General features: G+C 37.5%; 1 protein-coding gene across 1 annotated transcript; it reads right to left on the reverse strand.

Annotated features, from left to right (window-relative positions):
- Positions 1 to 22,847: 22,847 nt before the first annotated feature.
- Positions 22,848 to 23,237, reverse strand: LOC127787540 (uncharacterized). The gene has a single exon (XM_052315598.1). The coding sequence runs from the start codon at positions 23,235 to 23,237 to the stop codon at positions 22,848 to 22,850; it is 390 nt and encodes a 129-aa protein (XP_052171558.1).
- Between the last annotated feature and the right edge of the window lie 48,852 nt (positions 23,238 to 72,089).

Genomic DNA, 72,089 nt, shown 5'->3' on the forward strand with positions numbered 1-72,089 from the left:
ATTGGTATTAATTCCAATATATCATTTACCCACCCCTTAATTTATGTCCTCAAAACTAAAAAATTTTTTACTAAAAATTATTATTGATAACGTTATCAACTCACCACTCTTCGAATCCATAAACCATATATACAACAAGGGATTATCAAGCAATTAAGGGGTACATATATAATTACTCAAACTTTAGATCTCAACAGAAGTCCTACATATGTGGGCTAATAGAAATTGATCAAATGAAGCCAAGCTGAAGCTATACATCTACATCTAAACCACAATGGTTGCCATATATATATGAATTTATAATTAGCAACACCATCTATCTATATATATAAAATTTCAACCCTTATATGATCATTACCCATTAGCAAGTTAGTAACCAAATCTCTTGATAGATAAATATAATATAATATATATATATATATATATTGTTATTTCTTATGGTGATCATGCATGCGTGATACGGATGGGGTCACAGTTGAGTCAACTGTGTCATTTATTTATTTATTTTTATAGATCCCCACCTTTAGGAATTCGGCAGTTAATTAATTTGGGTTGTGCACCATATGTCCCCAATTATGATTTTTATTCTCGTTGTCGGAGAATCTTTGCTCCTTCTGCTAGGGAGTTGGGAGTGGTGGGTCTACCTCAAGGTAGAGTATTGAAATTTGCTTTTTACTGCTTTTCTTTTTATATATGGATAGATTCATTGAATTCCTTTTTATCTCAGTATTTAATGGCCACAGTTGCACAAATGTTACACTATTATTATTATAAAATTTAAATTAAACACAAAGAAATTTTATTATTATAAGATTAAAACTAAATATAAAACTCAGTATGAATATGTATCAAGAAATTAAAATAAAGTAAAAAAAAAAAATCAGCAATTTATCTATAATTTATTCATAAATTTATTGGTGTAAATTATTATTATCCACCAATCAAATGTATCAAGTAAATAAACAAAATATTTATATGAAAATATTTAAATACTATTATAAATTTGTAATCGCTTTCTCATCTATTAACTCTTAACTTGGAGAGTTGAGACAAAAGGTATTCCAAGCTTAGTAACTGTTTGTTAAGCATTGATGCCTCCATATATCCTATGGTATCTGCCACACGCTTTCCGAATTCCCACTGCGCTAGCCCCCAGGCGACAAAGCCTTCGGTGTTGGCCTGTGGAAGGCTGCCACCTGTAAAGGTCGCAGTTTTTTTTTTATGCTCACGATATCCTTCTACTTTCAATAAAATACACTAAGACTCCGAAAATTTTAAAATAATTACATTTAATATATAATGCACCACAATCCAAACAGATTTAAAATATTATTATAAAGTATAACATGATAATGAGTTAACTGTAAAGAAATATATAATAAAATATAAAATATTATTATAAATATTAATTATATATTACAATATGTATGAAATTGGGATTGTTGTACTAGACCATGTGATATGCGAAACTAAAAATTGGAGTTTCTTGCAATAATAGAAAAGGGGGATGACATACTAGAATTGATGATATGTTTGCATTATTAAAAAGTAAGGTATGAAATAATAGAAATTGGGGTTTTCACAATGCTAATGTTATACCTTTGATTTTGACACTTATTTTAAAGGTTGAATAGACTGTTGTATCTTTAATTTAGGGTTAATTTTTAATTTTATTCAGATTTGACCTTTAATTCAATTTGGTCATAGAATTTTAATTTTTGTTTCAATTTTATTTTTGTTGTTATCAAAATATAACAATTAAATTTTATAATATGAGACCTACTGAAGCTTGGTGTCTTGTAAAATGGGGTTGTCGCAAGAAATGTTATCGTAGGGGAGTTTGCCACAAGAATCTCGCCGCAAGCACTTTCGCTACAAGGATTTTCCACAAGCCTCCTTGTCGCAAGCCTTTTCGCCACAAAGATCTCGCTGCAAGCACATTCGCCGCAAAGATCTCGCCACAAGCTTCCACGCCACAAAGATCTCGTCGCAAGCTTCCTCGCCACAAGGATCTCACCGCAAGCTTCTTCACCACAAGCTTCATCGCCACAAGTCTCTTTGCTGCAAGGATCTCACCATAAGCCTCATTGTCGCAAGCTTTTTTACCACAAGGATCTCACCACAAGCCTCGTCGCCACAAGGATATTACTCTGTTGATACTCAAAAAATAAGTTAGAAAGCTCGTGGGAATCCTCACCAGCGACAACCCTCCGATGCCTAAGTCAATATTAGATCCGAGTAATTGTTCACCAAAGTAATAAAGATGTAGTCAAAGTTGTACCGAAATCAGAGAGAGCCCTCTTTAATGTCCTGTAGCTGGGTATTTACAGGACGCGCTTCTCAAGGATTCCTGGTATTGACATATGTCAGTTGTTGGATGGGCCCATGCATGAGGCGTGCGACTGCAAAACGAGATTGCCCCAAACAAGGATTCACCACAAGGTTGCCGCATAGTTACTGTCGCAAGGCAAGGCTATTGTTGCAAGGCCTTGTGGCAATGCCTTTGCCGTAATAGGGCTCGTTGCATATTTTCGTGAGCCCTTTTAATTTTTCTTCAAAAAATCCCTTGATTTTCATGGTACAACAATTGCCCCCCACTCTTCTTTTTTGCCTCAAGGTGAAATCAAAGAGATTTTGACAGGATAATAGGCCAATCATTTTGATGAAGAGATTGTGCGAACCGTGTTGCCCAGTCGTTAGGCGGGGCAATGAGCCAATCATTTTGAGGAAGAGATTGTGCGAACCTCGTTACCGACCCATTAGGCAAGACAATAAGCCAATCATTTTGAGGAAGAAATTGTGCAAACCGCATTGCCAGGCTGTTAGGTAGGACAACAGGCCAATCATTTTAAGGAAGGGATTGTGCGAACTGCATTGCCGGGCTGTTAGGCAAGACAACGGGCTAATCGTTTTTTACGAAGGGATTATGCTAATCGCGTTGCCGAGCCGTTAGGCGAGACAATGGGCCAATTGTTTTGAGAAAGAGATTGTGTGAACTGCGTTGTAGGGCCGTTAGGTAGGACAACATACCAATCATTTTGAGGAAGAGATTGTGCGAACCACGTTGCTGGGCCGTTGGGCGGGATAATGGGCTAATTGTTTTGAGGAAAAGATTATGTGAACAGCGTTGCGTGACCGTTAGGCAGGACAATAGGCCAATCATTTTTTACAAAGAAATTGTTCTTGGGACCTGGAAAACATATTAGAGAATGCGCATAAAGTAGTGATGTATTGCATTAAAGAGTATAAGCATTTCCTTTTTTGACATGGCCAAGTTACACATGCCTAGGTTCAAAATGTCGCCGGGGGCTTACATTGTTGTGTAAATTTAAAGCGTGCTCACTCAAAATGAAAGAAACATTACAATTTTTTAATTTTGCCTATCAATCCTGTGCGGTTGGTTCAGCAATGGCAGAAGTCTTTTCACTTTTCTTTTTCTTTGTGGATGACATATAGCAAGTGTGTGCCTTCCGCTGGTCTCCTCGAACTTGCCCTATGCCTGAAGGGGTAGGAAACTTCATCAATAGATAGTAGGAGGAGACTATGGCCTTAACGTCATTGAGTAGGGGTGACCCAAGATCGCATTGTATGCCGAAGAGATGGTCTTGACTACCATGAAGTTAGCATGCCGTGTCATGTTCTGAGGTTCAAACATTATTGTGATTGATAGTCGAATCGATCCCACCATTGGAACTATCTCTCTAGTGAAATTGTATAAGGGTGAGGAAACTCGTTTGAGTTAGTTGTGGGCAATACTCATCTACTTGAAGCAATAGATTAGGTTGACAGAATTGTCACTGTCTACTTGGACTCTTCTGATGGGATGCTTGGCGATGACAATTGAAATTACCATCAGATTATCATGTGGGAGAATTACATCCCCCCTAGTCATTAGGCATAAAGGTAATGGGGTTTTCATTTTCCTTTATCTTTCCCACATAGTTGACTTGGTAGGCTAGGCGAGCATAGGCCTTCCGACAAGAAGAACTGTCTCCAGCTAAAGTTTCGCCACCCGAGATGACGTGTATGGCCTGTTGAGTCAGTTTATTATCCAAAGGATTCTACATATGGTTTCTCATTCTCTCTTGTTGCCCATGGTTGCATGTCTCTTGTCATTCGAGCCTGTCTCCCCTTCTCAATGGTTCCCTGTCATTTTTCTTATCTTCTCGCACATACCTCTGCAACTGCCATTCTCAAATGAGCTTCTCAACTTTATCTTTTAACTCACGACATAGATCGGTGGCATGGCCATGAGCTCAATGATATTGACAGTATTAGTTCTGCTTCATTCCCATTGGCCGATCAACTCTTTTTGGGAGCTTTATCTGCCCCGTCCCCTCTATAGTCGCTAGGATGGCTAATTTTAGTTGGAGGAATCGAGCGTAATGATTGAATTGGGGCACAACCACGTCTAGCCTTCTGATCTTCTCCTGCCATTGTCTGGGTCTTCTTTAATGTCTTGCTCTTTTCTCTTTCGCTTTCTATCCTCATCTATCCTCACAGTTTGCATGACCTCGGCCTAGAGTATGTATTTATTTGCCCTGACAAATAGATCTGCCAAGGAGTTTTGCGGGTTTAGAGATAATGACTCCTGCAGGGAAGTTAGATATGTTCCTTGTAACATTGCTGATACTGCTATTTCCACTGGCAAGTCACGAATTTCCAGTGTGGCATTATAGAATCTATCCACAAATTGGAAAAGGGTTTCTTTGCCCCCATGTCGGATACTGAGGAGATGCGTCGCATTCTTGCTATTTCGACTGTTAATTACGAAGGCTTTGATGAATTCCGTTTGCAACTACCCAAACGAGGAGATGGATGCTTCTAATAAACTATTGAACCAAGTTCGAGCATGTTTTGACAAGGTTAATGAAAATGCTCGACATCCCCCCCATGGAGTATCATTAGAGATTCGTAGTTCTAGATGTGATCATCAGGATCATCATTACCTTTTCTACCACATTTTTCATAGTGTCCCATATATTCGCCATGATATGATGCCTAAGTCAATATTGGATCTGGGTAATTGTTCACCAAAACAGTAAAGATGTAGTCAAAGTTGTACCGAAATCGGAGACAGACCCTTTCAATGTCCTGTAACTGGGCATTTATAGGGCGCACTTCTCAAGTATTCTTGGTGTTGACACGTGTCAGTTGTTGGATGGGCCATGCACGAGGCATGCAACTACAAAACCAAATTGTGGTAGGCCTTGTGGTAAGGCAATTGCCGCAATGGGGCTGACTTTGAGACAAAGTTACTACCGCAAGGCCTTGTGGCCTTTATCATAAATGGGAAGGCTTTACGGCCTTTGTTGCAATGCAAGGCTATTTCTGCAAGGCCTTGCGACAATGGGGATCACAGCACATTGTCGCAAGCCCTTTTAATTTTTCTTCAAAAAATCCATTGATTTTCATGGTACAACAATTTTCAATTAGCCAGAAGTGTACCCCAACTTATATGGCGGCTTATGTGGCATACTGATGTGTCTAACAATAGACACATATAACATTGTTTTTCCATGATAATTACTGCAATCGTTTTGCCTCATGTATTTTGAATCCAAGTAATAGGCCAGGTTGATCCTAGTCCAAATCTAACCCAGTGGGTCCACCCAACACTCAATGGGTCAAAACCCATATTCTTTCCCAAATCACCTAGGGTTTTTGCTTCCAACTTGCACTGCCATCATTTTTGCCTTTACCATCGTCAACCGCCACTTTCTTCCTCGCTCTTCATCACCGATGGCTTTAGCCACCGGTTTGCTTCTATTAACGATGGCCATAATGGCAACCAATCGAAAAAGAATAGAGAGTGAAGAAGACCAGAGGTCGAGGTGAAAAACTGACCATGGCGAGACCCATGTCAAGAATACGATAATGCCTATAGGTTTGTGGCCATCGATCGATTGGCCTATACCTTAATTTCACCATCGTCAACGATTGAATGTTTTCCAAAATAGAGGGTTGCCATGATTATCATGGATGATGGTTCGTGTCTTGTTTTGGCCAATGGCTTTCTATCTCATTTTGGCCACTGGCTCACTGACGTGGGTCATCATTTTGGTTGACTGATGGGTCAAATCTCGACCATGGGTCAAATCTCAGCATTGTAATGGCTATTGGTGCCATGGCCAATAACCTTTGGTCACTACCATGGTTGAAGAGCTTTATGTTTAACATGGCTAGCGTGACCAAAGAAGGCTGAGGCCTTGGGTGACTGGCGATGAGAGAAGAAAGAGGTGGCCAATTGCGATAAATGGAGAATAAAGATGCTGGCGGTAAAGGAAATCAACGATAGTTGTTTAAGATTTAAAAACCTAGTGGCCAAAGGTTGAAGAAGATGGGTTTATTTTGCTGATGTGTCGAATAATGGATACTTCGACACATCAGCACGCCACCTCAACGTCACGTATGCTGGGGCACATGCCTGACTGATTGAAGATAAAATTGAAACAAAAGTTAAAGTTCAAGTACCAAATTAAAGTAAAGGCCAAAACTGGATAAAATTAAAAATTGACCCTAACTTCATGATACAACAGTCTATTCGGCCTATTTTAAAACATATACTTAAGAATAATAAAAATACAAAACTGCTGAAAACATAGAGTTAATTGACTAATACACTTATTTAATCGAATAATATTATTTTACCCAAGTAATATTTTATATTAGTTGAGTAATTATCTTTAAGAAATTTAGGTTAAACTGACATTCAAAAGTTACTCAAATAATTAGCAAAGTAAAAAATACCGAAAATTCAAGATTCAAAATTTTAATCGATTAACCACCTTACTTAGTTGAGTAACAATACTATTAATCAAGTAGAATAGTTGAATAAGATTGTTACAAAAAAGATCTCAAGTTTTTAATCGAGTAACCATAGAATTAATCAACTAATACTTTAATTTAGTCCAATATCATTTGTGTTAGTTGAGTATTATTCTCTAAAGAATTTTGGACTTAAAAGATTAATAGACTAAAAATTAAATTTATTTGAGTATTATTCTTCCTTAATCGAGTAACAAACTTGTTTAATTGAGTATAATTCTTCAAATGTTTTTGAACAGTAATGTGTTCAAAAGGTTAATCATCTAAAAGTAAGTTTTAATCGAGTATTATCTTCTTTAGTCGAGTAATAAACATGTTTAATCGAGTATTATTCTTCAAACATATTTTGACAATAAGGTATTCAAAAGGCTAATCAACTATCAGTTAGTTTTAATCGAGTATTATTTTCTTTATTCGAGTAACATAATTGTATAATCAAGAAATAACACATCTCTTTAAAAACCTTAATCGAGTAAGATTATTTAATAGTCGACTAATGAATTATTTAATCGATTAAGTGCTGAAAACACTCGAATAACCTTTGAATTTGCTCAAGTAATTATTAATCTTACTTGATTAACTGTCTCTAAAGTTTAAAAAATATAGCCGACTGTATTAAATGTGACTACTTTTCATTTTCAGACAAAGATAACTTTATTAAATGTTGTCTGAATAATAATATTCTTACATTAAATTTGTTTATGATTGAACTTCATATTTAATTCCAATCGTTGCTATGGATAAAAAAATTTGATGTTTTCTGCAAATTTTCAAGTTTAATGTATTATTCACTAGATAATTTGTCAAGTGCATTGAAGATGGAAATCTATAAATACCACGAGCTTGAAGACAACATACATGGAATGTTGAACAAAACAAACACAATCGAAATCTTGATAAAAAAGCACAAGTTCTTCAAAGTTGTATTTTTTTTTTTTTTTTGTATCAGAGTTAGAAATTCAACTTATATCATTATTCTTTGAACAAAGAGAGAAGCATATTTGATATAGAGTGTAAAATTTTTGATAGGTTCTCCAAAACTGTTTCTTTAAAAACCTTATTCATTATCTTCGAAGAGGGTTAAGTACTTAATCCATAAAAAGCAAAAAATGTAAAGGTTTTAGCTTGAACCTGTTAAAAAACTGTATAAACATTATAGGTTAACCTATAAAAAGCTATCGGAAGCAAATTGCTTAAAATTCCGAACAAGGTGTTAAGGCAATGGAGTAAGTAGTTAAGGCCAAATTATTCTAAGTATTGTGTTTTGCATTCTTACTTTTTTTGTATTTTTAATAATTTTGTTATCAATATTTTATTTTGATTCAAAGTGAGTTTAATTCACCTATCTCTTAAACTGATCAAATGTTTTTAGTAAAGAATTGGTGTTGCAGTACTAAAAAAAAAAAGGGGTGCAGTATACGAAACTGTGGAAGGTCCATGCCTAATAGAAATTGAACTTTTTTGTAGTACTAAAAAATTGCAACAAAAGTGATGTGCAATACTTGGAATTGGGGATGTCCTTGCAGTACTAGAAATTGAACTTTCTCACAGTACCAAAAAAGAGGATTTACAGTACCATAAATTAAGGGATGTCCCTACTGTAACGACCCATTAAAGGGCCCAGTATTTATTCAAGAATGATTTAATTAATTGTTGAAGTATTTGATTAAGCGATTTTGTCAATTAATTATTTAATGTGGCAATTTATAGATTTTGAAGGAAAATAATAGCATTTATTTATTTTTAATTTTGGAGTTTAAAAGAATTTGCCAAGGTGGCAATTTAGATTTTTAATTGAGAGAATAGTATATAAATAGCATTTAAAGAGCATTTAATTCTAGTTATTTATTTTGGAAATTAAATGCAAGGGCATGAAGGTGATTTTGGAGTTTTATTATTATTGGAGAGTTTTAATAATAATTTTTGTATTATTATTAATTAAGTGGGATTATGTATTTAAAAAAGAATGAGAATCCATGTATGAGATGGATTTGGATTAAGAGTCTCCTAGTCCCAATAGGAGAAGGTTTTGGGAGTCTCCAAGTTCAATTGGGAGAGGGATTCCAAGTTATAAAAGGAAAGAGATCTAAGACTTTATGTCTATATATAGAGCCCATTAGCTTAGCTTTTCTTCACGCCATGTGAAGAACAGAAAGGGCAAGAGATAGCAAAGGCTTGCTAGAGTCTTCAGGATTGCTCTAGGGTTCGATCAAAGAGTTCTATCAGGCAAGTATTCTTCCTATAATCCCTTCCATTACAGGTTCATATCAGTTTTGATTTCAGATTATTCCAGTTCTTAGTTGTAGTTTTCAAATTTATATCAGTAAGCAAAAACGTATATATATATGCGTATAACAGTGAAGTTATGAGCAAGTTTTATTAATCCTTATCCATTTTGGATTGCAAGTTCCATTAATCCTTATCTATTTTGGATTGCAAGTTCCATTAATCCTCATCCATTTTGGATTGCAAGTTCCATTAATCTTTATCCATTTTGGATTGCAAGTTCCATTAATCCTTATCCATTTTGGATTGCAAGTTTTATTACTCTAAGTTCTAATATCCAGATACCTTGAATCGTATCCGAATGTATCTAAAGTTCTTCGAGTATGATATCCGGATGGTTTGTTTATACATCCGAAAAGGTCAAGATAATATCCGGATGTCTCGCCTGATATCCGGATGCCTCCCTCAAAAGTTAAATTTTTCATTCGAATAGTCCCCAGTTATATCCGAATGCATCAGTGAGATATCCGGATGACCAGAATCATATCCGGATGTCCTAGTTCATATCTGAATACTTTCCAGCATATCCGAATAGCTTCTGCTTTGAATGTCAATGTATCCGGATGAGCATTCTTCATATTCGGATGTCTTTCATCATATCCGGATATCCTTCTTGATATCCCGATAATTTTTTCAGAAATCCAATTTAGCTTCCAGTGAGTCCTAATTCAAGTTTAATTCAATCAATGTATTCAATACCTTCCAACATTGAATTCATAAGCTAGAACATGACAAGTTAATCATACCCATACCCTAAATCATAGTTCTTGAATCTTTGTATTCTAACATATAGATGAAGATCATATCATGTTCAGCATTATTTTGTGAGATTATGTGCATACATTTTGGTATGAGCATTGAGCATGACTTTATATGGAGCACTACATATCGTGTGCTAGCATTTATGTGAGCATTGCATTGCATTATGCACGTCAGGCGGCTAGTCCGCGGGGATCCCATCAGTTTCAGTTTCAAATCAGTTTATGAGTTGCTCGCCTGGTGGCAACTAGGGGGCTAGGGGCTTTGCCCACAGTATGTGTTTATAGTTTTTATATATGCAGGTTTCAGATCAGACAGGTATGTATTATCAGATTATGTGGGCCTATGAGCCAAAGTTGCATACCTGCATTTAATTTACAATTTATGTGCATTACATTTTTATTAATGCAAACAGACAGTGATTATACAGTACAAGTTCAGTGAGTTATTTATCAATATCGATATTCTTCGATTCAGCTTCAGTATTCTTTCCAGCTTATTACTTGCTGAGCTTTTGTAGCTCACTTTGTACTCTTCACCCCTCCAGATTCTAACAGGAGAGTACCAGATATGGGGCCTAGCAGCAGTGGTCTATAGTGTGTGTACGTGGAGCCGCTCAAGATTAAAGATGTCTGGGAGTTTGTTAGTTTATAGTGTTTGTCAGTCTAGATCTATTTTATATTTCAGTTGAGGGATTGTCCTTTACTCAAAGTTTATGGTTTTTAGTCTGTATTGACTCAGAATTTTTATTCCAGTTAAATGAGATATTCAGTTATGGTATCAGATTGCAATTTATTAGCCAGTTTATTTTATTTTCCCTGTAGCACCTCTTCTCGGGCAGTTCTAGGAGAAGAGGTGTTACACCTACGGTGGTAGAAATTAAAGTCTGTGATACTAAAAATCAATTTTTTCAGTGTTAGAGAATTAGTATTATGGTATTAGAAAAATGGCTATATATTACTATGAATTAGGGGAGATTGTTACATCCTAAGAACGAGGGTTTGGCCGTACTAGAAAAAGTTATGGCTAATATCTTCTTGGTCGTTAATAATTAAATTGTATCGTATAGTATAGTAATACCATGACACTTTTTTTAATTATAAAATAATAAAATATCAAAACATTTTAAATTTGTATAAAATAATTATAAAAAATTTAAAAATTATAATAGTTTATAATTAAATATGAAAATTGTTATATTAAATAAGCTAGCAGTAGGTACTTTAAAATAAATCTACAAAAATCCAAAGTGATAATATAATATCCGAATTTTTTTAAAACATTTTTTTGGGCATTCAAACAAGAAATTTAGTTAATCAATTAATTAATTTTTTTTCTTTAATCTGAATTAGATCCAAAAGGGATGGGGCTCAATGATAATTTGGTCAATTACTTGGGCATAAATAGGACCCAAGAAAGCTAACATGGGTTCACGAAGGTTGGACTTAAGTGAAAATAACTAAAAGTCTCAAAAATAGGTCAATTTTCCATTAAGTTATGGAGTTGACTTTGAAAGCAAAATTAAAAAGAACAAAACTAAATTGGGTTGAGCCTAGTATTAAGCATTGTAAACAAGGTCACAATGAATTTGTGGGATTCAAGTAGACAACAATTAGGTGAATAGATTAAGAGTTATTCAAGCTCAAAATTGGTTGAAATAAGCAACGCGTTAGTTGGATAGGCTACTTCGAACTCGAATCAAATCCAAAGGAGTTTGACTTTCAATCAATTGAAAAATGAGTGTCAAAATAAGCACCACCAAGAACACAATGGTATAACCAAATTTCATTACCAATAGTCAGATAAAAAATTATCAAGCTTGAAGATTTCAAAAAAAACTTAGTCGATACACGATGAACAACTTGGATAAGCCATTTTGGGCCAACATAGAGCAAATGATTGTGAGTGGGATTAAATCATTGTAGATGGCATGGAAGATAACACATCGATATTCTCGAAAGAAATTTTTAACCTTAAGTGAGTAAGATATTGAAGCTAAAAATCAATTGAAAAAGGTAAAAAAACCACAATTTCAAGATAATCGAGAGATTGCAAATGTAATATCTGAGATTCTTCATATTTGAGGAAATAGAATATCTCCAAAGGGTCATAGAAAGTTAAGGGCAAAATCGTAATTTTGAAACTCGGGTAAAAGTGCAGTTTCCAAAGCGTTCGGGGTAAGAATGCAATCTTTGAAAGGTTTGGGTCAAGATGCAATAACACAAAGGCCAAAGTATAATAGTGCAAAACTTCAGTCCGTGGTATAATTGTTGGAGATCTGTAACAGAATCATTAAAGAAACAAATTGGCGTAATGGGCCGTTCGAAGCAATGATAAGGCACACAAACCAAGGCACAAGGTGGCGGTACATGTGACAAGCAAACATTGACCGCTTGGAAGTCATGATGATGCCTCATAAATGACCCCGAGGTGGCGACACATGATTGGCCTGGGACTTCTATAAATAGGACCAAATTTAGCAAAGGCAATTCAAGTGAGTTCGAGCCAAAATTTGGGTTGGGTTGAGAAGATGTGAGGTGAGGAATAAGATATTGAAAGTGTGGGAGAAATTATGCAAGAAGAACGAGTAAGATCGGTTAAGAAACGAAGGAGAAACGAGCCTCATCCTAGTTTTCAAAGCTTTGCCGGAATCTGGATAGAAACTATAGGAAAACAATAATGTAAGTTCGGTTGAAGTTTATATTCCAGTAGAGGGGGGGAGAGAGAAGAGCGATTAGGAAAAAACGAGGTTCGAATCGGAGTTAAAACAAATGAGATATGGTCAAAAAACTAAGTTGTAGCGTCGTTGTCTTTGGAGAAGATAGTGGCGCATGCAGAACACACGCCGAAAGGGGCTGTGCGTGCAGGCGCATGGCCATCCTTCTTGGGGCGTGTGGATGCTCTTTTTTCCTTGCAATTTTACACTTAAATAAGTTAGATCATTTAGAATAATCTTATGTAAGAATATTTGATATTTGGGTTGCAATAATTGGTGTTTTTTTTGCAAAAAAAACCATCAGATCCACTATTAAGAGGCAAGATCCCACTCATTTATTTATTTTATACAAGCTCCTAACTTTTTTTTTGTGTTCTTTGATTCCTATGCAAGTTCCTAACCCTCTTACATATTCTAAGTTATTCCTTCTTTCGATTTCGATTGTAAGCTCTCGTTGTGAGCTTTTCTTGCAATATTCTCTTCAATATTGAATAGTCTGATATGATTTATTTATTGGCCTATAATATAAAATCTGATTGAGTCATGTCCGTACTCTAAATGGGGATTTTGATTTGCCCTCAAGTTTCTAAGGAATGACATGTTATTGTTAGGGTCAGATGACGCAGGGATTTGTGTCTCCTTGCAAAGAGAATGGTATGTGTGGGTTTATGGGCGTGTAAGGGTGTGTGGGTGAAAAACTACTGGTTTTCAACTGCTAAGTCGTGGCAGTCGATTGTTTAATGTATGGGCACCAACTATCAGCCGTTGTGACAAGCCATGGATGAGTCAGGAAAGTTGATACTGCAATTCACCCACCTTGACTTTGCACATATCATGATATTATGTGATGCATGGGGATTAGGTTGCGTTTATTGGGGGGATATGCATTGTTTGTGTGGGGATGTGTGCGCATTGGCATGACCCAGTTGGTTTAAGAGCCAACTTGGGTATATTAGGTGAGCATATGCATTTAGAGCATTTCGCATGTGCGTGTTTTTATATGGGTGTAGCAAGGCTTGATGCTCGATTTATGAAGGCCTTGTCATCACATTGATGTTGTAGAGGCCATTGCATTTCCTACGTGTTGTATTGCATGGTGAGGAAGAGTGACTAACATGAGAGAAACCCATAAGACCGTGGAACAAACCCACGACAACAACATGTTATGATGGTGTATTATGTTAATGGTAGGAAAAACATGTTATGATAACAGGAAAAGGCATGTTATGAATGATAAGAAAAGCCAAATCAGGTGATAAAAGGCATGTTAGGAATAATGATATGGTAGCCTATGTTGGGTTGCTAGCAGGTTTGTATGTAGAACTTGGGCGCCAGTATGTGTGTCTTATGTGGGCCCCAAGGACCGTATATGTGTTGTTTACTTTATGTTTATGCATCTAGAGATAATACACGTATTAAACATGGCATGATATGTTGTTGCATGGGCATGAAATGCATGGGGTGTGGGGAAAGGTCTATTCTTAACTAGTTGCCTTCATACTATTATGCTTGCGAGCTTTGCGGCTCACATTTACTTGCGTCATTCCAGGTAAGGGCTAGGCTCCGAATTTTGGCAAGCTAGGCAGTGCTTGAGGTAGGGTTTGGACGCGGTCCCAGCTATAAGATCCTGGTGGTGTCTTTTTGTTGCAGATATTGTAATAGGATAAAGTGTAAGTGTAACATCCCAAAATTTTGGAGACGAATAACAATTATTAATTTCTGTATTTGAGGTTATTATTTAATATTTGGAAATCTAAGGAAAAATAATAATTTATGTTATTTTGAGGGAATAGGCAATTAGGGTAATTAATTATTTTACTTGGGAATAATTATGAAATTATCAATTTGGGCAAATTTGGGATTTTCCAGAAATATCGAGGTGCAAGTGGAATAAGTAGAAATTGTGGCTCATGAGGTAAGTGGAGTTCCCAGAAAGTTTTGGGCACTGATGTAATTCTGCAAAGAGGCGCGCGAGCTACTTTAAATTTAATTGCACACGCATATAGGTTAAAGGCTAATGGCAGCCGGGTGGTCACTTGTAAGGAAGGCTGAGGGCGGGACGCGGGTTTGAGGCCGAGGGAAAACAGACGCGCGTTAGAGGAAAAATGCTGATTTTAATCAGTAAAGCCAACTCGAAACGACGTCGTTTCAGGCTAGGGCGATGGTAGCCTTCCACGGCTGTAAGCGCGCCACGTGGCGCGTGCTAGGACCCCCTTCCACCTTGGCCACCAAGCTTCTTTTTGGGCCAATTCAAGGCCAATTTAGGCCATTTCAAGGACAGATGAGAGAGGGAAAGCTGGGGAAGAGGAAGGAGCCGCGCATAGAGGAAGAAAATAGGAGAAATTATGGGAAAATAGGGAATCTTGGCATTATTTGGTGTTTAAAATATTCAAGTAAGTAGGAAAAATTACTAGAAATATCATACATTTAAATTATAGATTTTGTACGATTAGTTTATGCAGATTACATGGTTAGATTTAATTAATTGGAGCTGCAATTTTGTTATTTCATGTAAAACGTTTTACTTTACAACGGGAGCACAAAAGAGATAGAAATCAGTTGATTACATACAAGCTCGTAACGCTCTCCTCTTATCCTTTATTTGCCGTGAAAGTCTTCGTGGTTTCTTGTATTTTAAACCCTCCCTCATCGTGACTCGGTTCCACGCATTAATAATAATAATCCACGTGGCAACTATTTCATGACTTATATGTTAATAATGGGCTTATTGGAGACAAAATAAATTAAGTGGATGATGTTTTGGTGTTGTTCCTTCTGTCCGGTACGAGGCTTTGTATCGCTCCACTTCCTTTGGGAATGATGCCAAACCTGTTGGGGTTAGGTTCTTAGAAGAGTTGATTATGGCTTAATGGGACTATGTTAAGAGTCTTAATGAGAAAGTGTGGTGATCGGTTTAATGGGTACTGAGACAATTTTCTATGTTTGAGAAGAGGCGAGAATGAGAATGGTATCATGATGTCTATGTGACTATGTACGTGAAGAGTTATGGAGAAATGTTATGTAATGCTAAGTTTAGAAGATATAAAATTAATGGTGTCTATGTGTGTCTAAGGGTATGGGGTACAAAGCCACTGACTGTCGACCGTGGGTCGTGGCAGTTGATGGCTGGATGTATGGGCACCAGTCATCGACTGTTGTGATAAGCGTTAGACGGGCCAGAAAAGCTGGTACTGTCAGATTCCTACCTCGGTTTGTGCATATCATGATGTGTGTGCCACATAGAGACTGGGTTGCATTCATTTAGAGGACATGCTTTGTGTGTGATAGGATGTGTGAGGATTTGTATGATCCGATTAGTCTAAGAGCCAACTAGGGTACTCTAGGTGAGCCGGTGCATTTAGAGCATATCGCATGTGTGAATTCCTATGTGGCCATAACATGGCTTGATGCTTTGTTTATGGGGGCTTTGTCATCATGTTTATGCAGCAAAAGCCATTGCATTTCCTATTTGTTGCATCACATGGTGAGAATGTGTGGTTTTAAGTGATGAGTATGGGTGATGGGTGGCACCCACCACGGAACTTATGTCATGGAAGTGGCCCACCATAGAACGTATGTCGTGGAAGTGGCCCTCAACCATAGCAGGATATGATGAGTAACAGGAAAAAGAGGGCATGATATGATGTGATGTTATGATAAGTGACAGGAAAAGGCATGTTATGATGACATGAAAAGCCAAATGTTGAATGTCAGAAAAGGAATGTTATGAATGTCAGGAAAAGCCGGCCAAGGACAAGAAAGGAAGGTCAGGAATGATGATGTGGTAGCCTATATGGGGTTGCAACAGGTTTGTGTGTTGGACTTGGGCGCTAGTGTGTGTTTGATATGGGCCCCAAGGACCATTTATATGCAAAGTTTCTTTATGTTATGCATTTGAGGTAGAAGCACGTATGGTTCATGGCATGGTATGTTGTTGCATTGGCATGAATTGGATGTGGTGTTATGGGAATAGTTCAATCTTTAACCTACAACCTTTCTTTCTAGAGCTTGCTGAGTCTTGTGACTCACGTTTGCTTTCCATCTTTCCAGGTCAGGGATTTGTCTGAGTTGCCAGATTCGTTTAGCAGGGTTTGGGTCCAAAGGATAGCAAGTGCAGAGTTCTCCCGAATCTAGATCCTGGGTGTCATGGTGCCTGTGTTAAGGTTAATGTTTATGTTTTTAAGATGGATGTATGTTATGTAAGCCTAGGTGGGCTTATGTTGTAAACAGTTATGTAAGGATGGTTATTATGAGTTATATGACGTAAAAGAAAAGCTATGGTTTCAATAAGGGTTGTGAGTGTATTTTGGCTTGTGTTATTGTTTGGTATCATTTAAGTAATGACTCTCTTACGGATCCCCTTTGTGCATGAGGAGGCTCCGAGAGGCGAGCAGTTATAGTAAGCTTCAGTGTTGCCTAATGTAACTGACCCTGACGAATGCTTAAGAATGTGTTAAATGATTGATGAGACAATAGCAAAGCTTTGATGTCAAGAGTGAGCATGCTAGCTTTTGTATTTTTATTAAGATTCTAGAAGGCACCAATCATTCTTATGTTTCCCCTTAAATTCCTTGACCAGGGTTTCCAAGGAAGAGGTTGCCATGAGTTTTTGGTAGTTGTGCTAGTGTCGCGTCCCTAGAAAAAGATATATAAATATTAATTATAAAAAAAGGCATTATAGCAAAACATGACACGAAATGATAGGAAAAGAGCGGGGATGTTAGGTGGCGGTCAAGAGGTAATTGGTGGCGACAGATGTTCGGCAATGGAACTGACTGGTGACGTGACATGCATCGAACGAATCACTATTTTTACCTATGAATAACTCGATTCACCTAGTTTTGAGGTCATGAGCATTAAGAATAGATAAAGAAGAAGAAGAAAATAAATAAAGAAGCTAGAACAAAGTCATTGGAAAAGCCAACCCAATGATCTAGTTTGTCAAAGAAGGGGAATAGATAAATAACTTCAACAATAAGTGATAGCGATAATGGTTAGTGCACAATATGGGCTATTTTTAGCAGTCAATAGTGATTTCAGGTGGTGGGAGTGGTAGCCAAAGGCTCATCGGCAATGGAGGTGGCTACTGGAGAAAAAAAGGGATGAAGGCTTAATTTCTAGAAACCTTGGGGAGGGGGTGTAATTTCAGAAAGTTCTAAACTTTTCCAAATAACACTTTGATGTTTTACCCTTATACTTAGTTTTGATGATGAAAAAGAATACTTTGTTTTATTCCTAAGTCATGAGGTCAAGCTTATGGTTTTCAGCATAAATCAATTTCAATATCAAGTATTATTTTGTTCAAATGAAAACTAAATTAATTTCATTCTCATACATATGGAGATTTGCAAAAACAAGTATTAAGATTTAAATAAATCTCCTAAAGTGATTTTCAAAATTAGCCTTGAAATCGTTGGTTAAGATAAAGCTAAAATTGTTCTAAGGAAAAAGACTAACTATAACATATTTTTGAAAATGTTTTCTTTTTGAAAAACTATCTCCTGGTATTTCGATAGCTAATATCCATTAGTGTTAAAACGATTTTTAATGAATTTTTCAATAAATAGAATGTATGTTTTTTGAGAGTGGTAAACTTGCTAAATCCCGAGTTTGTACTAAAATTAAAATTCTATTTTCTTATGGTTATGGATTTTGATTTTTTGGATATTTGTTTTTAATCCAAATAGAGGGTACTTTCTTATTTACATTTATGTATTAAAGTAAATAGAAGGTAAAATATAAATTAAAGAAAATGAGGACATTTACTTAAACTAAAGAAATGTAAATATTTTGTAATGTATTAGATTGAAATTTCTCTTCATCTGTCAACTAGAGTCATTGCATCTGTCGACTAAATTTCTTCATCTGTCGACTAAGTCATTGCAGTTGTTGACTAATACCTTCATTCTGTCGACTAAGCTCTTGCTTCTGTCGACTAACAGTGTGTATGTATTTATATTGGCCTCAATCTGTCGACTAAGCTTTCCACTTTGTCGACTATATATTTGTATCTGTCGACTATGTCTTTATTTTAATTAGCTATTGTCGACTAACCCACCTCATCTGTTGACAAATTTGTTCACAGAAAGTCTCCAACGATTAGTTTTTCAAATCCCAACAATCACAAACGACTAGTTTTCTCTTAGATCTCTTGGGATGCTTATAAATACAAGTCATTGATGAACTTGAGAAGGCTAATGGATGGGACTGAAGTGAAATGAGCTTAAGGATTATTTCATACTTCTCAATTTTCATTTGTGCTTCAATTTTTCTCTCTTGAAGGCTTTAATCTTCATTTGTAATTATTTACTTCAAGCCTTGTATCTTTATTGAGAGACATTGTAACTAAGAGTGTATACTCTTAGAAACTCTCTTTTGTATCTTTCTTGTTTTTCCTAGCTTGTATTGATACAGGGCTTACTTTTCAAGCAAAAGGTTGTATTTCCTAGCTTGGTGCTAGAGGGCCTATCCGAAGTGATATGAGGTTTTAGTGAATTGCTTGCAAAATTATTAGTGAGGAGCTAAGGTAGTGGATTAGACTTGGATTAAGCTGAACCACTATAAATCCTTGTGTCCATCTTTTGCTTGTGCTCTTTGTTTATCTATCTTTCGAAGCATCTTCATATTCCTCACTTGATTTGTATATTTAACCTCTCATTGAAAAAGATTTCATATCTTTCATTCTTTTGTTCTTCATTGTCAAGACGAGATTGTCTTCATACAGTAGATACCTTATCATGTCGGTTCAAGGTCTTGAGGTTTAATGAAGCCGTGGTCTTCATAGACGACATCTCCTTTTCATCAAAAGAATTTTTAAGGAAAAAAAAAATTTATATACCAATTCACCCCTTCTTGGTGTGTGCCATAACATTTCAAACGTAACACACTTCTACCCAAAAAAGTTTTGGTTATTGTAATTAGACATGCTAATTTTAGTTTATGTGCATATGACCTTTATTTTTGTTCAAATTGCACTAAAACCATGCAAATTATATTTTATTTTCATGTGAGATTGTTTATTTGGCATAAATTACACTGCATCCTGACAAATTATGTAATATGAAGTTTATGTTTATTACCTTTAAACTCGATATATGTAGAGTATGCATATATAGCCATATCATTTCTCAATATGACTTGTTGAATAGACAAGGAGATAAATTGTATTATCAAGGGGGTGATTGGCATTTCACCTTGATCCGAAAGTGTAGGTTCACTTGATAAACAATAAATGAGGTATATGGCTCGTTCATCATAATTGGGTGTAGATAATGGATGCATACCAAGTGTTAAATTATATGAAAAAAAAAAAACTATATTTTTAAGGTGTCACTAGCTGATTCATCACCTAATTAGGCATATTTAGGCTTCGTTTGGTTGGGCAGTTTGACCGCTTATAAGCTAATGTAGTAGATTAAGCTACATAACTTATTTATTATAAGTGTTTGGTTTGAAGAAAGAGCATTTAACCTATGTAGTTTAAACGCTCATACATCAACTTTTTGCAAAAGCTTTCTCTCACCAGCTTTTGCAAAAAGTTGCTACTAAATAAGCTGCATTGATTGAGTAAATAAACATTTTACCCTCAATCTTTTGAGCAATTTCTAGCTATTGCCCTTTTTCTTCAACCCTCTGCTTCCTGCTCGCCACTGTCACCACCAACTTTTATGGCCATCACCGTCACCCCCCGTTTGTGATCGCCCCCAGCTTTTCTGATTGTCATCGTTCCCCCCACGGTTCGCCATCACCCCTAGCTTTTCTGGCCATTGCTTGTAGCCCCCATCGCCCTCATCTCCTCCATCACCCCCAACGTCTGCCATCGCCCCCATCGTTCGCCGTTGCCCCTACCATCCTCTATCGTCGTCTATTTGTCCATCTCCTCATCACTCTCTCTCTTTTTATATATATATATATATATAAAATAGTAATTTCAACATATATATACATTTATATAATAGTAAGTTATAATTAATTTTATTAAAAATTAGTATTTTATGTATTTTTTTTGTATTATTTAAAATGTCTATTTTTGTCTTTTTATCAAGTTCTGATGACTTATTAGTTCTTTCAAATCAAACAAATAACTATTAATTGATAGCTTAAAAACATATTTATCTAAACACATTATCAGTTTAAACACTATCAAACTTAAAAGTTTTATATCACTTAAAAGTTACACAACTTAAAAGTTGTCATTGAAAATGCATAGCCAAACTAAGTCTTAAACATGCTGATATGTGGTCCTAGCACATTGAAGGGGAGGAAAAAGATACAAGATTAAAAGATTAGGATTTACCCCTTGGGTTTTGTATTTGAATCTTTAAATTTTTCGTGAGTGATTAGACTCGATTAACGTATGTAACAATTTTGTTTTGATGTTTAAATTTATGTTATTACAATTGTAAGCACCCCCGCTCGGATATCCCAACCACCCAGACTACCCGAACGGGAGTGCTTACGAAAGGGAAAAAAATGAAATACAAGACAGGAGTTACCCTGGCATGCATACACAAGAAGTAAAATAGCGAAATCAAAACTATACACATGCACGCACACGAGTACCCCACTAGATCAGCGGTCATATAGTATATGAATACATACCGACACTTGTGCCAACAAATAGAGAATACAAGGAACGACCGGGCACAGACAAAAATAAAGGGATAAAATCCTATCAAAACATTAGAGACAATGAGGGGGAAAACTGACTGTACACCACACCGATGCGGCTGCTAGGTACTGCGATCCTTACCCTCGACTTTAGCTTTGCCCTTACCTGGAATGATGGAAAGCAAGGTGAGTAGCAAGACTCAACAAGTTTATAAGAAAAGAAAGGCTATAAGTTAAATAGAAGGAGTGAACTTCCCAAATATAGTCCCACACATACACACAAACCATGAGATGCTACAACACAATAATATAACATAATGAAAGCACATACTAGTCCTCGGGGCCCACACAAGACACCCAGCACCCAAGTCCCATATCAATCTGTCGCTACCCTGAAAGGCAACATAAGTTTTCAACAAACCTGTGCGCACTTCCTCGAGTTGATGCTCCCGACACCCAAGCCTTTTAATGACCGAGCCCTAGCTCCCTCGAAATGGTACTCCCATCCAAGACTACTGAACACATAGTAACCATGCAATGCGCATATAAGATGCAATGCGCAGTAAGCATCAACTAGATACACCGGTGCCCATACATCCAGGCATCAGGCAGATGCTTCGTCCACATAGTAAATCACAAGCAATGCATATGCCTGTGCCAGATGCAATCTAACAATACTAGGATGTCTGTGTCCAAGCATAAACAGAACATGAAAACCCCAACATGCACCTCGTACCCATGTGCATACCAAAGCTATGCAACAGTATAGAAGATATCAAGTCATGTAGTAAATCATATAATGGTAGAGCTAGTCAGTAGTTCTTAGCACTGGTTGACGGTTAGTGGCTAGGAATGTCTGGTCGATAGCCTAAGAAAGACTGTACAATAGTAAACTCTAATGTTACCAAACAGCCGACCCCTACCCCCACTACTCAGCAACTCTAGTCGACTTCCAGTCATAGAGTCCATAACTATATCCAAACAACTAAGAACCTAATCCCTAAATGAGTTCGACATCATTCCCAAAGTCGTTGGGGTGGCACAAACCCCTGTAAGCAACCAACAAATAAAATTCCCAAAGATAGTTTATTAAATTTAATTTACACCAAAATGGCTCATAACTCCATAATTAATAAACGAACCAAAACGAACGAAGGGAGGGTAAATAAATTCACAACGGAAGGAAATTCGTAGAGGGAGTAGGAAACTTGCCTCGTAGAAGAGATCCTTGGGCTTTTCTGTCCAAACGCGACAAAAATTATACAAACTGCAACATCGTATAATTTTTTCCAAAATTAATAAAATTGGGCTCTAAATGAAATTCCAACCATATAAAATTTATTACTCAGCTTCCCGAATTACCTGGTATCTTCAGACTGTGATTAAAAGCGAGATTTCTCAAAAATAATTCCAATTTTCTTTGATTTTCATTGCTCGAGTGCGCATTCTGTCGCTGCTTCAATTTCTCCTCTAAAATGGCTTCAAATTGCACATGAAATGGGGCATCCACGTGGGCAGCAAAAGTTACCACCTCCCTTTCCGTACAACGTCGTTTTGGCGCTTCAGCTGGCTGGAATTAATTTACCAGCAAAACCAATAAGCTTCAACCCCCCCTTAAAAGAATTTTATCCTCGAAATTCATACCTGGCTAGGCAAATAACTGAGGATGAAGTTGCCTCATGTCCTCCTCTAGCTCCCAAGTAGCCTCCTTAGGGGTAAGTTGCTGCCACTGAATCTTTACATAGGAAATTGTACGATTGCGGAACACTTTTTCTTTTCGATTCACAATACTAGCTAGCAACTCGATGTGTGACGCGTCCTTTTGCACTACGAGCGGGTGATAATCAATAACCCCAGGATCTGCCACATACTTGCAAAGCATAGAAACATGGAAGACATCATGTACGTGAGCTAGCTGAGGGGGTAAAGCCAACTGGTAAGCCAAAGGTCCAACTCGCTCCAATATCTCAAACGGTCCCACGAAACGAGGACTAAGCTTACCAAATACTCCAAAGCATTGAACACCCCTCATCGGCATGACTCAGAGGAAAACATGGTCACCCACAGCAAACTCCAAATCCCGGCGTTGTCTGTCCGCATAACGCTTCTGACGGTCTTGAGCTGCCTTTTTCCTAGCTCGAATCAATTGGATCTTTTTCGTCGTCTGCTCTACCAACTCTGGTCCAAGCAATGCTTGCTCCCCAATCTCAGTCCAGCAAAGCAGTGATTTACATGGTCACTTGTATAATGCCTCAAAAGGTGCCATCCCGATACTGGCTTGAAAGCACTATTATTGTAGGCAAACTCCACTAGCGACAGATGGTTATCCCAGCTCCCATGGAAATCTAATACACAGGCATGGACCATGTCCTCCAAAGTCCGTATAGTTCACTCTGACTGTCTATCGGTCTAAGGGTGGAAGGCTGTATTGAAAGTCAACTGGGTCCTCATAGCACTCTGTAACGCCTCCCAAAATCGTGAGGTGAACCGAGGATCCCTGTTTGATACAATGCTAGTCGGTACTCTGTGAAGTCTCACCACCTCATCGATGTATAACTTGGCCAGTCAATGAATAGGATAGGTCTTCTTGATGGGTAGGAAGTGTGCTAATTTAGTCAACCAGTCAATAATCACCCATATCAAATCAAATCCTCGGTTGGAACACGGTAATCCTGAGACGAAAGCCATAACTATGTGTTCCTATTTCCACTTTGGAACAGTTAAAGGTCGTAACAATCCCGCGGGTCTCTGATGCTCGGCTTTGACTTGTTGACACACCAAACATCGCAATATAAATTCTACTACATTCTTCTTCATGCCGCTCCACCAATATTGACGTCGCAAGCCCTAATACATTTTCGTCGCTCCAGGATGTATCATATAGGGAGAACGATGAGCTTCATCCAGGATCCTCTGCCTAATGTCCCTGTCATTAGGCACACAAATCCGTCCACGGAATAATAACAAACCGTTGTCCCTCTGGCTGTACCCTAATGGTCCAAACCTCTCCATGTCAACCATGATCTTGCCAAGCTCCACATCTTGACACTGTCGATCCCGAATCTGATCCTCTAGATTTGAATGGACACTCATGGAAGCACAATAGAGGGTAGGATTATCCGGTGCCACTGAGATGGTAAGGTTACTCATCTGCTCCAATAAGAATCACTCTTGCACCACCATAGATGCAACTGATGCTCCACGATGACTTAAAGCGTCTGCTACCACATTAGCTTTACCTGGGTGATAGAGAATCTCGCAATCATTGTCTTTGAGCAGCTCCAACCAACGGCGTTGTCTTATATTGAGCTCCTTCTACGAAAAGAGGTACTTAAAACTCTTGTGATCGATGTATATCTGGACTCTCTCACCATGAAGATAATGCCTCCAAATCTTCAAAGTAAACACTACAGCCGCTAACTCCAGATCATGGGTAGGATAACTCTCTTCGTGTCTCTTCAACTGTCTAAACGCATAAGCGTTCACTCGGCTGTCTTGCATCAAAACGCACCCTAGCCTTGCATATGAAGCATCACTGTATATAGTAAATAACTCATTGCTCCTGGGTATCGTTAGTACTGGTGCCGAAGTCAAACGCCACTTCAATTCCTTGAAGGATCTTTTACAAGACTCGTCCCAAATAAATTTGACTCCTTTCCTTATCAACTTCGTCATAGATGATGCTAATCGCGCAAAGCCTTCTATGAACCATCGATAATACCCGGCAAGACCAAGAAAACTCCAAATCTTTGTCACTATCATCGGCCTCGGCCAATCCATCACGGCTCTAGTCTTCTCTGGATCTACTGAGATACCCTCACCTGAGACCACGTGTCCCAAGAATACAACTCGGGTCTGCTAAAACCCACATTTAGAGAACTTTGCATGTAACTGCTATTCCCTGAGCTTCTATAGAACCATACTCAGATGAATCTTGTGTATCTCAAGGCTCGGTGTGTAGACTAGGATGTCGTCAATAAAAACTATTACAAATGAATCCAGATACTCTTTGAACACCTGGTTCATTAAGTCCATAAATGTTGTATGGGCATTGGTCAGCCCAAATGGCATGACCACACACTCATAATGTCCGTAACGTGTACAAAACGTTGTCTTCGCAATATCCTCATCTCTGACCCGCACCTGATGATAACTTGATCGCAAGTCTATCTTGGAGAATATCAACACACCACGCAACTGATCCAGCAAATCATCCACACGAGGCAGGGGGTACTTATTCTTAACTGTTACTTGATTAAGTTGTTGATAATCTATACACAGTCGCATAGACCCATCCTTCTTACGCACAAATAATAATACTGGGGCTCCCCATGGCGATGTGCTCGGTTGAATAAAACCTCTATCCAAAAGATCTTGTAGTTGCACCTTAAGTTCCTTTAGTTCATTAGCAGCCATTCGATAAGGAGTCTTGGAAACGGGCTGTGTACCTAATATCAGATTGACTGCAAAATCAATCTCTCGGTACGGCAATAGTCCTGGCAACTCATCTGGGAACACATCTGGAAAGTCTCACACCACAGGGTAGGCAGTCAACTCCTTCTCCCCAGCAATCACAATCACGAATGCAAAATATGCTTCACACCCTCTTTGTATAAGTCTCTCAGCTTGCATAATTGATATCATCGGCGTAGTCACCACTAGCTTCACACCTCGGTATAAAACATCTGGTCTGCCTGAGTACTCAAACGAAATCACCTCCTGTCGATAGTCAACTTGAGCATAATGTCGTGAGAGCCAATCCATACCCAATAGCAAATCAAAACCCTGAATAGCCAGAACAATAAGATCCCCTAAAAATACCTGATCATGAATCCCTGGTCATCTCACTCCCCAACAATACTATCCCTCCGGGTGTCGTAACAGATAAATCATATGGCAATGAGCTACATGGGATCTGGATCTTATGCAATATGTGGGGTGCAATAAAAGAGTGTGTAGAAACTGTATCAAATAATGTATGCACATCGTGGCCATGGAAAGAAAGGATACCTTGCACCATGTCGCTGCCCTCAACCGCCTCAGCTGCTGTTACTGCAAATGCCTTCCCCTACACCTGTGGCCTATCTGTGGACCCTGGGCACTATGCCGCTGGTAGGGAAAATGGTGCCACTGGTCCCTATGCCCTCGGTGTAGTTTACCTCTAGGCTGGCCTAGGTCCTGCTCCTCCAGTTCGTAGTTCTCCAACCTGTCTTGACTATGTGCACACGCTCGCCCAGTGGCCTCTCTGTCCACAATGAAAGCAAATGATGTCCTGACCTGTAGCTAGCCTAGGTCCCTGTGGACAATCCCTTCTCAGATGCCTTGGATAATCACATCGGTAGCACACATCCCAGCGCACATCCCGATACTGTCCCTGATGCCTCTGTCCACACTGCTTGCATGGTGGAAATCCCTCTAAACTCTTGCTAGAGCCTGCGTCCCACTTCCTCTTCTTGCTATTGCCTCTTGCTTCCTTCACCACTGACTGATCTGGTCGAGTCTCCAATCGGTCCCACTTAACTGCATGAGCTTGTTGGACAGCTGTAGGAAAATCTGGTGCCTCAATGCCGGCCATAACATGGTGAATCTTAGGTTGTAACCCCCTCTGGAACTTTCTAACTTTGCGAGACTCAGGGGTCACCAATTCAGGGGCATAGCATGCTAAGGCCACAAACTCTGTCTCATACCGAGTGATAGTCTTGTTCCCCTGTTGCAATTCAATGAACTCAAATACTTTCTGCTCTTGAACCTAAGAAGGAACGTAAGTCTCATTGAATGTTGCTACAAACTGTGCCCATGTCGGTCTCCTATCACCAAATCGCTGCCTAGTAGTCTCCCACCAGTGCTCAACATCTCCTCAAAGAAGAAAAGTCCCTAGTCGAATCCTCTATGCCTCTGCACAACCCATCGTCCTCAAGTGCTTCTCTATTGCCAACAGTCAGTTCTCTGCCTCTGTCGCGTCTGCACCTCCTCTAAACTCTGGTGGGCGTAGTGCCATGAAATCCTTAAGTAGTGCAACACCAAAACTATCCTCTTCCCCTGGCGTACCTGAGTGTGATGCCTGGGCCGTATTGTTCCCACTGTCATGATTACGCTCTTGTCGTAGCTGCGATGCCGCCAATACATCCACAGCCCGTAAAATGCCTGCCAATGAATCCTATATATCCGGAGGCCCTAGCTGTCTCTCACCTCCTACACCTGCCGGTGCCTCAGGAGTAGGGATAGGTTCTCCTCGACCTCGCACTGGCGGTCGGCCATGACCTCATTCGCGGCATGCATTCATGATTCTTACATAACCAAGAATGATTAGAATGCATTTCGAAATTAAAGACAACCTAACACCCTAACTCTACCTAACAGCCTTGGTGTACAGGTACTCGTCCCCCAAAACTGACTCAACGACGCTATGATACCAACAATGTAAACACCCTCACCCAGATATCCCAACCACTCGGACTGCCCAAACGGGAGCACTTACGGAAGGAAAAGAATGAAATACAAGACGGGAGTTACCCTGGCATGCATACATAAGAAGTAAAACAGCAAAAGCAAAACTATACACATGCACGCACACGAGTACCCCGTTAGATCAGCGGTTATATAGTATATGAATACATACAGACACTTGTGCCAACAAATAGAGAATATAAGGAACAACCTGGCGCAGACAAAAATAGAGGGACAAAATTCTATCAAAACATCAGAAATAACGAGGGGGAAAACTGACTGTACACCACACTGACGCGGCTGCTAGGTATTGCAATCCTCGCCCTCGAATTTTGCTTTGCCCTTACCTGGAATGATGGAAAGTAAGGTGAGTCGCAATACTCCGCAAGTTTATAAGAAAAGAAAGGCTATAAGTTAAATAGAAGGAGTGAACTTCCCAAACATAATCCCACACATACACACAAGCCATGAGATGCTATAACACAATAGTATAGCATAATAAAAGCATATACCGGTCCTTGGAGTCCACACAAGACACCTTGCACCCAAGTCCCATACCAACCTGCTGCTACCCTGAAAGGCAACATAAGTCTTCAACAAACCTGTGCGCATTTCCTTGGGTCGATGCTCCCGACACTCGAGCCTCTGAATAATCGAGGCTTAGGCTCCCTCAAAACAGTAACCATGCAATGCGCATATACGATGCAAGGCGTAGGAAGCATCAACTAGATACACTGGTGCCCATACATCTAGGCATCAAGCAGATGCTTCGCCCACATACTAAACCACACGCGATGCATATGCCTATGCCAGATGCAATCTAACAATACTAGGATGTCCGTGTCCAAGCATAAACAGAACATGAAAACCCAAACATGCACCTCGTACCCATGTGCATACCAAAGCTATGCAATAAATCATATAATGGCAGAGCTAGTCAGCAGTTCCTGGCACTAGTCGATGGTCAGTGGCTAGGAGTGTCCAGCTAACGGCCTAAGAAAGACCGTACAATAGTCAAGTTCAATGTTACCAAACAACCGACCCCTGCCCCCACTGCTCAACAACTCTAGCCGACTTCCAGTCACAGAGTCCATAATTATATCCGATCAACTAAGAACCTAATCCCCAAATGAGTTCGACATCATTCCCAAAGGTGTGGGGGTGGCACAAACCCTCATAGGCAACCAAAAAATAAAATTCCAAAAGATAGCTTATTAAATTTGATTTCCACAAAAAGGCTCATAACTCGATAATTAATAAACAGACCGAAACGAATGAAGGAAGGGTAAATAAATTCACAATGGAAGGAAATTTATAGAGGGAGTAGGAAACTTGCCTCGTAGAAGAGATCCTTGGGCTTTTCTGTCCAAAAGTGGCAAAAATTATACAAACTGCAACATCGTATAATTTTTCCAAAATTAATAAAATTGGGCTCTTAATGGAATTCCAACTATACAAAATTTATTACTCAGCTTCTCGAATTACCTGGCATCCTCAGACTGTGATTAAAAGCGAGATTTCCCAAAAATAATTCCAATTTTCTCTGATTTTCGCTGCTCACGCGGGCATTCTGTCGCTTCTTCAGTTTCTCCTAAAAAATGGCTTTAAATTGCGCATGAAATGAAGCTGCCAAGCTAAGCATTAAAGGTTGGATTTTTGGTTTTAATTTAAAAGGAAATAAGCTTGGTGGAGGGGCAGCCACGTGGGCAGCAGAAGCTGTCGCCTCCCTTTCCATACAGCTCTGTTTTGGCACTTCAGCTGGCTGGAATTAATTTGCCAACAAAACTAGCAAGCTTTAGTGCACTTACCATTTACATGAAACACCATTTTCTTTAGGAACTTTTTTTAAAATATTTCTTGTAAAGACCATTCATCAACCCTCACCATTTACATCTTACTTCTAAAATCTTTATTTACTTGACCTTCCATTTGAATTATTTTTTCTCCAAATTCAATAAAAAATTATTCTTTTAAGTGACACTTAGAGAGGTTTATCTCTAGTGGTCTTGTCTTTTCAATTAAACTTTTTCGTTTAATTTAATTTAATAAGGTGAGTTCTTTGTAGGTGCGCTCATTTTTTATAAATCGAATCTAGTTTAATTTATAACTCATATCAAGGAGTTCAAAATTTCAATTTGTTCTGAAATACCGAAAAGAAAAGAAAGGAAAGGAAAGACCTTTTGGATGCCTTGACCAAAAATCTTAGAAACCTTATAATAAATTTTCTAAATCGCTATAACTCAAGATATTAGCATAACAGTTGTTCATTTCCATCAAAATAATATGACATGCCTTCAGTGAAAACTCAATTCGTACAACGGGTTTGGCATAGTTGATATCACCAATATAAAACCTATACATGCTTCTAACGTGTCATACAAAAACATGCATAACATCTACAAAACGCGACATGTCACAAAAATAATGAAGCTTTGAAAACCTATGTTTCAAAAGCTTTTTTTTCCTTCAAACCATTTGCCTTGCCTAGAATGTTTGAATATTCCACGAGAATAATCCAAGTTAGAAGATGAACATTTTAAGTGAGGAACCCCTAAAAATAAACCATTTATATAAAATGTGTGCATGAAAAAAATAAAAATTTCTACTCCATGATACTACTTATGACTATGTTGGCATGCTTCCAAGAGCTTTATTAACCAGTGCCCTAAGCACCTCTTAGAAGGTCCCTAACCATGTCATCTTAGGCTTAAGTGATGTAGAGCAAAATAACATGGTTATTCATGATCATAGATGCAAATAAAAAACTAAATAAAGTATATTTTCAAAATTGATTTCTCATACAAAGCGAAAAAGCCATGAAATAAGAGTTTATGGATAGGAGAAATTCACCTTGTGTGTGTGTGTGTTTTTTTACAAAGAAAATCTCTCTCAATCTTTCTAGCTTCTCAATCTCTCTTCACCTTGATGGCAAGCTTCTTCTTCCTTTTACTAGTTTTCTCTTTCCCTTCATTCTTTCTCTATTCTTCTCAATTTTCTCTCCTCTTACACTTATTTCAACCTCCTCAAGTGGGAGACCATTCTCCAATTTATAGGATCCCTAATTTCTTTTTCATAAAAAAGTCAATTAATATGAGAAATTTGGTGTTCTATTTTTTTTGGAACCTTCATTTCTTTTAAAATAAACTTATATACATATGAAAGAAAGGAGAAAAATAAAGGGGATCAATGGAAACAATAGAGGATAGCTTCTAGCCATCCCCAATGTTGTAAGATAGAGAGAAAGAGTGGGGGATACCTTAGGTAGCCCCTTGGCATAGGCGAGCAATGACAGTTGCTCGCTAATCTAGGGTCATGGGCTTCTTTTCATAGAAAGATATCTCATGTCCCCAGGGGCCTAGTGGGTTGGCATGAGCTAACCCAATGGGCCACCTTTTCCATTTCTTCTTATTTTATTTTTAAATTAATTATATATTTACTTTATTATATATATTGTACGTCTATATATATATTTGAGTTATTTGACCCATCTACTTGGCTAAATAAATTATTCTCCAAATTGAGTTTGAATTTATTTTCTTAAGCCTCCAAATATTCTAAAAATATTTTGGATTATTACAACCTGTTGAGAAATTTGTATTTTGATTTATGAAGAAAATAATCTTGAAAAATCTATTTTTGGTAAACTTGATTTGTTAATGATTTCCAAAACATTTTATATAAATTCTTTTACATTGAAAAATGTCATACACATATAGTTATATCTTTTAAAATAGCTAAATAGTGATTTTGCTTCATCAAGGAGTATGAAGCTTATAAATATATTTTTCTTTAAATTGGAGAACTTTAGGCTTGTATACTCTTATATACTTCAAAACTAAAAAATATAGTTTTTCATTAATCAAGCTCGATGCTAAATGTTTGAGAAAATATGTTGGAAAGTTCGGCTAGGTATATTCAAGCTCGATGTTGAATATGTTGAGTGTAGATTTTGATGATTGATGATTGGCATGTGTGAATGTGAATGTACATTTATATTTTATGTACTAACAAAGCAGGAAGCCTTCATAAGGCTTACAAAACTATTCTCTAGTGATTTCATGACACAGGTTATATATGGAAACTTCTTATACTTATATAGAGATTTCATTATATATGGAAACAAGTTTTTAGAGAGCTTCCTAGAGATTTGAGTATTTGAGCTATGTATGGAAAGTTGTTCTTGGAATGGAAAGTCTAGAAGATATATATGTGGAATTCTTGTTCATATATGGAAAGTTCAAAAGATCTCTATGGAAGTTTTTGAAGAGATTGGAGTAGTCCAGTATATGGAGTTGCCATATACACATCTTGGAGACATGGCAGCCACGTGGAGCACACTCACTAGGCTACATCATCTCGTTGGTCTAAATATGGTAAGAGAATAATGGAGTAAATTTAAAGGTTCCTAAAAGCTCCTATACTCAGTTAAATATGGAAGAATTTTTTGAATTGCATTCAAATGGAGAAGTTAAAGATTTAGCATTATTATTCAACATTAATGGAGGAAATTAAGGTTTGAAAATTAAACCTTGATTGATATTACTTTCCTTTATTGCTGATTCTCTCTCACTAAAAGGATATGGAGACTCAAATCATGGAATCAAGTATCCTACTTATTATGGCTAATTGATATCTTCATTATGGGAGAATATTCAAAGGATATCTTGCATATATTCAGCTACACAAATTGATTCTCTACTTGTCAACATTTTTAGTATGGAAACTTGATCAATTATGAGCTTTTGAAGTTATAATTGATATCTTCATTGTTGGATAAATTTGCTTCATTATTTGAGAATATTTGGATGGATTTTACACCATTTGGAGGTTTAAATTCAAATTTCAAATTAGCTATGCTTGTTATGGAAGCTAAGGGGCCAATTGCACAATCAAAGGTGTTTGAAGATCAACTAGAAGTCAGAAATGATCATTTCTTATTTATTGTCGATTTTGCAAGAATTATGAAAGGTTTTGATGATATTTTAATCCTTAAAATCAGCCATGCATTAGTGGAATTGATTTGCTCATTCAAGGCTGATTGGAGATCAACAAAAGTCAAAGGTCTTGATGATCAATCAAGTTAGCTGATTATGGAAGTTTAAGAATTCAATATGAAGGGCTGAGATTGGCTTGAAGACTTGACACATGGAGGGCTGAGATTGATCAAGGAAAGACTACTCTAACACTATATAAAAGGGTCTCTTGAAGGCTTTGGAACAACTTTTGGAAGCCCTATTATTTTCTACATTATTGGCCAAGATTTTCATTCTCTCTAAATCTTTCTCTTCCTCTATCTTCTTGAGAGAAAACTAAGAGAGTTCTCTATGCTTCTTTGTATTATTTTGAGATAACCCTATTTCTCAATCTCTACTATTCTTGTATCTTGTAAAGAGCGAACAAAATCCAAACTATTGAGTGTGAGACTCCAGAAATAGTTTGGTGGTGGTGAAGCCAAGTGAAGGCTTTGGTGGTTGTAACAAAAATTTCATATAGTGGATTTGGTTGAAAATCCTAAGGAAGGAAATCCTTAGGCAGTGGATGTAAGCCATAAGGGCCGAACCACTATACATCGTTGTGTTCTTCTTCTCTTCACTTTTACTTATTCTTGATTGATTATACTTGTTTGTTTTTGGTCTTGTGCTATCTAAAGTGGCCAAATCCTAAGACCTACATTCTTGTTAGTTATTTTGATTATATTCTGATTTGGTTTAATTGATCATTCTTTGTACTCATTCAATATTCCATTTGGTTTATTTAAAGACTTACTATTGTGTGCATTCAAATAACTTGTTTTCACCAAGTTGTAATTTAAAGAGTATATTGAACCAAAGCACATACTAGCACAGCCGGCGAATATCATATTATCCATCTAGTATTTAAGTGCTCCTCCCGTACTCTCAACTACAATTTTGGTTTGTATTAAATTTGTTTTCTCATATATATACGTGCATAAGTTTTGCATTAGAGTTTTTAAAAGGTGTCAATTCACCCCCCCTCTTGACTAGGTTAGAACTCAACAGAATACTCCACAAGTTTGCTCGAACTTCTTCTCTAAATTCTGAAAAATTTGACTCCAATCTTGATAAGTCAGACTTGAGTTCAGCTAGACCATGAACCACTATATCCTCTTTATAAGGCATAGGAGGAGTTAATGATGATAGAATATCTCCAGATGGCTAATCAGGTATAGCTTCTCATTTAGTTTTTATTTTTTTCCCAGATTTAACCCACTCTCATTCCTTACATTCATACCTTATTCTAAGAGTTGTATTCCCATTTATGTGTTGAGATGGGTTGAGGTAGACCTTACGAGCATTTTCTAAATTTCCAACTTTGAAGTCCAATAGTTCACTTAATGCCATTCCAGATGGAAGATATCTATTTTTCCCATTGAATGACTCAATCATCAAATTTATTATTAAAAGACAAAGATTGGGTCTTCTCTTATCCTTTATACATTGCATTAACCACAGATCTAACCTGGTCATAAGAGAAAAACTTCCACTCCTTGGAACAAGCATTTGACAACACATTAGAAGTAAAATTCTAATGTTAAGGTCCATTCTGTTTGTGTCACTTATACGAGTAGAGATGGTTTCATCTTCAAAAACTTCTTGACACTCTTTAACATAATTTTGAGTCCAATAAGAGTATCCTTCTTCGCCTAACTGGATTCCTAGACGGTTATGAATCAAGGTTGTATTGACTTCAAAGTATTTGTCCCCAATATTAGTCTTAAATCTTTCATTGGATTTTCTCTTGCCGAATGTGTTACTAGAATTTGAATAAAAGGACATAATCACATCTTCGTTAATACTTTTGTGTATTTTCATAAAATTTCACTACCCAAATTCCTTAAAAGTAGCAATGTAAGGAAAATCGGTTGAATCAAGGAAGTCTAAATCTAAGTATCAGTCTTCTAGAACCTTTCTAGAGTTAAAGAAATTGAAATACCTCTCATGTTGGCTCTCATTGTCAAACAAATGTACTTGGGGTCATGGTTGACTAGAAGAAGCTCATTCCTTGCCCTTACCCTTGTCAAGATTCTTTGTCCTTGCCATGAGAATCACCCAAAATGGAAGAAATTCAAGTAAAAATGGATTGAAATGGGTTTGATTATATGAAAAGACAAGAGAGAGATAGAGAGAATCGTGAGAGAAAGTCAGGCGAGAGAAACTATGGCTTGAGAATGCTGATGGTCGTCGATTTATATAAATCTAGACTGATTTAGTAGACAAATTGAATCATTCTGTCAACTAACAGAATAGAAAAATCATCTTAGTTGACAGACATTTTGGATCTGTCGACATATTGGATTTCAAAAAGAATGCTTGGTTGACGGAAAAAAGGCATTCTATCGAAAAAATTGCCCAATATCACTTAGAACTTTTAGCCTATTTAAAATTTATCGACTATGGAAAAAACATTTGTTATCTAATTAATGCTTGGCTTAAATCACATAAAAATATTTAACAAGAAACACATTAATGGAAATAAGTTATTTATTTAGAAACATTTTTGTAAACTCATGACTCACTTCGAAAATGTTCGAATTTTTCTTTATCGATAGATTTTGTAAAAATATTAGCTATTTGAGGATTGGTGTCAATGAATTCAAAGCTATGTCTCCCTTTTATACGTGATCCCTAATAAAGTGATGTTTAACTTCAATATGTTTGGTTCTTGCGTGAAATACGAGATTTTTAGTTAAAGTTATGGCACTCGTATTATCACATTTTATTGGAATATTTTGACGTTTTATGCCATAATCCTCAATTTGATATTTCATCTACAAGATTTGTGCACAACAACTACTTGCTGTAACATATTCAGTTTTGGTGGAAGATAGTGCCACTGTGTTTTGCTTCCTACTCGACCAAAATACTAGAGAGTGTCCCAAAAATTGACATTAGCCACTTGTGCTTTTCCTATCTATTTTACACCCATTATAATCGACATCGGTATAAGCTATGAGATCAAAGTGATTTGATTTAGGATAAAATAATTCTTAGTTTGAAGATCTTTTTAGATATCTTAAGATTCTCTTTACTACTTTAAGATGTGATTCTTTATGATTGGATTGAAATCTAACATATAGACAAACACTAAACATAATGTCAGGCCTATTGGGTGTCAAATAAAGCAATGATCCAATCATGTTTCTGTAGAGCTTGTTATCTACTATTTTGTCTAAATCATCATTATCTAGGCTTAATGAACTACTCATAGGAGTGGCTATAGGTTTACAATCCTAAATGTTAAACTTCTTAAGAAGATCTTTAATGTATTTTGTTAAGAAATATAAATTCCCTCACCTTCTTGTCTAATTTATAATCTTAGGAAACATTTTAGCTCTCCCATCATGCTCATTTCAAATTCCCCTTGCATTAGATTTGCAAATTGATCACATAGGGATTTGTTTGTAGATCCAAATATGATATCATCTACATAAATTTGAACTATTAGGATGTCTTTGCCATGATTCTTGATAAATAATATTGTATATATTTTTTCTCTTTTGAATCCTTTTTCTAGAAGAAATTACTAAGATGTTCATACCAGGCCCCAAGGGTTTGTTTTAGACCATATAAAGTTTTAGGGAGTTTAAACACATGGTCTTCATATTGAGAATTTTCAAAACTAGCAGGTTGCTCTACATACAATTCTTCATTAATGTATCCATTTAAGAATGTACATTTAACATCCATTTGATAAAGTTTAAAGTTTTTATAACATGCAAATGCTAAAAACATCCTAATGGCTTCTAAACGAGCAACGGGGGCATAGGTTTCGTCATAGTCTATACCTTATCTTGGCTATATCCTTGAGCCACTAGCCTAGCCTTATTTCTTACAATAATGTCATTTTCATCCATCTTATTTCTAAATACCCATTTTGTTCCAATAGTTGGATAATCTTTGGGTCTTGGAACTAATTGCCACACTCCACTTCTTTCAAATTGATTTAGCTCTTCTTGCATGACAATGATCCAATTTTCATCATTTAAAGCTTCTTTGATGTTTTTAGGTTCAATTTGAGATAAAAGGCAGCATATTGACATTCATTTCTAATAGATGATCTAGTTCTAATTCCTTTAGACGGATCTCCTATTATCTCATTTTCTTTAACATTGCTTCTTTCTCTTGAAAAATATGGTTCTTTTTCTTCTTTATGTAACTGTTCTGCATCCAATAGATCATTATCTAGTGTATTTGATTCATTTTGTTTTAATAAAAGTTTTTCAAAATTTTGATTTATTTCATTTTCACAATCTTCTCTAGGTTTTGTAGCATCAACACTTATGTCATCAACTATTACTTGAATTGTCTCTTCTACAACAAGTGTTATTTAATTGAATACTCTATATCCTTTGCTTTGAGATGAATATCCTAGAAATAAACTTTCATCACTCTTGGCATCAAATTTTCCTAAAGAGACCTTTCCATTGTTAAGAATATAGCAAGCACTTCCAAATACATGAAAATGTCCAATGTTTGGTTCCCTACCTTTGTATAGTTCATAAGGGGTTTTCTTCAAGATGGGTCTTATTGAGACTCTATTTAAAACATGGCATGCAGTGTTTACGGTCTTCTCCTAAAAATATTTAGGTAGATTTTTGTCACAAAGCATTTTTCTTGCCATCTCTTGTAAAGACCTATTCTTTCTTTCTACTATTCCATTTTGTAAAAGAGTCTTAGCACAAGAAAAGCTATGATCAATACCATTTTCTTTACAAAATAGTTTGAAAGATTCATTTTCAAATTCTTCTCCATGGTCACTTCTAATTTTAGAGATGCAAAAACATTTTTCTCGTTGACCTCTTTTGCTAAATATTTCAAAGGATTTGAAAGTTTTATTTTTGGATGCTAGAAATATTGCCCAAGTAAACCTAGAATAATCATCTACTATGACTAGAACATATTGTTTTCCACCTAGACTCAATGTTCTCATTGGACCAAATAAATCTAAATGAAGAAGGGTTAGAGGTCTAGATTTAGCTACTTCATTTATAGGCTTAAATGATACACTAATTTGTTTACCTTTCATACAAGTGCCACAAATGTGGTCTCTTTCATATTCCAACTTAGGCAAACCATTGACAAAATTATGTTTCACTAGCTTGTTGATTAGACTCGTACTAGCATACCCTAGTCTATTATGCCACAACCAAGTGTTTTGAGAAATATTGGTTACAAAACAATTTTTTAACTTTGATGAAGGTGAACCTAGAAATGTAAGATAGAAATTACCTACTCCATTTCCTCTTAATTTCACTTCTTTAGACTTAGAACACATAACCTTACAAGAATTAGATCAAAACATACTTCATAATTCATATCACATAATTGACTAATACTAATCAAATTGTGTTTAAGATCATCAACTAGAAACACATTATCTAACACAAGATTTTCAAATCAAATTGAACCCATACCTATGATCTTACCTTGAGAGTTGTCACCATAATATACATTACCTGCTTCTTTGAGGATGACATTGATGAGAAGCCCTTCATCTCTTGTCATGTGCTTGGAGCTCCCACTATTAAGGAACCATTTGCTCCTTCAATCACTTAAAATCAAAGCAATCTCATCTTCAAATTTGGCCATGAGGCATATGTTGGCAACTTCATCATCTTGTGATTCATCACTTAAAGATAATTCTCCCTCACTCCATATAGATAAGGCCTTCTTTTTTAGCTTCTTTTCTTTACGAGCTTTCTTTTTCAATAAAGGACATTCATTCCTTATGTGACCTAGCTTTTTGCACTCAAAACATCAAATCTCATTAAAGGGGTTAGCTTCCTTTTGATATTTTTCTTTCCTAAAGTTTCTTCTTTAACTAAATCTCTCATTTTTCATGAATTTTCTAAATTTTCTAGCTAACATGGAAAATTCATCATCTTCACTATCTTGTGAATCTCTATCCTCATTTTCAACCTTAAATGCTACATTTTTATTTTTCTTTGATTCATCAACATCATTCCTTTTTATCATTATTTCATGAGTCATTAAAGACCCTAATAAGTTATCAAAAGTAAGAGTATGTAGATCCTTAGCCTCAATTATAGTAGTGACTTTTGGATCCCATGACCTAGGTAAACTTCTTAAGATTTTTCTAACCTTTTCTCCATTAGTGTATGTTTTTCCTAATACTTCTAAATTAGAAACAATATCATTAAACCTAGTATACATATCCTTTATAAATTCATTTTCTTTCATTGAAAATAACTCATAATCATGGACAAGGAGATTAATTTTGGTTTCTTTTACCTGATTGGTACCTTCATGTGTTACCTTAAGCTTGTCCCAAATCTCTTTTGTTGTTTTGCATGTTGAAATGCGGTTGAATTCTTTTGAGCAAAGAGCACACATCAGTGTGTTCATTACCTTGGCATTGATCTCCATATCTCTCATTTCCTCAGCTTTCCGCTTCTATATATTCTCCATATCGTCCAATTTTATTTCTTTTTGGACACCTTGCATCAAGCTTGAATCTTGCATAAGATAAATTTGCATTCTAGTTTTCCAATAATTATAGCTAGTACCATTAAAATATGGAGGACGAGTGGTGCTTTGACCTTCTATTTGTGAGGTGCTAGCAAAGTGTGCCATGTGTGGATCTTTTTCCAAATGTGGTTAAACCTTTTGAAAACAATGAGAACCAATGCTCCGATACCAATTGATATAATTATATAACAATGGCACCAATACCTAAGGGGGTGAATTGGGTTAATTTAAAAAAAATGATTGAATTTGAAAAACCTTGATCCAAAAATAGATTAATGATTTAAATATAGGCTAAATAAAATACCAAGTTGCAATGCTTGAAAAAGAAAAATAAAACAAGAAGACACAAAAATTTATAGTGGTTCAGCTTACCAAGACTAATCCACAACCTTAGTTACTCACTAAGGATTTTGAAACAAATCCACTAAAAACTCCCTACTTGAATCAAGTAGGTCGTCCAGTCCAATGACTAGGAAAAATACAATTCCTCTTACATATTGTAGGCCCTCTAGCTCTTGTTAGGAAGATACAATATAAATTAAAAGAGAGGGTCTAAGAGTTAACACTCTTAGTTACAAGTTCTCTCAACAATGAATAAAAGTCTTGAATGAATATAAACACTTGAATACAAAGCCTTTACAAAGAAATAAGAGAGAACAAAGAAAAATTTGAAGCATGTTGAAGCTTTGAGGAGTTGACAGTTGAGCAATAAATTTTCTAAGCCCTTTAAATGAGCCATCATCCATGTATTTATAGTTGTGGGTGAATGCATCCAAAAATTAGACTGTTGGTGGTGGTTGGGGCGCATTTAATGCGTCCAAAAACTAGCCATTACAAGTTTCTGTGATACAAACTATCAACAGAAGAAACGAATTAGTCGAAAAATTCAGGCAATAATACTAGACTTAGTTGACAAATTGATACTATTTGTTAACAGAATCATTTTATTGATTCTATTAGTCAAGAAAGCCTAGGGATTTGTCTACGGAATAAGGCTTAGAAAAGATTTTCAAAAAAACAATCACATTATTAGTTGATAGAGACTCAACTTAGTTGACAGAATCAAAAATTTGCATTCTATTTGTCGACAGAATGGCTTAAGTTAGTCGACATATGCTAATTTAAATTTTGAAACGTTTGTCGATAGATTTAAAAATTTTCTTACGAGAAATTTGCTCCTAATTGTTAACCATTTTGAATTTGATTTTTCTAAAAGATCACATATTTCCATTTATTTGAGATCAATCTCATAAAGAATTTCCTTTTAAACATACTTTGAAAGATCATACATACCTTGAAATGTCATATATGGATTTTTCTATTTTGAACAAACTTTTGAGATCATGCTTTGAAATTGATTTTTGAATAAACACTATATACTTTGTTTTTCATATCATTTGTCATTATCAAAACAATACTCATAATAGGAAAGTTTCAAACATGTGTTTGTTCAAATAACTTTAGTGTATCATAATTTTCAAGATATTTTCAGTATTTGTGAAAATAGCTAAAACATCCAATTCACTCCCCTCTTGGGTAATCTTTCACAACCAACTCCCCTAAAGGAATTTCATCCTTGCAATTCTTCTCAGCTTATACATATAGCCTTCAACAAATAAAATGGACTATCACTAGGTCAAAAATAGTCAATTTCATTATTGAGTCAAAACACCATAACATTTTTGAAGAGTATAGTGAATCTAAATACTCTACTCCTATTTCTTAAAACAAGGGAGGATATTTCTTCTTAATGGCATCCTCAAGCTCCCATATCATTTCTTCCTCTAGTTAGTTTCTCTATTAAATATTGACTAACAAGATCACCTTGTTTCTCAAAACTTGCTCATGACGACCCAAAATTTGCTTGGGTGACTCTGAATAAGTCAAATTATGTCTAAGCTTAATAGTCACCACACTAATCTCATGCGTAGGGTTTGGTATGTGCTTTTGTAGTTGGGACACATGGAAGACATTGTGAGTGTTGGATAAACTCACTAGAAGTGCCAAAGGATATGCCAACTATCTAATTTGTTCCATGATCAGATACTATCCTATGTATTGTGGCCTCTACTTCCCTCTTTTATCATCCTTTGATTCCAGATGCCATAATGACAACTTGAGATACACTTGATCTCCCACCTTGGATTCCAAGGCATATCACCTCCAACTAGTGTACAACTTCTATCAGTTTTGTGTAACTTGGATCCTCTCATGGATATGTTAAATCTTCTCAGTTGTCTCTCATACCAACTAGGGCCCAATTATGATTCTCTCCAACTTTGGTCCAACAAATGGGTGATCGACACTTACTTCCCTATAGTGCCTCGTAAAAAGCCATCCCAATGCTATTATGGTAGCTATTGTTATATGCAAACTCCACCAATGGTAGATGCTCCTCCTAAGAACCCCTAAAGTCTAAGATGCAGTCCCTCAATATGTCCTCAAGCGTCTAGATAGTCTTTTATAATTAATCACCAATTTATGGGTGATAAGCGGTGCTAACTTTAACTTAGCCCGTAAGTAATCTTACAAACTTCCCTAAAACCTAACAGAAAATCTTAGCCTTTATTTGAGCTTATGCTCACAAGTGCTTCATGAAGCTGAACTATCTTATCAATATATTGCTCCACAAACTTACACACAGGCTAACCCATTCTCATTGCCAAAAATTGCATTGACTTCATGAGTTGATCCACCATAACCCACATAGCATCATTACCCTTTTGGACTCTAGGGAATCCTGTGAAAAAGTCTATCGTAATATACTCCCACTTTCATTCTAGGATTTTTGTTGATCGCATTTGACATGTCTGATATTTTACTCTTGTGTTTGGTTTTGATGATGAAAAACAATGTGTTTTATATCTATACCCTAAACCAAGTTATGGAAATGTTTTTTATTTCAAAAGGTTCAAATGAAAGTCAATTTGAAACTCTTCGTCAATATGCAAATCATTTATCACAAATTTATCTTGATGGAGATTGGAAAAACAAAGTCTTATCTATCAAATAAATCTCCAAAATTGATTCTGAAATATTGGAGAAAATGGAGCAAAATGTTTTAAAAAGAAAAGGACAAGCTATTTACCAGTTTTAAGGAATTGTCAATTGCTTTGGTCCTTGTTGTTTACCGTCTTTCATAGGTTGTCGACATGTAACAACCCGTTATTCATAACTTAATAAATATTTAAAAGCAAAATATTAGATTATATTTTCAAAAATTAAAATTTATTAAGTTAATTAACTTTTGAATTTTTTAAGGTGGGGTGTAGGTGTTAATTATAAAAAAATATGGGGTATAGGAGAAAGTTTTGAAAGTGGCTGAAGAAACTCTTTAAAATTAATTGAGTGTGTATTATATATCAAAGAAGGTTGTAGGCAAGGCAAACACATGCGAGGGGGCTTCATGGGATCGAGCTGGGCGTGCGGCTATTGAAAGGAAATTTTGGCTAGTTTTATTCTAGCCTTTAGGCACCAAAATGATGTTGTTTCAACAAGGCAGACAATAGCCCTTGGCTGCTATGTGGCTGCCTCCCAACCACTCCTTTTTGTGGCTTAAATTCCACTCAATTTTTGCTATAAATTGGACATAAATCAAGCAAGGTAGAAGCTAAATTGGAGAGCATAATTAGGGAAAATAAGCATGAGCACAAACGTTTAAAGGGAGAAAATCAAGGGAAAAATTGTGAAATAATTTATGCAATTGAAGTTTAAAGAAGCCAGGTACGTGGAAAAATATATATTAAGAATTTTTCACGGCTTGAATTTAATTTTTAGGCCAGGATTTAATTATTTTTGCAAAAATATTCTTTTTTGCAGTGTGTGAGCATTTAAAAGTGGAATAAGCTATAAAAAGACAAGTTCCCTTTCTTTCTCTAATGAATGTATAAAAATTCCGCTTCTTTCTCGTGGGGAAGATAAAAATGAGTCTGTTGGGGGGTTTTTGGTGACTTCTACAAATGCGAAATTTTGGTTATGTTTTGAGGTTTTGGGATGTCTCGTGAAAAATTTGGGTTTTTGTATAAAATCTGGTTGTGTAAATCCTTTGTTTGGTATTGCATTTTGAGTGTCTAAACCTGTAGTTTCATTGAGGTATTGCTCTACCTCGTGTTTCCTAAGGATTGACACTAATTTTGAGCAAAATTGTGCATAAAATATTTAAGATGGGAGGACTATATATATAGCAAATTTAAATGGAGCGTGTGTGTCATAAAGTACCTAATAACCCCGAAATTCTAAGGAATCATGCCAAAAATGTGTTTGAATAAAGGTGAATTATGTTATGAGAACAGGAGGAAAATGAATTATGGAACTCTAATTAATCATGTGCCCACTAATGGTATGCAATTGTAAGAAAGTAATGAGAAGATTAAACAAGAAACGTGTTTAGTTAAAAAAAAATGATGTGATCACATATCTGTTGTATGTATATGATGTATTGATACTTACATTAGTGCGCTTATTATTTTGCGCACAATGTGACCACAAGACAGGGATATCCAACTTTTTGTATACTTGGTGGATAACCGAGCGAGCTATGGCTTGCCTGGGTTGAAGTCAGTGTGAGGGTGGATGATGGTCCACAATACTATCATGGCATATTTATATATATATTTAGCATGTGGAGTGCACATTAATGCATGTAGTATGAGCAAATGATTAAGGTTAAAAAAGAATAACAATATTGTAACATAATCGGGCATGGCTAGAAAGGTGTATAATTGTCAAGTGAATTTTAATTTATTTCATGTATTGTTAATCCAGCTTTAATAAAGTCCCCAATGCTTAATTTCTTCCATGTTGTAGGCTTTCTAAGCCTTGTGCCTCACTTTGTTTATTTTGTGTCAATCCAGATAAAGGCAAGGCAACGATGGGTGGTGAGTCTAGCTACAGCTGACTTGGGAAAAACGCAGTGTGTACAGAGTCACCTTGGGAAGAGGATCCCATGGAGTGTTTTGTTTATTTTTTCTTTTGAAACAAGGCACTGGAAAAAAAAAAGATATTTTGTTGTAAGTTTATTGCACACCACTTATGTTATTTTATAATGTATGGTGATAATGCCTTGAATAGATACCTTACCAAATGTTGTTACATGACTAAACAAACATTGTATCTTTGTAAAGTAATAGTAAATTGAGTTGAATGTATTGTTGGGATGCTTTATTCCATTTCTTTAGCGACGTTTTCACGGATTGCATATGCTTGCGGGTACTCCCGGAGGTGAGCCGTGATAGTTTTGGTATCAGAGCAAAGTTTTGGGATATGGGAGTGAGTGGACTCTAGACACATAAAAGAGTCGGTTAGTGTAGAAACTAAGTTTAATGGTCTAGTGTGAATTTAATTAAGTACTGGGATCTAAAAGTAATTGTTATGTAGGAAATGAGTACCCAATGAGGAAGAGAGAGACTGCCACGTAGGGGTCAAGTCAAGATGCTCCCCCGCTTACACCAGTTACCCCAGATGAATTGACGGGGGATTTGCACCAGGAGGTGAACGAGTTACGAGGGGCCTTAGCAGGTATGCATAGGGCTATGGATGAGCTTATGGTTAATCAAAGAGTACAAAACCAGCCGCATTAGGAGGCGGTGAATGAATCAGACATGAACATAAATGATGAGTGGTTGACTACAAGTCTCGTACCTTAGGGTAGTGCAAGAAGTGGAAGGAAATGTTGGGATTCAGCTTCTAAAGAATTTTATGGCCCTATGACCTATGGAATTCAGTGGGGGAAACGATGCTATAGCCATGGAAAGATGGATGAAAACATTCGAGAAGCACCAATACATAAAAAGTACAGCTAGCAACCTTTTTGCTGGTGGGTGATGTAAAATCATGGTGGGAGATAGCTAGATAGAGATTTGTGGGCAGAGAACCTACGTGGGCTGAATTTCAAAGGGCATTTAATGACCATTATTTTCCCAAATGGATGAGGGTGTAGAAAGTATACGAATTCATTGAGTTGATGTAAGGAAGCAAGACAATAGCCCAGTGCGAGGTAGAATTTACTTCCCTGGCTAGGTTCGCCCTAGAGTTAGTATCCTCAGAAGCAAGTAAGGAGGCAAAGTTTTAGGGAGGCCTATGACCTGAAATCAGGTATGCTTTAGCTGGAGCCTAGATTATTGACTACTCTGTTGCGGTACAACGAGCTTATGCTGTTGAAAGGGACATAATCGAGTTGGGAATGGATAGGGTATCATCAAAGGGAGCAGGGTTTTCACAAGGGTGTAGCAACAATAAGAAAATAAGATGGGAAACAGGGCCAATGAGGAGTGCCCAAGAAATTCCAACATCCAAGATTTGTGGTAAGAAGCATCATGATCCTTGTCATTTTGTCATTTTGCAAAAGGAGGAGCTGCAGTTTGTTTTATTTGTGGATAGACAAGACACCTCTGGAAAGATTGCCCACTGAATACTGATACTGTCACAGTAGGCAAGGATATGGTTTGTTATCGATGTGGATGGAGAGGTCACCGAGCCAGCTCATGTACCATGCTACTTCAGCCTGGAGGACTGAGACTTGGGAATCCAAGATAAAGGCCTAGTCAAAGGCTTGTGGTTCCTAGAGTGCAGAGCACAACTCCTTAGCTACCTTTGCCTCCAATTCAACGTCTAGTTATCATAAATAGACCCCATATATAGGGGAGAGTTTTTGTAGTGACGACGGCTTATGCAGAGAATAGAAATAACATGATTCAAGGTATTTTATCTTTATATCGAATTGATGTATGTGCACTCCTTGACATAGGATCTACCCACTCTTTTATTGCACCCCGAGTAGTATGCTATGTACCTGTTCTTGGGATTTCATTACCGTACTACTTGATAGTGACTACGCTGAGGGATGTGGCCATGATGGGTAGTGAGGTATGTAAATATTGAAAGTTCGAGGAGCACGACATGGAGTTACCTGGGGACTTAGTGGTTCTGGATATAAAAGATTTTGATTTGATTTTGGGTATGGATTGGTTATCTTGACACTATGCTAATGTTGATTGCCGCTATAAGATAATTCAGTTTGAGTGTCCTTAACAACCAGTTATTGTTTATTGGGGGATTAAACTAGCGAGCTCCACCCCCTTGATATCAATGATGAAAGTAGAGAGATTAACATGTCATGGTTGTGAAGCCTACCTAGCTTTTGTTACCATAAGTAAAGGGAGCTAGTTAGAATGATAAAAAATTCTAGTAGTTCGAGACTTCCCTGATGTATTTCCTGACGAGCTACCAGGGTTGCCACCACCTTGGGTAGTTGAGTTTTCAATTGAGTTGATGCTAGGGACACGACCTATTTCTAAAGCTCCATACAGGATGACCCCAAATGAGTTGAAAGAACTAAAAGTCCAAATTCAAGAGTTGATTGAAAAGGGTTTTATCAGACCCAATGTCTCACCTTGGGGGGGCCCCGGTATTATTTGTAAGGAAAAAGGATTGTTCAAGGAGATTGTGCATTGATTATTAGCAACTTAATCAAGTGACTCTCAAGAATAAGTATCCCCTCCTGCGTGTCGATGATCTTTTGGACCAACTTCGAGGAGCCTTAGTTTTCTCTAAAATAGATTTGAAATCCAACTATCACCAAGTAAGAGTTAGAGAAGAGGATATCCAGAAGATGACATTTCGTACTCAGTATAGGCATTTTGACTTTGTGGTAATGCTATTTGGACTAACTAATGCCCCAATAGTATTTATGGACTTAATGAATAGAGTTTTCAGGGAGTATTTGGATTTCTTCGTTATTATGTTTATTAATGATATCCTAATCTACTCTCCAAGTCTTGAGGAACATGGGGTCCATCTTCGACCAATTCTGCATAAACATCGGGAAGAAAAGTTGTATGCCAAGTTTAGTAAATGTAACTTCTAGCAAAGACATGTGAGTTTTCTTAGACACGTAATATTTGGTGAGGGCATCTCAGTGGACCTCAAAAAGATTAAAGCCATGGTGGAATGGCCGAGACCTACAATAGTAACGGTTATTCAAAGTTTCTTGGGTTTGGTCGGGTACAATAGAAGATTCATTGAAGGATTTGCTCGACTCTCTTCGCCTTTGACTAAGTTAACAAGGAAATGAGTAAGATTTGAATGGAATGAAGCATGTGAAACTAGTTTTCAAGAGTTAAAAAGAAGACTGACTACAACTCCAGTTTTGGCTATCCTGAGGAGTGGGGAGAAGTTCATCATTTACAGTAACGCTTCATATGCAGGATTGGGGTGCGTGTTAATGCAAGATGAGCATGCCAATGCTTATGCTTCCAGATAATTGAAGGGGCATAATTTGAACTATCCCACACATGACCTGGAGTTAGCGGTGGTTGTTTTTGCCCTAAAGATTTGGAGACACTATTTGTATGGTAAGGAGGTAGAAATATACATAGACCATAAAAGTCTAAAATATCTTTTCTCTCAAAAAGAACTGAACTTAAGGCAACGTCGATGGATAAAATTATTTAAGCATTTTGACTGTGAGATCCTTTACCACCCAGGGAAAGCTAATGTGGTGGCAGATGTATTGAGCCGATGCGGAGCAACGATGGTAGCATTGATGGTCTGGGAATGGGAATTGTTGGAACAGCTAGGTCAGTTATCTATTTCCACTTTTGAAGAACAATCAATGGTGTGTTGTGCATATATGAAAGTACAGCCCAAATTACTTTATCAAATCCGAGTCCAGCAATCTAATGATGTAAAGTTGAATCAGATCTTGGCAGATATTGAAAAATTTACTCCCTTGGGTCACAATCAGAGGGACGATGGTCTGTTATTATTTCAGGGAAGATTTGTATATCGGATGATGAAGGAATCAGACAGGAAATTCTATCAGAAGCTCACCGAGCATGTTACACCATTCATCTGGGCACAACAAAGATGTATCAAGACCTTCGCCATCAATTTTGGTGGGAAGGTATGAAAAGGGATATAGTGAAATATGTTTCCCAATGTTTAGTGTGCCAACAAGTAAAAGCATAACATCAAAGGCTAGTTGGCTTATTACAACCGTTACCAATTTTAGAATGGAAATGAACCAAATCTCTATGGATTTTGTGACGGGTCTGCCTAGAACGACGAAGGAACATGATTCTATATGGGTAATTGCAGACAGACTGACAAAATCAGCCCTCTTCTTGCTGATAAAGAAGACTACTCCTTTGAACTATTTGGTGAGGTTGTATATTAAAGAAATTATGCGGTTGCATGGTGTGCCCACTAGTATTGTGTCGAATCAAGATCCTTGATTTACTTCACATTTTTAGGGAGCTTTGCAGGATGCCTTTGGAACTAAATTGAAATTTAGTACTGCATTTCATCCACAAACTGGTGGAAAGGCTAAGAGGATGATCCAAACCTTGGAAGACATGTTGAGGGCTTGCGTGCTAGACTTTGGTGGTAGCTAGGACAATCATTTACCTCTGATAGAATTTGCTTATAACAATAGCTATGATTCCAGAATTGGAATGCCACCATACAAGGCAAGGTATGGCAGATCGAAAGTTGGAAATAAGGCATTAATGGGGCAGAAATGATAGAACAAACAATAGAAAAATTCAAATTATTAGGGCTCGGACGAAAATAACCTAAGATTGACAAAAAAGTTATGCAGACAAAAGACAACGTAACTTGGAATTCATAGTTGGAGATCATGTTTTGCTAAGAGTAATGCCTATCAAAGGTGCACACAGATTTGGTATTTCAGGGAAGCTTAGTCCCCGATATATTAGACCGTTTGAAATAGTGGAACAAGTTGGGCATGTGGCATATCAGATAGCCTTACCTCCTCAATTGGCTGGTGTTCATGATGTCTTTCATGTATAAATGTTGAGAAAATATGTACTAGATCCCAATATATCATTGATTACCAGACTATTGCGGTGAGGGAAGATACGTCATATGAAGAGTTACCCTCATGTATCTTCGAAGGGAAGGAAAGGGTATTAAGAAATCAGTCCATTTCATTTGTGAAAAGGTATTGAGGGATCAGTCCATTTCATTTTTCTTATGTATGTATAAAAATTCCCCTCTTTTTTTGTGGGGACGATAAAAATGAGTTCATTGAGGGGGGGGGGGTTTGGTGACTTCTATAAATGCTAAATTTTAGTTATGTCTTGAGGTTTTGGGATGTCTCGTGAAAAATTTGAGTTTTTGTATAAAATCTGGTTGTGTGTAAATCCTTTGTTTGGTATGGCATTTTCAGTGTCTAAACCGATAGTTTTGTTGAGGTATTGCTCTACCTCGTGTTTCCTAAGGATTGAAACTAATTTTGAGCCAAATTGTGCATAAAATATTTGAGATGGGAGGACTATATATATATAGCAAATCCTAAATGATGGGGCGTGTGTGTCCTAAAGTACCTAATAACCCAAAAATTCTAAGGAATCAAGCCAAAAATATATGTGCTTAAATAAAGAAAAATTATGCTATGAGAACGAGAGGAAAATGAATTATGGAACTTTAATTAATCATGTGCCCACTAATGGTATGCAATTGTGAGAAAGTAATGAAAAGATTAAACAAGAAACATGTTTAGTCAAAACAACATGTTGTGATCACATATCTGTTGTATGAGTGTGATGTATTGATACTTACATTAGCGCACTTATTATTTTGTGTGGCAGTATGACCACAAGACAGGGATATCCAACTTTTTGTATACTCGGTGGATAATCGAGCAAGCTACGGCTCGCCTGGGTTGAAGCCAATGTGAGGGTGGATGATGGTCCACAATACTATCATGGCATCTTTATATATATATATATTTGGCATGTGGAGTGCACATTAATGCGTGTAGTATGGGAAAATGATTAAGGTGAAAAAAGAATAACAATATTATAACATAATTGGGTATGGCTAGAAAGGTATATAATTGTCAAGTGAATTTTAATTTATTTCATGTACTGTTAATCCAGCTTTAATGAAGCCCCCAATGCTTAATTTCTTCCATATTATATGTTTTCTGAGCCTTGTGCCTCATTTTGTTTATTCTGTGTCAATCCAAATAAGGGCAAGGCAGCGGTGGGTGGTGAGTTTAGCCACACTTGACTTGGGAAATACGTAGGTTGTATAGAGTCACCTCGGGCAGAGGATCTTAGGGAGTGTTTTGTTTTTTCTTCTTTTGAAACAAAGCACGAGAAAAGAAAAAGATATTTTGCTATAAGTTTATTGCACGCCACTTACGTTATTTTGTAATGTATAGCGGTAATGCCTTGAATAGATACCTTAACGAATGTTGTTGCATGACTGAACAAACATTGTATCTTTGTAAAGTAGTAGTAAATTGAGTTGAATGTATTGTTGGGATGCTTTGTTCCATTTCTTTAGTGACCTTCTCACAGATTGTCTATGCTAGTGGGTACTCCAATAGGCGAGCCGTGACATGACAAGTCAAAAAGATAGCTCTAAGGAGTTTGCTATCGATTGGCATTGCATCATAAAATGTTAACCATTTTTCAACATTGTCAACCGATTTTCATAAGGTGTCGACCGTTTTTCAAATTGATGAACTAACCTATCAATTGATTCTTTGAATTTGTTGACCATTTTTGTTGCAAAAACCTCCAACAGCTAATTTATCAGTGCATTAAATAACTCTAACTACCATTAACATCCATATTTTTGGAAGCTTTCATCTAGAACTATAAATAAAGAGCATATGGTTCATTTAAACTCAATTTTTTCTTAATTGTGTTTCTCTCTTCAAGGTTTTGTGCCTAATTTGTATTCTCTCATTCAAGTCTTGTATTATTTTGAGAGATCTTGTAACTAAGAAGTTTATATCTTAGACTTTCATTTCTATAAAATCGTTTGTATCTCCTAACAAGTGTGCTAGAGGGCCTACATTGATTGTAGGAGGTTTGTAATTCCTAGTCTTGGGGACTAGAGGGCCTACTTGGGATCAAGTAGGAGGCTATAGTGAAATTTTGAAACCCTTAGTGAGGAGCTAAGAGAATGGATTAGGCCATTTGGCTGAACCATTATAAATCATTTGTGTCTCTCTATTGCTTTCATTTCTTGTTTCATTTATTGTGCTAAGCAATCCCCAATCATCCTAATTTGCATTAAAATCTCATTTTTTAGCATAAAGGGTTTCAAGTTCAAACAATTTTTGAAATATCCCAATTCACCCCCCTCATTGGTTGTGGTACCATTACTATACAATTATATCATTGTTGATGTTTTATGCTTGATTTTCACTCACTAGCACATCACATTGTGCAACCCTTCTTGCCAAACTTGTCTTCATTCCTAGCCCCTAACAAAATTGTCAAAGATCTCAGTACATCTTGGTGGCGCTAAGGTGTACATTGTACTTGGTTTGGTGTGTTTTGTTTAAGATTAACTACCTTAATCCTGGTTGGTTAGGCAAGTGCACTCTATCCTAAAACCTAAGAATGCCCTCAAGCATCTCAAAATCAAAACTCTTGGGCTAACCATTTTATCTACCCACAATTTCACACATTTGTCCCCCACAAACACCTCATGTATTTGGTTTATCAAGCCCAATTGAACCTTTAGGTCAGCGATGAAAGCAGATGGTCCTTTAGGAATTACACTCACCGTTAATTGGATAAAAGCCTCCAGCAGATGCCACTCACTAGCTATTAACCCAGCAACAACAGTAGGGTCCCTCCTACTCAAAGCATCGCCCACTATGTTAGCATACCCTAGGTGACACTAGATGGTGCAGTTTTAGTCCTTAAAGAACTCCATCCATTTGCTACTACCTCATGTTCAACTTCTTCTACGAGAAGAATATATTGTATAATGAAGTACCACATGAGTGGATATATAGGAATCCAAATCTGCTGAATCACTCGTGTTATGTGTAACACCCGGTGTTACAGGTGTTAAAAGAATGAGAAAGAAAATGAGAAAATTCCAAAAATGCCCTTGAGAAGGTGTCGGATCCTTGAGATTGAGGGTGCCCTATGAGAGGGGCATTTTGGTAATTTGGATAGTGAAGTCCAATAAAGGGTAATTTGGTACATTGGAGATAATTCCAAGGTGGAATTAAGTATGGAAGTGAATTAGTTCCCATTTTTCATTATGCGGAGATAAATGGGATTAAAAATTCACGAAGGGTATTTTAGTAATTTTGGAGTAAATTTCATAAAGAAATTAAATTATGGAAAAAGGGGAAAATAGAGAATATTCAATTATGAGAGAAAATAATTGATTTCCCTAAATTGGTAAATTATGTTTATAATTAATGGATGGGTGAGATGGAAGACTTGGAAGCCAAGTTTGTGTCTTAGAGTGACACTTGGCATGGTCTTATTCAAGCAAAATTAAGGAATTTAAATAAACCAAAAAGAATGGAAAAGATGAGCCATTTAGCCCATGTGAGTGTAATGATTATGTTGCAATAAAAAGAAATTGCAAATGAAAAGAAAATGGTCAAGCATTAATGGGGGAAAATGGGAGATTAAAATAAATGGGAGAGAAAAGCATTTATGTCTCTCTAAGTTGTCTTTCATATTTAATGTGGTGAAATTAGTCCCAATTAAATAAATGAGAAATGGGATATTTTATGGGATTTGGAGACTTGATCCAATGGTGGAAAATTAGTCTTGAAATTGGAATTTATCCAATGGTAGAGATTTAAGGCTTTATGTTGGCATGAATTGCCAAATGGGATGTAAGGATCCAATAGAAGAATGAAATGGATGGTGGAGATTGGATCTCCAAAGAAGTCCATGGCTAGGATTCATTCTTGAGAAACACATGGATTGTGTTAATTTGGATGGTGGGGATTTAGTCTTCCAAAATGCATCAAGGGTTGAGATTAAAGAAGACTAAGGGCTATGGATTGTGCTTCATGTGTTTTCTCCAAGAGAGGGGATGGGTTTATTTGAAATCAATGGTTGAGATTGAGATTCTCAAAAGCACATGGATTGTGCTTGTTATAGAAGGCTATGATGTATTCTTCCAATTTAAGTGAAATCCTAGGGCTAAGATTTATTCTTGCCATGGAAATAAAATAAGTGAATTAAAGGGGAATTTTGGCTATATAAAGGGAGGTAGAGAAGAAGGCTAAGCTTTTTGGCCAAATGCTTAGAGGAAGAAAGGAAAGAACGGAGAAGAAAGGAAGAAGGAAATGAAGAATGCAAAGGTGAGGTTTCTACCTTATAGTAATAAAGAGAAATCCTTTTATCTTTCTTGTATGGCGGCTTAGCTACCTTATTTTTTTTTAAAGGGGTTTCTTGAGAAAGGGCAAAGGTTGAAAGCAATGAAGGCCTTGAAGTTAAAGCATGTGGAAACTTCAAAGAATGGAAAAAGGTAAGGGATAGCCCCATGGGATGGTGGCTTGCAAGTTGTAAGTATGATGCATGAATTCTATGTGTGCATTGGCATGTTGTTTGTGCTAGGACCTATGGCCATAAGGTTGAGTGGGGTAGGGTAGATTAAAGCCTCAAACCAAGGTGGTTGTGAGGATGTGGAAGCCCTAACCATGTTGCATACATGCATTGGCATCACATTTATTTTCATGTTCATACTATTGTCATTGCACCCTTATTGAGCTTAATAGCTCATGAGGTTTTTATCCTCACCATGTAGGTATCTCATGTGCAAGAAGGAAGGGATCTTGGAAGGTTAAGCATGCTTGATGAAATGAAGACCCTAAGGAACTCATGTAGTTTAGCTTGGGTTTTGGAAGCCTAAGCATGTTGTAAAATATTTTTTTTATTTGATGTATGATGTAGCAAATATATTGTAAAACTATATTTTTAGTAAAAAGGGAATTTAAGCATCAAGAGGGTTGTGTAAGCTTTGTTTGCAAATTAGTGGATGGTTGATGTATGCTATGGAAACATCAAGAGCATAAATTTGAGCCTTAATTTTGGAGAAAAAGAGGCTAAAAATAAAGGAAAATGAAGTTTATTTATTCATTTTAATTTCTGGAGAATTTGGGTATTTTTGGGGTGTTGGAAAAATTTGGAAATGTCAAAAGGGGTTGCTGGAAATTTTTTTTGGAGCAACAGGTTGGGCAGGCAGTAGGGGGCGCGGGCGCGCGGGGCCGCGCGCGGCCGCTACTGGGACCAGCCCGCGCGGCCGCGGGCTGCGGCTGCCCCAGGCAAAGCGCGGCCGAGCCCAGGGAGGGCCCAGCTGGCCGTGGGGCCCGCGCGAGAAAAAAAAAAGGGGGGGGGGGAATTCAAAAATTAGGGGAAAAAAAGGGGAAATAATAGGGCCCAATTTTGGGAGATTTTGGGCTATAGAAAAAATTATAAAATCCCCGAAGGAGTCCCCGAGCGATTAAATATTGGAAAAATTGGAGGATTTTTTTGAGTATGAGTTTTCCCCTTAGTCTAGCCCGGTGTTAAGAAGCATCTTGAAGCCCCTGGGCGGTGTAGCAGGTTATTTCTTTGTTCATAAGAAACTCGCGAGGTCCTAGGGTGTTTATGGATCCTAGGTAAGCGAAGGGCTAGACGAAGCCTAGTTCCCACCTAGGGCGTTTCTTCTTGAAACATAGTCCGCCCTTCATCTCAGACCGGGCAGGTGAACAGTTCGGGTAATTGTTCACGAGTAACACCCGTAAGTGGGAGTGGGGCGTTACATTATGATCTTCTACATCCTAAGTCTTCTCGTTATGTCATCTGGCTTATGTTCTTCATGTAGCATTCAAACCGAATGACTTTATGAAATTACGTCGATACTTCCACATATTATTGGTAACGTAGGAGACATCTCTATTTTTGCCCGGGGGAATCTTTCGAATTACCACTGCTTAGCTTTCAATTCGCCTCTGACCATCAAATGAAATGTGAATAACCCGTCCTCCTCTCTTTGAAACAAGGAGTGCTTCCAGTTTTGTCGGTGTTTGAAACAATTTTGTCTTCTCCATATTACTATATCTCTAGAGTCAATAATTTTATATGAGGAACTACTGAACTCAATCACTTGCTGCCATTACTCTTCAGTTTTCTATTGAGGTCTATCCTATAGAGGTACTCAAATTGGATCAATGATCGATTTCTAGGTTTCGTCATAAACCTAATTGGTTACTTCCAATTACGTAAATCATCTTAGGCTCTTATGGTTGGTGAACACATTATATGCCTCACCATACAAGTAATACCTATGATCCATACGTGATCACTTGTTCATGACGCATTAACATGTAGCCCAACCCTACCTTCAAGGTGTCAATATAGATAATATACCCTCCAAGTCCATTAGGCATCATAAGAATAGGTATTAAGGTTAACCTGCCCTTGAGCTCCTAAGAGCTTACCTCATACTTGGAAAATCATTCAAACATAGGTCCCTTTTTGTGAGTTTAGTCAAGGGTGCAACTATTTTTAAGAATCCTTTCACCAATCTCTAGTAGTAACTTTCTAGCTTTAAAAAAGTTTATGCCCCAATCACATTAGTTAACTATCTCCAACACTTCATGACTTCTATCTTGGCCAGATCCACCGTAATCCTTTGGGATGAGATCACATGTCCTAATAATGCCACTTGAGATATTAACTCACACGTTGAGAACTTGGCATACAATTGGTTTTCCCATAGCGTTTGTAGCACTATCTTCAAGTTTTCCTCGTGTTCACTCTTGTTCGAGGAATATACCAGAAAATCGTCGATGAAGATGATTAGAAACTTGTCCAAATAGGGTATAAAAACCCTATTCATGAGGTCCATGAATGCAATAAGTGCATTTTTAAGTCTGAATGGAATCACTAGATACTTAAAATGGCTGTATCAAGATCTAAATGTGATCTTTGGAACATCATCAAGCTTAATCCTCAATTAATAATATCTAGACCGTAAGTCAATCGTTGAGAAGACCTTTCCTCCTTGTAGCTGATTAATAGCTCCTCAATGCTAGGAGTGGGTACTTGTTCTTAATTGTAGAATTATTTAATTAGTGGTAGTCAATGCACTTCTGTAGACTCCCATCTTATTTAGTCATGAATAAGATCAATGCGCTCTATGGAGATGTATTAGGTCTGATGAACCCCTTGTTAGTCAATTTTTATAATTGAATTTTCAATTCCCCCATTGTTGTTGCCAAGATACAACAATTGAAATTTATAGTGTGGGAACGCTTTGGTTATGGTAGAGCAAGGCAAACAACTATCAGGATGCTCGTGGAAATAAGTAGCAAATGACTTATGATTGTCCGATAGGGGTAGTTCGAAGGGATGTCTTGGCGATCTAGGAGGATGTAATCTGAGCCAGATGTGGTTTCCCACGGTAGGGCTAGTAGTAGACAAAGGCACATGGTAGCCTTGGAGTCGTGGGGATTCCACACGCCTTAGAACTATGGGGGATCCACAAGGCTTAGAACTGCTACGAGCGATCCACAAGCTTGGAGCTATGGGAGTTCCTTGAACTAGAGGAGTTCCTTGCTGGTGAACTATGGGGGATCCATAAGCTTTAGAACTACAAGGGATCCACAAGCATTTGAATTATGGGGGATCCACAAGTCTTGAAACTGCGAGGGATACACAAGCATTGGAACTACAAGAGTTCCTACAATCACAAGAACATGTTAGAAGGCATGTGAGGATTCCTCACCTGTGTATTCCTTGCTTAAGCTAGTCTAGAAAGAGAGTAGAAAATGCAATGACAATTGTTTGAGTATAGAGATGGCCTGAAAAGGTCAATTTCCCAATGCGTGAGAGGGTATTTGTATGTTTTGGTGGCACAAGAATTGGGAGGGGGGCACACGTGCCGATTGTGATGTGAACCCCATATACCAATATGGCACCCACAAATCAAATAGGAACAAAACCCCAAGAAAGATTAAAACATATTTATAAAAGATAGAAAGAAAGAACCTTGACACGATGATTTTTAGAGAATCACAAACCAAAGATATAGACACCACTCCAAAGAATGAGATGAGAAGGTGGAAGATAAGTCGAATTTGATCACCACAAGCATTAACTTGATAAGACCTGAAAGTTCTTCAAAAAAATAATAGAAAAGCTCTCAAATTTTCCTTCAAAATTATGTCTTATTTACACATTGATATAGCCTTTTTATAGGCAAACCTAATCCTAAACTAAATCTTAAATCTAATGGTTTTAGTTAGCCCAATCCAAATAGAAGTTGGAATAATAAAACTAAATATAGCTAAATAAATAAATAGAGCCCAAAACATGTAGCCCATAAGTGCATATTAGGCCCATAATTATTTAGGGCCAAAACATGTTAATAATGTGGTCGTCTTGTGTTTTGGCCCAAATGCTTTTAATCTTGTTGCACTTGGACTTGAATAATGTTTATAATATTTTAGCCCAACTGCTTTTGTGATTCCTCCAGGCTATCCAATCCAAATTGCTTATGACTCTTGGCCCAAGCCTCATTGATTAGCCTATTTAAAGATTCTTTCATTCTTTTAGCTTTGGCCCTTATCATTGGTCCACCTGGATGTACAATGGATTAGTGGTGCTACCTTACCGTCCTTCTTGATTGTTACCTTGATCTCCATTAAATTGATTAGGATGATACTTATCTCATGCTAAGTTGAATGGGCTTAGGAGGAATGCCCCGTAGAAATCCTTGTGACTTAGGGGATCTCAAGGAGAAGTCGAGCCTTGCAGTGAGTTGTAAGAGCAACTTATGGGCCTCTACACAGCCTATTTGGGTGGAATTCTTGGGTGAATTTAAGTGTTTCTAGGGGAAATATGTCATTCCAATGTGAAATGTGAACCTTGGGAGTTAAGGGGAACTTTAGGGGCTATTCAGGAACCCAAGGGGTTAATCAGGAATCTTAGCAGTTATGGGAACCCTTGGGGATGAGGGAACCCTTGGGGTGAGTGAACCCCAAGGGTTAATTAGAAAGCCTTAGGGGTGAGCACATGGTCGTGCATCCGCAGGGGATGCGTGCAGCCATGTGTTAGTGAGAGGTGTGCACGCAGCTACCCATACTCATGAGATGTGCGTGTTGCCACACATTCGTAGGGGATGCGCACTTGCAGTCGCACATGTTATTGTGGATGCTCCTGGGCTACCCCGCTCAGCTTGGCTTGCATTGGTGCTCCCAAGGCTGTCCCATGTGACTTGCCACCCCACGACTTGCTATTGGTTAGGCCTAAAGCCATTGTCTAGATTGAGCCTTGGGTTATTTCGAAGCGGTCTTTTTGGCTTGCTACTTTGGTGGAAAAAATTTAAAAATGTGTACCAAGGTGGACGCTTGACATTTATGGCACAACAATAGCCCCCCACTTTTTACTTTGACTTTTAAGTCAAAGAGAATAATGTAAAAAAAAAATTAGCTTAAGAAGGGAGGGATGAATTAAGCTTTCACCCTTAAAAACAATTTATCAAATAACTAAAGTAAAAGATAAAGGGAAATGTAAAGAATGCAACACACTAGGATTTTGTTAGTGTTGTGTGCCCTAATGCTTGATATAGATGATGTTTAGTGGGCTTGTAATAAATATATTTGTTGTATCTTTATATATATTAATAAAAGACAAGTTTATCTTCATTCATAAACTCTCCAGTTTGTTATATGAATGAGTCCTTAGATCTCTTATTTGAGAGTCTTATTCTTAAGGTGTTAAGACCATGCGACAAGATTCTCTAATAACAAGACTTCTTAAATGATTTCTAGTCCTTAGATTAATCAGATGGGGACTCTAATTAGTCGAGTATGCACTAACACAGATTTTACTATCTTGATCAGTATGAGTTACTGATGGTAAGGGTGGTGAGTCACATACCATATGACATGGAGATGTCTCTAGAAAACTCGTGGGTGGTTATTGGAGAACAACGTATTGAATGTGATGCTAATGACTGCCACATGGCATTACAAATAATGGTCATGTCGTCTAGTTGTGATATTGTAGTTGATCCTTATATTTTAACTGACACGATTGTCTTGTATATTAGTATGCAAGATTTGTTAATGCACCAAACCATCCAATTGTAAGATGGGGACATTCATTTATGCAGTTCCATATTACTAGTATATGGAGATAGGTGCTCAGGGATAAGATTTGTCACCCTCATCATTATTGATGAGGTGAATGTCCTATGTGGTCTACTGTTGGTGTGATAGGATAGTCCCTGGCCAAGGCAGATTGATTATCAGGAAAGGTGTTTCCTAAGGTGTCATCTAGTCATATGGATAAGATCTCACACATAATTACTGATTTTATGAGTTTATCATTCCATGACTCTCGCTAAGTCGAGACGTTAGGTGATGGAAGGATTATAGCACACGATAATCGTCAATTGTAATAGATTCAATTAAAGTTAGACTTCATTGTCTTCTATATTGTCCTAGATCGCTGCTAGGTGCTTCCCATGACCTCTCAGATCATCACCTAGATATGGAAAGATTCTTATGATGGGCCAAGGAGTGTTAGCTGATGCCAAACGAATTTTGGTGCTATCTGTTTACTAGTGGACAATAAACCTAGAAAGTCACACACCATAGTGTTGTGTCTGGTATTGGCACTATGCACCCATTGTGTTTTAGATGTGTCATTAAGTGCTAAGGACGATAGTGTATCAATTTTTGATATATCGAAGCACTAAGAGTCGACTAGCAAGTGACTAAGAGTTGACTCCCGATGCCACCTCAACCCTCTTTAGTGTGCTCCAATTGGCACAAAATTGGAGGCTGATCGTGGAGGCAACCGTACAAAGGAAATTGGACATGGAGAAGTGAATTGGAGGATTACATAATGTCTTCTACTTGGATGATGCTCTATGTTCCTTTTTTGTCATCTTTTGGTCTACTTTAGGAAAATAACTGGGCGTGAGTGTCACGCGAGAAATTGACACATAGATGTTGATGATACAGAAACCTCTAGCTACCATGGGAAGAGGCACTACAAGAAAATCAACATTTAGCGGCGATTTTTTTTGCATTTTGCAGCGATTTTTTTGCATTTTGCAGCGGTTAACGTAATTTAGCGGTGGTTTTCAAAACCGCCGCTATATCAGGCGTCGCGAAACATTTAGCTGTGGTTTTCAACAACCGCTGGAGTAACCACCACTAAATGCTATTTTTTGCAGCGGTTTGTAAACCACCGCAAACTAAGTGATTTAGCGATGGTTTTAAAATATTTAGTGGTGGTTTCGAAACCGCCGCAAAAAAATTACAAAATATTGAAATTTCAAAAAAAATTAAAATTTTTGAATTTTAGTGGTGGTTTTAAAACTATCACTATTTACCGCACCAGTGCATAAGCAGCAAGGCCGAGCGCCCGCGCCTGGCCCCCCCTCCCTTACACGCGCGCCACGTGGGTGCATGTCCGTGTGCCCTAGATTCGAACTCGCAATCTCTCATACGCGCATGTGCGTGCGAGACCAGCTGATTTGTAAAGCCTCCTTCTTAATTATTCACGCATATAAATTACATACTAAACCAATCCCATTTTTCAGACTTATATTCTATATTTTTTAATATAAATTAAAAATAAATTGAAAAACATAAATTAATGGATTATTTTTTAGAAGATAATGGAATAAATTTTAAATAAATTAATTGATTAAAAAATAAAATGAAGATTTTATATATTTTTTTAAAATTTCATTTTAAAATTATTAAAATTTTGCTGCATGTTTTTTTATTTTTTTTAAATTAATTTTTTTAATGAATTTTTATTTTTAATTATTTTTTAATTTAGCGGCAATTTCTAAAAATCGCCGCTAAATTGATTAAAAAATTATATTTTGTAGCAGTTTTAAAAAATCGTCGCAAATATTATTTAATTATTTAATATTTTTTAAATATTTGTGGTAGTTTTTCAAAACCACCGTAAATATTAATTAAATTTTATTTGAATTTAGTAGTGATTTTTCGAAAATTGCTATAAAATTTAATTTTATTTTTTAATTATTTATTTATTTTCTAGATTTAGCGCTTTTTTTGAAAACCGCCGTAAAATTAAGTTTTTAATGAATTTTGTGACGGTTTTGAAAAACCGCCACTAAATGTTAAAGAAACCATCGCAAAACACCATATTTTGCTGCGATTTTAGAAACCGTCGTGAAAAATCAATTTTTTTGTAGTGAAGTGCACATAGAGGTACCAATTTATACACTAGGTGTGGATGGACTAGGCCCACCATGACTTGAGGGGGATTTTGTCTCAATGCAAAAATGTTTTTTGTACTCATCTTGACATCGAGCATCAGGTATATTATTTATTGTATTTCATATGATGAAATAACATATTGCTTAAATATCCAATCTATGTATGGTATGTGTATTTATAGGTCCCGCTATGTATGCCTGATGCACATAAAATTTTTATTTTACCTACACCACCATACATGAATTCAGCTAGATTTTAAAGTGGTTCGACTACCTACCTACTCCACTATCTTGGATCCTCACCTAGGATTTAGTCAACCAAACTTAGTTGGGTAGATTTTATAGTAGGCTCAACTACAAACCTTTTACAACATATGGCTTATAAACAGGATCAGTTACAACCAATGTCTTTTATAAGGATCAGGCTTAACCTTTACACCTCACAAGGAAATGTGAATAAATTATACACAAGAGAAGGTATGAAGTGATACTAGAATACAGTCACTTCTCTTGGATTTATAGAAAAGATAAATAGATAGAAATGATAGGCACAATCTCTCTTCTGCTTTTGAAAGATATGAATTGATGAAGCATACTTAAAGTAGATAGCTTTGAGTTCTTAAATTCTCTTTTAGTGCATCAGTTCTCTCACTTAATTCTTCAAAGTCCAACTCCTTTTATAGTATTCCCGTCTTTAATGCTTCTGTTGGAATTACTTGAATAAAAAATGCCTTCTTTGTAATTACCATTTTTTGTCTTTAACAATCTCACAAAACAATTAGCAAATCATTTTTAATGAATAAATTGTAAGGTCTCCAACTTAATAACTATTTTATGATCTTCTTTTTTTTCTTTCCCGAGGACCCGACACCAGCACGATTACTAAGAACTCAGGGAACCTCTTCCTTGGAAACCTCGTCCAAAGAATTCAAGGAGAAGCGTCAGAGTGGTTGGTCCCCGCCAGAGTCTCAATGCAACATCACGGCTAGCAAGCACATACCTGATAACTGAACTCTATTACCACCACATACATCATCTTTCACATATTTAAGAGTACATTAGAGCCAATTACAATAGACAACGTTAAAGCTACATGTTAGTCTAATACAATATTGGCAGCAAGATAACATCACCAGGACCTTAGGATTGGAACCGCTCTATACACATCTAATCCCCTGCCTCAAGCCTCGCCTAGCTCACTATCCTTCGGTACCATACCTTTACCTAGAATTATACAAGTGAATGTGAGCCACAAGGCTCAACAAGCATAATAAAATAAAGACAATAGGTTAACTATAGAGATTTTTCCCGCACTACTTGTATTTTGTGCCTATGGAGCCACATACCGTGCCATGTACCATACATGTGTTAACCTCAAATGCATAAACCTAACATATACTACAGATATAAGGCACATATAAGGTCCTTGGGGCCTATATAAGACACACGCACTGGCGCCCAAGTCCCACATACAAACTTGTTAGTAGCCCATAACATACTACAAAGGACTCTCGAGGTATAGACCAGATCATTTCCCGAAGTCTCAATGAACACCTGTGGAGTATACACTGGATCATTCCCCACCGGGCCCAAACAACTTTATTATCCAAAGACCTTTGAGGTATACACCAAATCATTCCCCTGAGTTTCAAAGAACACCCATGAAGTATATACCAGATCATTCCCCACCATCGTGGGCCACTTGCACGGCTTACGCTTCGTGGTGGGCTACACCCATCACTCATAACCACTCATTCTCACCATGCAATGCAATATGTAAGAAATGCAATGGCTTCTGCCGCATAAACATGATGACAAGGTCCCCATAAACCAAGTATCAGGCCATGCTACTCCCACATAGGAACTCACTCAAGCAGAATGCTCTAAATGCATATGCTCACCTAAGGTACCGAAATTAGCTCTTAGACCAACTGGGTCATGCAAATGCTCGCATATCCAGTCACACACAAAGCATGTCCCCTCAATGAATGCAACCCAATCCCCATGCAACACACACACATACCATGATATACACAAAATTAAGGTGGGAATCTAGCAGTACCAGCTCCTCTAACCCATCTATTACTTATCGTAATAGTTGATGACTGGTGCCCATACATCTAGCCATTGAATGCCATGACCCACGGTCGACAATCAGTAGTTTTATACCCCATACCCTTAAACATACACATAAGCAATGTTAACTCATATACCTAGACTTATCATTTCATAAGCTTTCCCAAGACTCTTCATGCACTTTTCCCCTTAAGACTCTTTGTAACGACCCATCAGAGGGTTTAGTATTTATTTAGCATTGTTAATTTATTTAATTAATTTTCAGTTTAAGATTTTGCCAGTTAATTATTTAATGTGGCAATTGAGATTTTATTTGAGAAAATAGTATTTAAATAGCATTTGATTCATATTAATTTGTGGGAATTGAATATAAGGGCATGACAGTCTTTTATAGATTTGTTAATTAGAATTAAATTATTTAATTAAGAGTTATTATGTTAGAAGAATCCCTGCGAGAAGAGGGATTAAATTATAGTCTTCTAATTACAAAAGGAGTATGAGTTATGGGATTTAGGGTTGTATTTTCTACTTACATATACATATATATAAGCTTTTAGAGTCTAGCATGAAGTCACGCCGTGAAGAACAAAAAGAAAAGAAATTGAAGAAGCTGAGAGTTCATTCAAGTTTCATCCATTTTTGTTTTCATCGGTCGATTGATCCAATCAAAGGCAAGTTCTTCTCCTTGTAAACTTTTCTCACGAGAGCATGTGTAGCAATCAAACTCAACTTTTGTAGGATTTACATTGAGTTCCAAATCAGTTTTTCAGCTAAATAAAGAGTTATATATACATATACATGAATGACAGTAAGTGAAATCAAGTTGTCTGATAGTTTTATCATTGATTGTTCAAGTTGTCCTTGTAAAGCTTTCTTTTAAGATCCGATTAAGCCCTTGATATCAATTTTCTTGGTAATCCATCATTGAGTTTCAGATTCATTTGGTTACAGTCAGTCGTATAATTATACATACATATATATTAGCGTAACAGTGTGCATGATCAAATCATTCATTGGATTTTTATCTATGATTCTTCAAGTTTTAATCTGTTGTTCATTCATATGATTGATTCTTACCAATTGGGACTTGGTTTCCTAAGATTTCATTCAGAATGGTGTTGTTATTAAGTTTTAAATTAAATCCATAGCATCTCTGTCCGTATTTCGTTTCTGGGCTTGGAAGATGAAGGTATTCGAATACCTCTATCAATATTCGGATACCCAGCATTCCAGAAAGTTTTATTCTCTTGCGGGCTAATTTTGACCTTGATGAAGCCCGAATCTCGAAAAACGCAAAACATAAAAGTTGTAGATCTTCCTCTTGGATTTCCATAGCAATTTGAATCAGCCCAATCGGAGTTCATAAGAGAGATTTTTGGTCAAAATACTAAAGGATATCAATCTGTCCACCTCTATCAGTATTCGGATACCGAGCATTCCAGAAAGTTTTGTTCTCTTTCGGGCCAATTTTGACCTTGATAGAGCCCAAATATCTAAAAATGTAAAACATGAAAGTTGTAGGTATTCCTCTTCTTTCCATAGCAATTTGAATCAGCTCAATCGAAGTTCATAAGAGAGAGAGAGTTTTTGCCAAAATACGAAAGGGTATCAATCTGTCCCGAATTCCGTGTTTTCTTAAAGTTGTCTCTCTCAGTATTCGGAAGCCTATATCCCAGACTATCCAAATACCCTTCAGAGTATCCGTATACCCTTTTCTAGTATCCAGATGGGTCTTCTCAGAATTTCAAGTAGGCTTCCAGAAAGTCCAATTCAAGTTTAATTTCGATAAAATAGTCAATACCCTCAACTATTGAATTTAAATTCTAGATTATATCAAGTTAATCATGCCCATGCCATAATGCATAGTTCATAGAATCTTTGTATTCCAATACATTGAAGATCAAATTATATGTTTAGTATTTATTATGATATGGTCAGCATTACTTGTGAGATTATGTGCATACACTTTTGGTATGAGCATTTGACACGATTTTATATGGAGCACTACATATTGTGTACCAGCATATATATATGCACAACATTGCATTAAGTGCACCAGGCGGCTTGTCCACGGGGATCCCACCAGTTTAGTTTTCAGTTTTGTTTTGCTCACCTGTTGTCGACCAGAGAGCTAGGGGCATATTGCCCACAGTATGTGCTTATAGTTTTTCTGTTTGCAGGATTCAGATCAGACAGGTGTGATTTTCAGTTGTGTGGCCTATGAGCCAAAGTTGCATACTTGCATCTAATTTATAGTTTATGTGCATTACATTATTATGAATGCAACCAGTTAGTAACTATACTCAATACAAGTTAACTCAGTATTTATTCTCAGCACCAGTTCAGTAAGTTTTTATCAGTATCGATATTTCTTCGATTCAGCTACAGTTATTTCTTTCTAGCTTACTACTTGCTGAGCTTTGTAGCTCACCTTGTACTCCTCACCATTACAGGTCCTAGCGGGGGAATACCAGATGTAGGGTCTAGTAGCAGTGTTCAGTAGTGTGTGTATGTGGGGCTGCTCAAGACTAAAGACTATCTGGGAGTGTTATTAGATGTATTACTTTAATCAGTCGTTAGTTCATTGAGTTTATCAGTTTAGATTTATTTTATGTTTCAATCGAGAGATTGTCCCTTAGACAGAGATTTTAATTTATAATTATGTTCACTCAGAGATTTATTTCTATTTCAGTTTGACTTAGATGTTCAGTTGGCATCAGATCTTCAGTTTATCAGTCAGTTTTATTTTATTTCCCGTAGCACCTCTTCTCGAGTAGTTCTAGGATAGGGGGTGCTACACTCTTAACATAACCATCCCTTTTGCAAGGAGACATAATTCCATATGTAATCTAACCCTAACAACAACGCATCATTCCTTAAGAATTTGAGGGCGAATCAAAACCCCCGTTTAGAATACAGACATGACTCAACTAGAATTTTCATTACCAAGTAAATAAAACGGTCTGAATTATTTTACCTGAAAAGAATAAAGTGGGAAGACTCACAACGGGAATTTATGACTGTGATCGCGGAAAGGTAGAAAACTTAGAGTTTGCATAGGAATAAAGAGCTTGCCTATTAATAGCTGGTTTTGACGTTTTTTGCTTGCACATAGTAACAATAATACGCACTACCTGATAACATAATTTTTACCCAAAATAGTCAAGTTTTGACTCAATAATTAAATCTAACCGTACCAAAACTCAAGTAAATATTTCTCCCAACTTACCTGTTTTTTCCAAATTTTAATCACGCTATATTTTTCTTCAATTCTTTCCCACTTTTCCTTCTAATTTAGCTGCTGGTCGTGCCTCATTCTCTCTTCAATTTCTCCCACTACCTGCTCGTGCTTCCTCCAAAATGCCCTTCATTTAAGCCTTTAAAGGCCTCTTACTTACTGCCAAAGTCTCCTTAATTTATAGCAAGTTTAAGTGGCTTTTAAGCAACAAAAAGAAATAGCCGAGAAATAGCCACATTGCAGCCAAGGCTGCTACTGCTTGGGCCAAAAATGGCGTCGTTTAGTGCCCCAAATTGTTGAAAAAAATCATAGAGGATCGTCGATAGTTTTTTCTCTTCGTCTTAAGTTTCCCCAAATTGCATCTAGGCCCTTCCATTAACTCTTAATGAAACTTTCACTATCTCATGATGAAAACAAGACCCCCATTTACTCTTCACAACATGCGCGTCAACTCTTAACAGTTACTCCAATTAATTCCAAACCCGATCCGTTAACTCTTAATAGCATGCATGTCAACTCTTGACAATTACTTTCAATTAATTCTAAACCAGATCTGTTAACTCTTAACGGTGTCATCATTAACCATTAATGACGATCATTAAAGGTGTCATCATTAATCGAACGATTTTTAGTAAAGGCAAATCTCAAGCACCAACATACGAGACAATTGTATTGCCTCCAGTCTAAGAACAAGTAATGCAATCGAATGCATATGACAGATCAAAGATCCTCTCAGCCATGTGATATGTCACGTTCGTCACATTCAATAGATGTTTCACTAACATCTACCCACATGTCTACTATATCCATCTCATGGATTATGGCATGTAACTCACCATCCTTTATCATTAATATCTCATACTAATCAAAAGTAGTAACCCATGTCCCAATCCGTAATTAATTACTCATAGCCCACTTCTAAGAAGTCTAAGGACGGGGAATCTATACTTTAAGAAATCCTTAGTTCGATAGTCTTTGTCACATACTCTTAACAGTTAAGAATAAGACCATCAATAGGGAAATTTAAGGGCTCATTCATATACGATGATTGAAGAGATATGAATGAAGTATGACCTCAACATATAAAAATATATTTTATTATATTTACAGGATTTATATCATTAGCTCCTAATTGTCATCGCTAGATGTCATCTAAATCTAGAATTAGGGCATTAACACTAACAATGTAAGCACCCCCGCCCGGATATCCCAACCTCCAGGTCTATCCAAACGAGATCGCCTACATAAGAGAAGAGAGACAAACACAAGACAAAAATACCCTGGCATGCATACATACAAAAAATACAACAGCGAAAACAAAATAATATACATGCACGCCTACAAGTACCCTGCTGGAACAGCAGTCGAGGAGTATATAAAAATATACAGACATCTGTGCCAACGATAAAAGATACAAGGAACAACCGGGCACAGTCAAAAATGAGAGTCAGAACTCCTAACAAAACATCAGAGGAAGCGAGGGCAGCTAACTGTACACCCTACCGACACGGCTGGCTGCTAGGTGGTGCGGTCCTCGCCCTCGACTTTAGCTTTAACCTTACCTGGAATGATGGAAAGCAAGGTGAGTTGCAAGACTCAGCAAGTTTATATGAAAAGGAAGGTGGTAAATGAAACAGAAGAGGAAATCACCCCAAATATAAACCCACATGTACACACAAGCCATGTGACGCAACAACGCAACAGTGCACCATAATAAAACACATACTGGTCCTTGGGGCCCACATAAAACACCTGGCGCCCAAGTCCCATACCAACCTGCTGCTGCCCTGGACAGTAACAAATACCTCCAGCAAACCTGTGCGCACTGTCCCGGGGCAGTACTCCCGTCACCCGTATCCCTGCCGGTACTCCCGACAGCCGAGCCATAAGCTCCCTCGGAACGGTACTCCCGTCCGAGAACTAATAACTACCAGTAACCATGCAATGCATATAAAATGCAAGGCGTAATAAGCATCAACGTGATACAAGGCGCCCATACATCCAGGCATCAGGCCATGCTCCGCCCACGTAGTAAATCACACGCGATGCATATGCCCGTGCTGGATGCAATCTGACCAATCTAAAATGTCCGTGATCAAGCATAACCAAATCATGATAATCCCATCATGCAGCCCGTACCCATGTGCATACCAAACCATGCAACAAAAATAAAATAAAATGTAATCAGGCATGCTATAATCACATAACGGCAGAGCTAGTCAGCAGTGTCTAACACCGGTCAGTGGTCAGTGACCAGGAGAGATCATCTAACGGTCTAAAATAGACCGTACAACAGTCACACCGTCACCGTACAGCTAACCCTTGCCCCCACTGCCTAACCACTCTAACCAATAAATAACCGAAAACCTAATAATAATACCCGACAGCTAAGAACCTAGCCCCGGGTGAGTACGACATCATTCCCATAGGCTTGGGGGTGATACAAACCCCCGTAGGCAACCAACGAATAATACCCTCGAAACCAGGTTAATAAATTAAATTACTAAACACACCGTTTAAATTCCATAATTTATTAACAGCCAAATGCAATAAAGGGAGGTCAAATAAATTGACATCGAAAGAATCGACAATGAGGGTATATAGAACTTGCATTTCCGGAGATAGCCTTAGGCTCAATTTGACCCAACACGGTCAAAGTTATACAAACTGCAATATTCCAATTATTGACAAAATTAATAAAATTGGGCCCAAATGAAATTTCAACCGCAGAGATTATTAATTACTAAATTAATTACATACCTGGATAATTAAATCAGGGATTAAACGGAGTTTAATCTGATTTTTGAAGCCCCAAAATTCTCAAATTTCCCTCGCGAGCACACTGATATTTCTGTAAAAATTCCTTACTGCTTGCTGTTCAAATTCACGCCCGAAATCGGGCTAAATTGCGGCAAAAAACGAGTGGGGAGGGAGGCGCCACGTGGCAGCACGCGGCAGGCCGCTGGGGGAGGCCACTGCCTCCTTCGAAACGACGTCGTTTCGAGGTCCTTGGGCTAATTAAAAATCAGCCCAAAACCCAGCCTCGCGCACCCCCCGCGTTTCGAACCCGCAACCTGCCCCTCGCACGCACGCCCGCGAACCCCCCGCGCCCACGCACGCCTTTAACCATATAGTGCGAGCGTTTAATTTAAAGGGACCCTTGGTCCCTTTTACGAAAAACGCTCCAGCCACCCTCTCAATTCCATTAATCGCACTTTTACCCCCTAATTAATTACAGTAACGCCCGAAACTTCTAAAAATCACCCAATTTAATTTTATTTAATCACAACCAATTATTTTGACATTCCATTTAAATCCAATTACCCCCAAAATTAAATTAATAGCTATTTACGGGCGTTACAAATCCTCCCCCCCTTAAAAGAATTTCGTCCTCGAAATTCGTACCTAGCTAGGCAAACAACTGAGGATGAAGTCGCTTCATCTTCTCCTCTAGCTCCCAAGTAGCCTCCTCAGGGGTATGTCGCTGCCACTGGACCTTGACATAGGGAATGGTACGGTTGCGAAGCACTTTCTCTTTCTGATCCACAATGCTAGCAGGCAACTCGGTATATGATGCATCCTCTTGCACCACGAGAGGATGATAATCAATAACATGCCCGGGATCTGCCACATACTTACGAAGCATAGAAACATGAAAAACATCATGTACGTGAGCTAACTGAGGGGGTAAGGCTAACCGTAAGCCAACGGTCCGACTCGCTCAAATATCTCAAACGGTCCCACATAACAAGGACTCAACTTGCCAGATACTCCAAAGCGTCGAACACCCCTCATCGGCATAACCCGAAGAAAAACATGATCACCCACCTCAAACTCCAAATCCCGGCGTCGTCTGTCAGCATAACTCTTCTGACGGTCCTGAGCTGCCTTCATCCTAGCCCGAATCAACTGGATCTTCTCTGATGTCTGCTCTACCAACTCCGGTCCAAGCAATGCTCGCTCCCCAATCTCGGTCCAACAAAGCAGTGATCTACATGGTCCCTCGTACAATGCCTCAAATGGTGCCATCCCAATACTGGCCTGAAAGCTATTATTGTAAGCAAACTCCACTAGCGACAAATGGTCATCCCAGCTCCCATAGAAATCCAGTACACAGGCACGGAGCATGTCTTCCAAAGTCCGTATGGTCCGTTCTGACTGTTCGTCAGTCTGAGGGTGGAAAGCTGTACTGAAAGTCAACTGGGTCCCCATAGCACTCTGTAACGCCTCCCAAAATCGTGAGGTAAATCGAGGATCCCTGTCTGACACAATACTAGCTGGGACTCCGTGCAGTCTCACCACTTCGTCAATGTATAACGTGGCCAGTCGATGAATAGGATAGGTCTTCTTGACAGGTAAAAAGTGCGCTGATTTAGTCAATCAATCGATAATCACCCATATCGAATCGAATCCCCGAATAGATCGTGGCAATCCTGAGACAAAATCCATAGCTATGCGCTCCCATTTCCACTCCGGCACAGATAAAGGTCGTAACAATCCCGCGGGTCTCTAGTTCTCAGCTTTGACTTACTGGCACACTAAACATCGTGAGACAAACTCTGCTACGCTCCTCTTCATGCCGCTCCACCAATATTGGCGTCGTAAGCTCTGATACATCTTCGTCGCCCCAGGGTGGATAGTATAGGAAGAACGATGAGCTTTTTCTAGGATCCTCTGCCTGATATCACTGTCACTCGGCACACAAATCCACCCACGGAACAATAGCAAGCCATCGTCCCTCTGGCTGTACCCCAATGGACCAAATCTCTCCATATCAGCAATAATCGTGCCAAGCTCCACATCCTGTCGCTGTCGATCACTAATCTGATCCTCAAGATCTGAATGAATACTCATGGCAGCACAATAGAGTGTAGGATTATCTGATGCCACTGAGATAGTAAGATCACTCATCTGCTCCAATAAGAACCACTCCTGCACCATCATAGCTCAGCTGATGCTCCACGACGACTCAATGCATCTGCAACCACATTGGCTTTACCTGGATGATAAAGGATCTCGCAATCATAATCTTTAAGCAGCTCTAACCAACGACGTTGTCTCATATTGAGTTCCCTCTGTGAAAAGAGGTACTTAAGGCTCTTGTGATCAGTGTAAATCTGGACTCTCTCACCATAAAGATAATGCCTCCAAATCTTCAAGGCAAACACTACGGCTGCTAACTCCAAATCATGTGTAGGGTAATTCTCTTCGTGCCTCTTTAACTGTCTGGATGCATAAGCATTTACTCGGTCGTCCTGCATCAAAACACATCCCAACCCTGTATACGAGGCATCACTATATACAGTAAATAACTCACCACACCTGGGTATCGTCAGTACTGGTGCTGAAGTCAAACGCCGCTTCAACTCCTGGAAAGACCTCTCACAAAACTCATCCCAAATAAATCTGACGCTTTTCCTCGTCAACTTCGTCATAGGTGATGCAAGCCGTGCAAAGCCTTCTATGAATCATCGATAATAACCGGTAAGGCCAAGAAAACTCTGAATCTCCGTCACCGTCATCGGTCTCGGCTAATCCATCATGACTCTAGTCTTTTCTAGGTCTACTGAGATACCCTCACCTGAGACCACGTGTCCTAAGAAAATGACTCGGGTCTGCC

The sequence above is a fragment of the Diospyros lotus genome, chromosome 12, assembly GCF_014633365.1.
Source record: "Diospyros lotus cultivar Yz01 chromosome 12, ASM1463336v1, whole genome shotgun sequence".
Classification (NCBI taxonomy): Eukaryota; Viridiplantae; Streptophyta; class Magnoliopsida; order Ericales; family Ebenaceae; genus Diospyros; species Diospyros lotus.

Coding starts and splice junctions, on each gene's coding strand:
- LOC127787540 (XM_052315598.1), bottom strand. CDS start 23,237: ATGCCGATGAGGGGTGTTCAATGCTTTGGAGTATTTGGTAAGCTTAGT.